The sequence below is a fragment of the Podarcis tiliguerta genome (genome assembly GCF_965153285.1).
Source record: "Podarcis tiliguerta genome assembly, chromosome: 2".
Lineage (NCBI taxonomy): Eukaryota > Metazoa > Chordata > Lepidosauria > Squamata > Lacertidae > Podarcis > Podarcis tiliguerta.
This window is the reverse complement of record NC_139535.1, coordinates 40,121,082-40,171,676: the sequence shown is the minus strand read 5'-3', so window position 1 is coordinate 40,171,676 and position 50,595 is coordinate 40,121,082. Positions and strand designations below refer to the sequence as shown.

At 41.6% G+C, this 50,595-nt stretch overlaps 2 protein-coding genes and 1 long non-coding RNA gene across 3 annotated transcripts in view; 1 reads left to right on the top strand and 2 right to left on the bottom strand.

Annotated features, from left to right (window-relative positions):
* The window catches only part of EEFSEC (eukaryotic elongation factor, selenocysteine-tRNA specific), a 251,422-nt gene extending 247,446 nt beyond the window's left edge, over positions 1 to 3,976 (bottom strand). The window contains exons 1-2 of the mRNA XM_083418565.1: positions 3,892 to 3,976; positions 2,038 to 2,384 (exon numbers count right to left, since the gene is read on the bottom strand). Of these exons, the coding sequence (XP_083274691.1) occupies positions 2,038 to 2,281 (244 nt within the window). The 5' untranslated portion in view covers positions 2,282 to 2,384; positions 3,892 to 3,976. The remainder of the gene's footprint in view (positions 1 to 2,037; positions 2,385 to 3,891) is intronic.
* A 6,809-nt stretch (positions 3,977 to 10,785) lies between these two features.
* RUVBL1 (RuvB like AAA ATPase 1) lies at positions 10,786 to 32,829 on the top strand. Its single transcript, XM_083418633.1, has 11 exons — positions 10,786 to 11,094; positions 12,755 to 12,841; positions 14,362 to 14,494; positions 16,570 to 16,721; positions 17,709 to 17,798; positions 18,716 to 18,865; positions 21,532 to 21,595; positions 22,776 to 22,974; positions 26,045 to 26,147; positions 31,193 to 31,284; positions 32,335 to 32,829. Exons 1-11 carry the CDS (start codon positions 10,954 to 10,956, stop codon positions 32,492 to 32,494), a joined length of 1,371 nt encoding a protein of 456 aa, XP_083274759.1. The 5' UTR covers positions 10,786 to 10,953; the 3' UTR covers positions 32,495 to 32,829.
* LOC310667210 lies at positions 31,440 to 47,375 on the bottom strand. The gene is made up of 2 exons (XR_014506208.1): positions 44,233 to 47,375; positions 31,440 to 36,134 (listed from the first exon to the last, which is right to left on the bottom strand). It is a non-coding gene; the product is annotated as an uncharacterized lncRNA (long non-coding RNA).
* Between the last annotated feature and the right edge of the window lie 3,220 nt (positions 47,376 to 50,595).

Here is a 50,595-nt window from a genome sequence, read left to right as displayed (position 1 = left end):
TATTATGCTGGGCAATATAACTTTAACGAAATTTTAGTTTTAATAAATGCAGAATATTTGAAACAGTCAACAAAACAGAAGAGAATGGAAGATGGAAGTCATATTTCATTCTCACCTTTTAAAACCAAGAACCTTTAGTTCTATATGCAAAATAAACAATCTTGACATCCTGCTGAAAACCAAACAAGCTATTTCTCTATAAGGCACATCAGATTACGGGCATCTGCATTTAAGCAGGCCTTTTTCCACCAATGAAGTAACAGCAATCTGCATTTGACGAAGTGCCTATCAAAAATGTTTCACAACACTGATCAGCTTTGATATACAGATTGCAAAACAGATCGTGTCATTCAGAACCAGGACTGAAATGGAAATATAATTTTTAAACAGGTGCCATCTCTATTATCTTTCCAGAACCAATTGAAGACTTTCCTTTCCCAACAAGCCTTTTAAGTGAAGATTTTTATCCAAGTCTGTATTTTAAATAAACTTTTATTGTTGATATTTTTATTGTTAAATTGCTTCAGGATTTTTCACAGCAAGCCACTAATAAATGAAACAAACAAACAAACAAACATCCAGAACCTGTATATGCATGGAAATATAATTTTTTAACTCTCTGGTTGCTCCACCTGTGTCTGTGATCAAAGTAGATGTCATTTTACTGAGGTGCCACAAGACTGCTTATATGCTATGAGCTTATATTTTTATTTATTTGCATCCTGCTCTCTTGCCAGAATAGCAGATTGGGTAGCAGAAAAACCCCTAAAGATCAATATATAAAACCACATCATACATCACCCCTCACAGATGAGTAAATTTCAGAAAAGGGCTGAACACTTGACTGAATCATCTGTGTTTCTAGCTGGCAACGAAAGTGCTACAACAGAGGAGCCAGATGAGTATCAAGGAGCATGGAGGTTCAAAACCAGGGTGCCACCATGAAGAAGGCCAGACACAACAACAAATACAATTCTTCAAAGGCGAAACACTGAGGAGTGCTTCTCTAGGCAATATTAATTCCTAGGCAGAACAATATCTTACCTTTACTAGTCACTTTATGCAGAATGAATGAATGAATGAAAATTGCTGGATCAAGGCCACAATCCCAGAACAATTTATCTTTATTTCTTCCCTCTGCCTTTAGCAGGGCACCTTGCAAATAACGAATGTGGGAAATGCAGCCAAATTCACTTCCAGGACATTTTTCATACTACCCTAAACTGTGCATCTTAAAACCTGCCAAACAGAATGAATTGGAAAAACACACACTCACAATCGTAACTGGAGAGCTTTCAGGCACAATTTCCTTTGCTGTCAGTCACAAAACACTATTTTGTACAAGGAAAGGAACTATACAAGTACATTAAACATTTAAGTTTAAAATTATTTTAAATGCAATTGCTTTTTGTTGTTATCATCCACAGCCAGCCATCATCTATGCTCTATTTTTGAAAAAGAAAGAATTGTGCTTCACTTTTACACATAGTAAGAACCTCACATGCCAATTTGGCTACCAAGTGTGTGGTGGAGGGCAACTTTTTGCACTAACAGGAGCACATTGGGGAGGAAAGCCTATTCCTCCCACCCATACCCAATTTACCTTCCTTGCACAGGCATGCAAGCAAACCACACATTCAACCCTCTCCACCATAACATCACGAGGGCAAAACGGCTCCTGCAAAAACAATAGCACAGCAACTTCCTCCAACCACTTGGTGAGGAAAGTTTGCTATTGCAGGTCCTGCCAAGCAACCAGAAAGAAGAAATGCAAACGAATGCCTCTGCTTGCTTGCTTGCTCATTCACTCTGTCTCTGTAAGTGGTGGCATGACAGGGAGCTTTGAGCTGAGGGGGACAAGGAGGTTGAACCAGTCCTCTACCAGAATCAATAAATGAGTATACAGTCTTTGCAGAGCACAGGCAGGCAACCCACCCACCCCTGGCAGTTTTGCCTCTGTCTGCCTCTTACCTCCAATAATGGTGCGAATAAGGGAGGCATGTCCTGGGCAATCCACCAGGGTCAGTTGGAGCTCACCAGGCTCGGTTCCCAGGTGTGGAGGCAACTCTGTACAGAGGCAGGAGAAGCCCAAGTCCAGGGTGATTCCCCGGGCTCGGCTCTGCGGGGCTCGGTCAAAGGCAGCAGTGGAACCAACAGTGCTAAGGGCCCGCGCGAGAGCAGTCTTGCCACTGTCGATGTGGCCCAGGACACCAACATTTATATTCAGTCGATGAGAGGTGCTGGGCTTCGGGACAGGGGGAGTAGCAGCTGCACTGGCCATGGATGTCTTGAAAGCAGTTCTTTTCTCTTTCAAGGCGGTCCTGCTTGCAACACTACCCCTGTGACAACACAGGCCAGGTTGGGACTGTTCCAATCACAGGAAACTGTAAAACAAACACTAATTTTAAAAAGTGGTGGGTGAGCTGTGGGAATGAGTAGGAAGTTCTGCTTCGCTCTGCTATAAGTATCCTGAATACAAAGCAGTTCCCCAATGTCACCCAGCTGTACAAATTACCTTACATTCTCTCCATATTCTAAAATGAAATGCCACATTACTATGCACACAACATAGACCTAGACTGGCCTTTTCCAACAGCCCAAGAATGCATGGCCAAGGATGACAGGGACTGCAGCACAAACCATTTGGAGTTAGAGGAAGGGCCATAGTTCAGTGGTGGAGCATCTTTTTATCCTCAGGTTCAGTCTCTGGCATCTCCAGGTAGGGCTGGGAATGTCACCTGTCAGAAACTGTGGAGAGTTGCTGGCAGTCTGAATAGATAATACTGAGCTAGATGGACTTATGGTCTGATCTAGGCTGTGTACACATTAGTGGCTAAAATGCAGCAAGTTCCTTTCCCCCTGTTGCACTTCAAGTCACATTTGAATGGTGTTGTACACAGCAGAGCGGGGGCAGGGATGTCTTCACCCAATGCACCATTGTCTTTTTCGTAAAGCAACCCCTCAACTCCTATTCATGAGGTTGTCATCAGTGCATGCACTGTCATCCGCACCTATGCAACAGCGGTCTACAATGTACACACCTCAGCTTAACCGCAAAACAATTGTGGTTTACACTTTAAAACCAGGTGGAAGCTGGAAATTATTTTCCAAGAAACTGCAGGATAAGGATTGTGTGGATGTTGTCACATGTACAGACCAGTGGTGGGGGTGCACTGGAGCAGAAGGAAACAAGTGTGTGTACACAGTGTCGGTCTAAGGTGGCTTCCTAAGTTTCTTATTTATTTAAATTAAACAACTTGCACACCGCTTAACTACAATAGTCTCTAAGCGGTTTACAAAGATACAATAAAAAAGAATCAATTAAATCTATAAAATGAAACTTCAGTCAAAAATGCTAGCTCGGGAAACCCAGCCAGATGAGCGGGGTATAAATAATGAATTATTATTATCATTATCATTGCTGGAATGGGGGGGGGGGGATGCTGGGCACCAGATTGGGAAGTGCCGTCCTCAGGTGCACTGTCAGGGCTCGGGAGGCGGGGAGAGACCCTTGCTACTTTCTCTCCCGCCACCCTTCACCCTTACCATTCAGGTAAAAAAGGGGGCTGGTTTTTCTTTCACTCGTTACAATGATTCATGTCTCCTCCCCCCCCCTCCCGCCCTTGCGGTGCAGAAAGGGACTCCCATGGGGCTTATCCACTCGGGGCTTTCGCGTGCATTGACTGTGCACTGGAGGCTACCTGAGCCTCAGTTTTGTGGGTGTCCTCCACGTGACGTTTCCCTGATGCAGCATCCAACCGCATGGTTTTCTGTTTTGGCATTTATTTATTTTTACAGTCAATTCGGATTCCCCTGATCCCTGGGAAAATCCGAAGTTAAGGCACACATACATACAAACACACAAATAAATACAGCCCTAAATTCGCTTACCGGCCACGCTCCTGCGGTTTGCTTTCCCTTGCCCTAATCTACTCACTCAACCCTCCGCCCCCAGCCCACGCCCCCTGCAGGCTTCCCACTTCTCTTCCGCCCCGCGTTGCCTCCGCTTCCGGTATCCCTGCTAATGCACCCGCCCACTTGCTGGGAAAGTACAGTAAGTGGCAGCGAGAGTTCGCCGCTTTTGGCTCACAGAGGGTTAAAAGAAGCGAAAGAGGCGGATTCCTAGAGAGGAAGGAAATTGGAGGAAAGGGAGGGGAAATAGGGTGTCCTCCAGGGCAATGCCTCCTCCTTCCTCCCCGCCCCGCCCCCGTCCTGTCTTGGAGATGGAGCTTGATTCAGGGGAGAGGGAGCAAATAAGTTATTGCGAAGATAGTTTCCCCTGTTTCTCTGCGCGCGGCAAGACGAACCGGCCGGGGGGGTTGCTAAGCCCCTACCCCCCCTCCCGCTTTCTGTGCCTGGATGAAGGCGACCCACACCTTGCCTGGAAATGCTATTGAAAAATGCATTTCCAGGAGGGGCGAGGGGTGGGCGGCGAGGGGGAGACCCCAAGCGGGGAGAAAGGCGTCTGTGGGGAAATGTCTTGAGAGGAACAAGCCAAATTTTGGGGATCTGCACAAGGAAGATTTAGCGGGGCCAGAAGGGCGCCTCAAAGCTGCCCACTGGGATTGCCCACGCTGTTAGGGAGACTGGAGCAAACAGCCGGGTAATGCTTAAGTGCGTGTGTGTGTGTGCGCCGGATTTACGTATAAACTGAACAAGCTATAGCTTAGGGCCCCACTCTCTTGGGGGGGCCCAAAAGAAGGAAGAAAAAAACCTGGATGTATATTTCCAAAATATAAGATAAAAAACAAATAAAATCAACATACTGTAAATAAAACCAGCAACAGTGTTTTGTGTTGTGTAGGTTCCTATGATGTAAGTAATGGGCCCCGCCTGCTAGCCTGCTCCCTAAAATATCACTGGTTTGCTCATTTCTATATATAGGCTGCCTACATTCTGCATGATAAAATACCTATTTTGTTATGTGCAAATGGCTTTAGATACCTATTAGGTCCATAAATTATCATATATTCAACACAAAAACAGCAACAATTTGTTGTTGACAGAGGACAGCTGGACATACAAAGGGCCCCATTAACTTCAGTAGCTTAGGGCCTCATCAAACCTAAATCTGGCCCTGGTGTTATGTGTATATATAGGAGAGAACTATGGAGGGAGGGAGCATTCCTTCCTCCCTTAGTTAAGAATGTGTGTGTGTGTTTCCTTTCTTCCCCTCAGTTGGCAGCATATGAGGTGACATTCTTTAAACCTAGGAAATATGAGAATTTCCCTGATGCGTGGACTCCTCTTATAGATCTAGCCATTCCCCCCTCCTTCCCTTTCTCCCACTTGATTGTATGCATAGAACACATCTTGATTTAGTTTGTATCGTTTGACTATACGCTTTTGCTTCGTTTTGGAAAATTCAGTAAAATAAAAAACTGTTGATAAAAGTATGTATTTCTTCCTCCTCACAGACCCGGCAGTTCTTAAGTCTGCAGCAACTCTCGCACCTGCTGTTCACCTTAAGCAACTTTGCACGTGCAATGCTAGAGGGGGCTGTTCTGTTTACTGTGATGGAACAAGGCAGAGAATACAGTGCTCTTACCAGAGCACAAACCAGAAAGGATGCAATGCTTGCATGAAAGGAGTATATTAGGCATAGTCCGGAGTTCCCGGCTGTCGTGCATAATGACAGTGCTGTTATGTGGGGACTGATGTGTGGGGTCCAAAGGAAGAGGCTGCAGATGGTAGGAGAGGAGAGAGATCATGGAGGCCATAACTGTTCTTGAAAGGCTTTTTATAGAGGTCTGTGCCAACCTCTATAAAAGTTTTTAAGAAAGGTTAGGAAAAATGCAGGGTTTCTTCCACACTGTGCGTATGCATGCATGCTGGGCAGAGGCTGCCTGCTGCTTACAGTACCTTATTTTGTTATGTTTGAAAAAGGTGGCTCATGCTGTAGTCTATCTTTTCTGCTTTGTAGAAGGGTTTTCCATGTTGCAATAAGCTGAAGAGTGGCTGCTGCTTGCCATGCTTCCTGGAGCGGCTCTCCTTCCTCTATCCAATCATTAGGCCACTAGCTGTCCTAGAAACTTTAATACCACATTTAATTCCCACTAAGTGCATATCGAGCTTCAACACAAAAACAGTACAGTACTCCTTCCTATGAACATAGGCCCCTCTTTACATTTGCAGCTAGATAGATAGATGATAGATATGGATAGCTACATGCATTTGTAAGAAATTACCGTAAGTAAACATGAAAGTACTGCTAGGAAAAACAATCCATAAAATGCCCATATCTAAATTGACAGCTCAGTAGTGGTTAAGAAGCCAACCTAAAGGAAAATAAGAGGTTCGTTACCTCAGTTCTTTACTTCAGTGGATTTGTATGAATTCACAACCTTTCATTTGCTGGCAAGTAAGCCAAATAATTACCAACTAAGGGGACTTTATGTATTTATTTTTACATTTTCTTGCATTTATATGCAGTCTTCCACCATGGAAGCCAAGGTGGTGTACATGTGCATCCTAGCCAGTTGCTAACTTAGGCGCTGTTTAGCTCCAGAATGTACCTTCAGACCATATCCTGGGACCTATATTACCCTGTGTTTGGAAAAAGGCAAGCCCCTGTGGTTTGGCCCAGGAGCCTATGATTTATTTTCTGTAAGGTTTGGAAGACTTTGTTTGTCTGAAACTGGTGAACATTGCTAAAATGCACAATTGTATCGATAGTATGAGGGCCCATGAACATGCAAAGTGCATTCTGAATTCAAAAAATTAAACTGGAACTTAAGGCAGTTAGTAAATGTGAATAAATTAAACTGAAAATGTACCCTTTTTGTATTATTGTTGTTGCTGAATTGGAAGTAAAGATATATGTATTACACATACAACATTCCTATTTTAAGAAGGCTGGGAACATTCCAGTTCATTTTCTTGGACCTCCAGGAAAGATACCCCTGTATGTGGGGTGGGGAATAACCCCCAACATGCTATTGGTAAGGTTACAAAAATACAACCTTTTGCACTTCATAAATAAAGAAACAGAAGAGGGCACAAAAACATTTCCCCCCTCTTTTGTTAATTAGATGTAACACCCATTGCTCCAATTTCCTTTTCTACACATTAAACTGCTCCTTCACAAAATGTTGCTATTAATTGCTAGAGTTTACAAAACCTCATGGGAGCAAGGGCAGGAAGTCAGACCTTTGGGATGGGTTAAAAATGTAAAGGTCATTCACAGACTTGCACATTTTCCTCTCTCCAAAAATAATATACTATTTGACAATTTCAGGGTTCAGCATGTCCCACTGAAATTTGGAAGCTTATGTGAAACTAGGCTACGTCCTGTAATCTCAAACGTTTAGTCTATTTTTTTAAAAAAACTACTCTGAAGTCTCCAGCTCCCTCCTTGGGTATCACATGACGTCTGGGCTAAAAAGCAGACTGGCTGTTCAGACAACTTTTCCTTCCCCTCCACCCCATGGGTTGGTACGGACAGAAAATAGCATACGAGAAGTTGGCAAAGTTAGTTAATTAAACCTGAAGACTAATAGGTCAAATTTTCATAGTCGTATTATTTTTCTGGTTAGTGGAATATTGAGTTATACCTAAATGCTTTAAGTAAAGAAACAAAAAAGCCCTCTCTTAATAACGTGTTGACAATGCAGAGAAATGGTTTTATGTAATCCTACTTTCCTCTGTGGTTTCTCTTCAGTATAAATGGTATACTCAGTCAAGAGCAAGGAGAGTATTAGGCTTCGGTATTTTTTATGATGGTGTATTATAACTACATATGCTAACTTGCATCAGACATCAGTGTTAGTTTTATTTAACAAAAAAAGTTATAACTCGATTGTAAAAGCCTCTGAGCAGTTTACAAAAATCTAAAATAAAACATTAATATTATTGATAAATTTAAAAACAGGTATCTAAAAGATTCAAAGATGTATCAAATTGGCAGTAGCTAAAAAGAAATAAAGCATCTAACTTCTAATTTTATTAAATAAATTTTATTTTATGAAATAAATACACATCTGGATAGGCTTGCCTAAGTAAAAAAGTTTTAAGCAGGCACCAAAAATAGCACACAGTGGATGTCTCGAGGCAAGGAGTGTTGGTTATTTTAATTTTAATTATATTTTAGTTCTTTTTGGTCCTTGAATAAGCTGTTCAAAGCTTCACTTTGCAAATGAACAATAACTTGTGTGGTCTGAAACAATATTATTGATAGCAGAACCTCCAAGTGTCCCTATTTTCCAGGGGCAGTCCCATATTTATAGAAGCCGTCCCAGTTTCTGATTTGAATGTCCCTCTGTTCCTTGGGATGTCCCTATTTTCATCAGAGAAATATTGCAGCGTAGGGTAAGATGTCCCTATTTTCACTGGAGAAATGTTGGAAGGTATGGAGCTATCCAACCACCAAGCCATCTCAAGGCAGCCTTGTATTGGGAAGATATTTTGATGTTTAATGTTTTATTATGTTCTTATACATGTTGGAAGCTGCCCAGAGTGGCTGGGGTAATTTGCTATAAATAGTAAAATTATTATTATAATTATGGAAAAGGACATCCCTATTTTCATCAGAGAAATGTTGGAGGGCATGTGATAGCAGTAACATGAAGAAATCATTGCTATAAAATGGACTTATCATTGACACACTGGATAAACCAGTTTTGTTTAGGAAAGTGCAAGCAATGAAACTGCAATCCTATACACTTACATGAGAGTAATTTCCAGAGAGCTGAAAAGCAGTACACATGCATAGGTTCATATTATGAGCCTGTGATCCATACAGCCCTTTACATGGATCCATGTTAGATAAGTTGGCTAATAAGTTAAATAAACAAGTTTGTAAGATTAATTAGTAAATATAGTATTGCACAGCATGGTCCATTTATTTTTTAAAAATGTATTTAGTCTTTGACCATTGTAAGCACTTGTCCAAGTTATGTCCTTTTGATCTTCTGAAGCAACATATTTCATTAACTCATTCAAATGCATTTGAAGACTTATAGCAATGTCTCACAATTTTTCCAACCATTCTTCTTCACAGGTACAGTGGTACCTCGGGTTAAGAACCTAATTCGTTCTGGAGGCCCGTTCTTAACCTGAAACTGTTCTTAACCTGAGACACCACTTTAGCTAATGGGGCCTCCCGCTGCCGCCGCACCATTGCCGCACAATTTCTGTTCTCATCCTGAAGCAAAGTTCTTATCCTGAGGTACTATTTCTGGGTTAGCAGAGTCCGTAACCTGAAGCGTCTGAAACCTGAAGTGTCTGTAACCCGAGGTACCACTGTATTTCTTTACATGTCCAAAGAGGACCATAAACTAGACTAGCAACTACAAGTGCATTCAAAATTATCTAATTTATTACAACTCAATGCATTCCAACATGTCTCGCAAGTTTTCCAAAATAGGATTCACCTAATAGTGCCATAAGAAATAATTATGTTGCACCAGTTTCATACCATTTTCTGCTACATTTGGTTTTATGATGCCACTTTCTTTTTTCCATGACTACATATAAAGAGGACTGTAGGAAGAGCTAGTTCAGATACTACCTTGGGCAAATGCATTCACAAGTAGAGCTATTGATCCAAGTTCTACTGCTGTGTGCTCAGAGTCCCAACATAAACTCTGAAACAGTCCTAAGAAATCCGTATATGCCTCAGAAAAGGTGGTAAGACTACTGAAGGCAGTGGAATCCTACAAAGTGGGGGTTGTTAGTCTTTCTGCCAGGCTTTAGTTTGCTTGAGTGATACCTTTTCTTTTTCTTGAGCTGCATTTAAAACCCTTGAACAGTTTTTTTTTTAAAGATCTGACTGATTTGATCATACATGCAATAAAGTAATAATGAACATATAAATAATAAAAGGAATATTCTGGAAGGAAATATTAATAAGTGACTTGCGAAAGAAAATAGTTCCTCCATTTTCTAGGTTTTAAAACTAACTTTTTGAGACAAATTCTCTTGAAGGCCTCACACATAAAGAATTCCAGTAGTCAAATGGAAAGACATTGTGAACAAGTCCTGAATATCAAAAGAACACTCCTTTGCAGTGGCGTAGCGTGGGTTGTCAGCACCCGGGGCAAGGCAAGTAATTTGCGCCCCCGAACCCGTGGATTTGCGCCCCCTAACCTGTGGATTTGCGCCCCCTAACCCTAACCCCCAGATGTTGCGCCCGGTGCAGCTGGCACCCCCTGCACCCCCCACGCTACGCCACTGCTCCTTTGTGTGTGGATGATATTTTTAATGATTAGAGATCTGGAGAGGCAGTGTGGTGGAGTGATTACAAAGTTGAGGCTTAAGTGTGGAAAACTCAGGTTAATTGCTCAGCTATGAAGGATGGCTTTGGATGCCACCATCCGTCAGCCCAACCTCTCTCACAGGGTTGTTGTGAGGAACATCCCGACGTCCATGAAGAAAGGGCGCACGATACAATCCTCGTTGTTTCTTCACTCCTGTAGCTTTAACTCCAAAGGAAAAGGACTCTGCCCTGTAAATACTAATGATATCCTTTTTATTATGTTATTATCATTTATTAGATTGATATACCGCCCTGCACCCGAAGATCACATACTGATCAGCAGTAGTACTGCATTGCTAAAATGCCAGAAAATAACAACGAGCCATACAAAAATTCCGGGGGCTCTTTCCCAGCTGCAACCCTTCTCTGCCGGTACTCTATTTCTACAACTGCCGGGTGAAACCGGAGCGTCTTCGAAGGTGCACTAAACTGAATTGCCTGGGCGGTGCCAAGGGGGGGGGAGAAAACCACGACCTCTGATTGACAGCAGATTTGCCCAATGGCAAGCGAGAGCTCGCTCCCGTTATCCAGTTATTTGAAAGGGGGCAAGGACAAGGCGGCAGAGCGCCGGGAGCCTTGGTAACGCGCGGGTGCCGCATGTTAACTGCGTGTGCGGCCGGCAAGAAGAAGGAGGAGAAGGAGAAGGCGGCGGGCTGAGTTTCCCGGGGCCTCCTTTGCTTCTGGTCGCCAGCGGCGGGATGAAGATCGAGGAAGTGAAGAGCACGTCGAAGACGCAGCGCATCGCCGCGCACAGCCATGTCAAGGGCCTGGGGCTGGACGACAGCGGGGCAGCCAAGCCGGCGGCGGCCGGGCTGGTCGGGCAGGAGAACGCGCGGGAGGTGAGGGCGGCGCTGGCGGGGCTCCGGGCTCCATGACCCCGTCCGGCCGCGTCACGGGCTGTCCTATCCTCGGGCTCTTCGACTCGGAGGCCCCTGGGCCCGTCGTCTCCCTAAGGAGGCGCTGGTGCCGCTGTGGAACCCCTGAGGGGGGAAGACGGCAGCCGAAAGAGAGCCATAAGGAGGGGGGGGTGCAGCTTCGCTTCTTGTTCCGTTTCAAGCCATGAAATAAATTGTGGTTTGAGAAGAGCGTGGTCAAGCAGATTGAAAGTTAAGAGTGGCCCCCACCCCCCAAAAAATCGCTTTAGGAGAGTTCATCTAAGCCACGGAGAGACCCCTGAATGTTCATGGGCTACTGCGCACATCATGCTGTGGCTGGTGCTGATGATAGTAATAATAATAATTTATTATTTATACCCCGCACATCTGGCTGGGTTTCCCCAGCCACTCTGGGCGGCTTCCAACAGAACACTAAAATACAATAACCTATTAAACATTAAAAGCTTCCCAAAACAGGGCTGCCTTCAGATGTCTTCTAAAAGTTTGGTAGTTGTTTTTCTCTTTGACATCTGGTGGGAGGGCGTTCCACAGGGTGGGTGCCACTGCCAAGAAGGCCCTCTGCCTGATCCGAATTTGAGGCCAACAACATAGCAGGGTCACAAGTTTCACACACCCCTGCAAAAAATCAGATTAGGTTCAACCAAATGCTAGGCATCCTATATCCCTGCCTTGTGTAACTTTATCATAAACTATGAAATAAGTGGCTATTCTAGGAAAGGGATCTTCATACAGAGCTTGGAATCTCTGCTGTATGCTTAACCTAAATCTGCTTCAGTTCAAGGATATTAACTTTGGGTCTTTCTTAAGTGAGATTAAACTGAGCAGTTTGCTTGTCAGATAGGCATAGCATCTGAAGTTTGTGGTGTATCATTGGAGATGTAGCTTATTTTTGTTTGTTTATTCTTACACTTCTATTCCACCCTTCAAAGAACTCAAGGTGGTGTACAAGCTTCTCCATGTTGTCATTATTAGGGGCAATCTGACTGGCAGGGCTTTATGGAGCATCAAAGCCAAAGTTGCATCTGCAGTCTTGCTGCACACCTTTCATCAGCTTCCTAAAATTTGGTGGTTAGCATAGAACTGTATTAAAGACAAGTTCTTTTCAGAGTTCATGTTTCTTTGGTTTGTATTGAATTCAGAGCCATATATATAAAGATATAATCTGAAACAGTGAACCCCACTGAACGCAGTGGCCCTTCTGAGTGGACATGCCTACATTTTAAAATTAGTGTTAGTACATTGAACGTTTCACCAGTCTGCAAACTAGCCATTTCAACATCAGGTGAGCTGTCAATAAGAAACTTTATAAAAAGAAGAGCACTCCGAAGTTCTAATTTTTCTTCTGCCAATACAAGCTTGGTGGGAGATCTTGGCCAAATTCCTCACTTTCATCATTTTAAACTGGTGATTGTGCAAGCTATTGAGTAGACCTACTCAAACAAGCCAGAAGAATATATATAGCTGTTGTATTTGTGAAATGATAGGTGTCCTATGCTATTGCAAATGCCTTCTGTTCCTAATCTCAACAAGGACTTTAAAAAGCAAAAGACAAACAAACCCCAAACCCTCCAGTATCTGTAACACTAGTATTTTAATGTTTTAGGCTTGTGGTGTTATTGTAGAATTGATCAGAAGCAAGAAGATGGCTGGCAGAGCTGTGCTATTGGCAGGACCTCCTGGAACTGGAAAGGTATGTCTTATGTCAAATGCTTGTGTCAAATGCTGGCTCCCTTGGCCTGAAGCAAGATGAGCGCCACACCCCATAGTTGCCTTTGAATAGACTTAACCATCCAGGGTTCCGTTCCCTTACCTTTTACTTCCCAGTAACTTGTACATTTGTGCTTATACATACTTTATTTTACAGAATTTTATGTGCTGATTGTTTGTAAAAAAAAAGAAAAGAAAGATCTTCAATTGGTTTACAGAAATACAATAATAAACATTTATATTATTAACAATAAATAATAAAATATTAACAATATCACAAAAATTAAGATATTCAAAAGATCATTAAAATAAACAGCAGCTAAAAAGAAATAAAGCACATGTAACTTTTATATGCCTTTAAGGGCTTGCCTAACAAATGTTCTCAGCAGGTGTCAACAAGAGTACAGCAAAGAATACAGTACACACATACGCATCAGACCTTCTAAACTCATTTGGTCAGTGGAATGGGAGGAGAACTGAACTACAGCAGAACATTTGGTCCTTGTATTGTAGGAGTATTATTGTTATTAAATTTGTATGTCGCTCTTCAACCGAAGAACACAGGGCAATTCATACCATAAAAATGAAAACACAGAATACATTAAAAAACAAAAGCAAAACAAACTGATAAACCCTCCTCCCCCACACATTTAAAAGGTCATGTTAATCCGCCAAATGCCTGGTTCAAGAGAAACATTTATCCTGGTGTCTAAAGATGGCACCTAATGGAGATATTTTAATAAACTAGTATGCTTGTCCTAGGTGAAAGATTATGTGAATATGCAACCTTTTAACAGTAGTTAGAGGGTCACAAACTTATTTGATACTTACTGATACTTATTTAGGCAGCAGTTCTGCACACATTTCTAAGAAGCCTTTAGGAGCCATACTAGAACTAACAAATTACTAAAAAGCTTTAAACCAGTAGTTCTTAAACTTGTTCCACCCCCATGGAACATTTGAAAATTGCTGCAGATCTCAGCAGATTAATTCCCCCCCCCCCTTCCATCATCACTAAAACCAGCACCATATTATAGAAATCTAGCCCCAGACTAGAGAAGGATTTATTTAACTGGTAAATCTCTCTGGAAAAAATAGTAGACTGTTCTAGCACTACATTGTGAAAATCATGATCTTTAGGCAAGAGCCTCCTTAGCCCATTTTGATAAATATGGTCCTGTTAAAATGGCCTCCCTTCATCCTCCAATACTCCACTATTCTGGAACATTCCCTCAGCCCCCTGGAGTTGCTTTGCATGGGGCAGAAAATGAGGAAATGTCAGAAATGGTCTCCCCTCTGCCTCCTCCAGTGAGAAGATCCTTTAAGCAATATTCCACTTACAGGAACATTAGGTTGTATCCAAAGTTAGTCCTACTCAGTGTAGGCCTACTGAAATTTAAGTTTAAAACCTGATAGGCTGTCTAATTTCTTTAAATTCTCTGAAATTTTGAGATTTCTGTATAATATATAATTGCTCAGTCATTTGACTTTTTATTTTCATAGACTGCTTTGGCTTTGGCTATTGCTCAGGAGTTGGGTAGTAAGGTTCCCTTTTGCCCTATGGTTGGAAGTGAAGTGTACTCTACTGAAATAAAGAAGACAGAGGTCTTGATGGAAAATTTCAGAAGAGCAATTGGTACGTACCTTGAAACAAGAAAATAAGTTATCAGCGCAAGGTTATATTTTTTTTGTTCAGTTGAACGTATAACATATATGTTATCATTTGTTTTGATTAATAAATCATATCTTGCTTCAGTTTTTAATATTACTGCAGAATTACTGAATCTCTTGCTAGCATATTTGCATAAGCTCTATAAATGCTTTCTTCATTATGGCATCTTAGTTGACTCTTGCTTCAGTCACAAACAGTGCAAGAGTGATACTCTGCCTTTCTGCATTCTCATTGCATAATGCTGGACAAAATAGAGGAAGGTATTTGTAGCTAACAAGATGAGTAGCTTTTCAATTAGGTTAATTTTCTCTTTAGTACTTGTGGATTTATCAATTGAATTGTTTCAGTTTGTCAAGAGGAAGAGTTGGATTTGCAAGCAAAACATTAAGCATCTAAAATCTTCCTATTTTACTTACTGTTGACAGCTGATAGAACTATCCCTTTACAGACCTTTGGATTGCTTAAAGATACCCTAATTGTTTTTATTACTGCGTCCAACATCCATTAATTCCCTGGGGCTCTGTATCATGATTTACCACAGACTTCATCTTAGTATTGAATGGCATTAAGGTGAAGAAACATTTCCATCAGTTCTTGCAACTGAAAAAAGTGGCCCATTGATTTCTGTAAGAAAGAGACTCTCAATCATCTGTGCTCTTTAAGTTACTGTTAAATTGGCAGGGTCGAGGGGGAGAGAGCCGAGAGATGGAGAGAGCGCAGTCTGCAATATTTCCTTGATGTGATGAAGTTCCCTGTCAGATTTGGAAACTTGAACCAGCAGTTGAAACCTGTGTCATCCATGTTGTCATTCTTAGAGATAGCAATAATTTAACAGCCAGCCACATTGTTGGTGCTCCACATTCCCTGGATGTCAGCATGAAGATGCTTCTAAATAAGTATTTGGTGTTAGTGAAAGATAGAAATTCTTCTCCTCCCATCTGTTGAATTTTATCTAACCCAAGTTATTAAAACATTCCACTGAGAAATTGTTTTCTCTCCATTAATACCTATAACAATCCAGACATATTTCAGAACCGGTAACTGCCTACTCTGCTTAATGGAAACATGTTCTAATTCTTGTCCAATCATCCAGATTTTCTTTCTCAAATTAAGAATTCTCAAAAGGATATTTCTAGGGTTGCAATAGCAGAGATTTGTAGTGTGTGTTAATTTGACATTCCAGTAGACACTGAAATGAGTGGCAAAGGGTTATGAGTATAGCCTTATTTGGCCATTTGTTACTCCTCTGTTGAGCAACACCAAGGCAAGGGAGTGGGGTTGTGACAAATAGCCCAGTCCTCAAAGTTGTGCACTCCTCCACCAACATCCATGCATATAGAATGAACATCTGAAAGGGGGTCTTGACAGTTGTAGATGGGGAAAGCTTTCCCAGAATCTGAAAGCCTGAGGGAAGTCTTCACATGTGTAACATAGTCATGTGAGTTTACAGAAAATGTTGCTATATGAATTTGGGTAATTTGCAAAAAATTATTTGCATCAGAAAATTTATTCTCTGTAGATTGATCTAATTTAGCAAGCTTATCCTATGTATTTTAGTAAACAAAGCTAAGGACTTTGAAACTACAAACTTGCTTAATTTTATTTGCAGTTGGCAGTCATTTATTGTTACTAGTGAGCTTACAAAACAGACAATTTTCCACTAGTAAATAATAATGTTTAAAGTTTACACCTTTTCAGAGTCAGATTCTAGGTGGCAATTATAAGAACTACTTAGCAGTCTTTTCAGCCAAACTGTCAGACTTTTTAATGTCCTATTTGATAAATATGTATTACTGGTTATAACTCTAGAATCTGTAATGGATTTTTTCTCTTTCACGACATAGTTTTCGTTTAAGTGGTAGAGTAACAAATGGCCCTTCTTCATCTTTTGTTTCAGTGCTACTAAATTTATTGGGTTTTACATAAATATTTCCTGATGGTATTGGAGATGGCAAAGATGACTTCAGGTGGCAAATATCAAGAGCAGTCCATTATAAATGGCAATTATTTTTATAGCTTATATAATCAATATTTTACAGGCTTGAGGATTAAAGAAACCAAGGAAGTTTATGAAGGTGAAGTCACAGAATTAACTCCATGTGAGACTGAGAACCCCATGGGAGGATATGGCAAAACCATTAGTCATGTGATTATCGGACTCAAAACTGCAAAAGGAACTAAACAGCTCAAGGTAGGTGGGGTCTTATCTCTCACACATTTCTCAGCATCTTAGCACTTCCTCATGTCAGTATAAGGGGCAGGAGAACAGTTGACTAAAGGTACTTTTTAAGCAATAGAATTTATTTATTTTGCTATTTCTGTTTCACCACATGATCTGATAGGTTCTCTAGGTCATTTGCCACTTGACCACATAAATTGATAGATATTGCCCACTCCTGCTTCCAAGAATGATTTGGAGATAGGTGATGCAGTTCTGCTGAAGTTAACCATTACTTGCCTTGTAAGCTGTCTGGGTCAAGAACCATTTGTAGAGCACTTAGGGTGCAATACTATACACCAGGAGTGACAAGCCTGTGTGGCCCTCCAGATGTTGTTGAACTACAACTCCTGTCTTTGCTAATCACTGGCCAGACTGACTGGGGCTGTTGAGAGTTTGGAATCTAGTAACATCTGGGAGAATGCAGGATCCTCAACACTGCTGTGCACATTTCCCTGGAAGTAAATCCTACAAAGCTCAATGGGTCTTACTTCTGAATAGGATTGCACTGTTAGAACTAATTCAGTTGATTGATATGTTACCAGTACAGATAGGAATGTATGCTGAGTTTCAGTGAAACTGGAATTACTGTAAAACGTAACTATTTTAATAAATGCGACAGTACCAAATTGCAAATTGTTATCATTGAAAAGCAATAACTGGAAGTCTGTCTCACACATTGCGTTGAGTCCAGAATTAAGTATGTTTAACAGGGTTGGTTCAAGCTGGCTTTCATACCTGTCCTCCTCACAGCAGCCCCCTGTACTATATTCCCCTGACTGTCAGGAACTCTGCTGAATGGGGTGGGCTGCAGACTAAGACAAGTTCTGCTAGCCGGAACTCTGCTCATGAAAGCTGCCCAGAAAAATAAATATGAAGAAATAAAAGCTAACACACTTCTACTGGAACCTCTTTCTTTGTAACTGCAATATAGTTGGTCTCTATTTATTGTCTCTGTAGTTGGACCCCAGCATCTTTGAAAGTCTGCAGAAGGAAAGAGTAGAAGCTGGTGATGTGATTTACATTGAAGCAAACAGTGGCGCTGTCAAGGTAAAGCAAAGACAACAGTTGAACCTCGGACATAGGATTGGTTCAGGATTTTCCAACTTTTTGTCAAAAGCCTGTGTCCCAAAAACCTTATCAATCCCTTCTAGGATAGCTGTGGTTTTCCTCAGGAAAAGGAGAGAGGTGTTTTTTGTTTTGGAGGGGATCGTTCATGAAATAAATGCCACCTCTAAAGGGGAATCATTTGATTCACAAGTAAGATCAACTGGTTTGAGAGCTCTGGTTACAGTTGCCCAGAGTGGCTGGCACAACCCAGTCAAATGGGTGGGCTATAAGTAATAAATTATTACTATGATTAAGATTATTAAATGTTTTCTTATTCATTTTAATATTTAACTTCATGCTTGTGTGTGTTCATGTTCATATATGATATATAAGTGAAGAGAGAAGACCTGAAATAACTAGTACTAAAAAGAAATGCATAGAGCCTTTAATCTTTTATCTTCCTGGTGTTCTTGCCATAAGATATATGCATCTAGAAGGGAATACTGCATTAGTTAGCATGTTTTTCGTATCTGATTTAAAATGTAGTTTAGGGAGATACTTGGTGTTTAATGGATGAGCATAATATTTTGTATCATACAATAAATCATCTATGTCCCAAGAAGTCTAGGACAGTTTCTCCAATCTCCTGCTAATCTGCTAGATTTGTCCTTTAGCAAGAGTTTCGCTCTTTCAGAAGAATGGAGAAAATACCAGGTGCTTTCAATACGATTTCATAGGTTGATCAGTCGTTCCTTTTCCAAGGACAAGCATGGCATTTTCAAAACTGTCAAACGAAGCCTGTTGGTGTTGTCACTGTAAAACAAGACCTTTGTTTATCAGCTGTATGTCATTCTCAATATTGGCAATAACATTAATTATAAATATAGTGTATGTGATTTCCAAATTCCTCTTCGCAGAGGCAAGGCAGGTGTGACACCTATGCAACAGAGTTTGACCTTGAGGCTGAAGAGTATGTTCCTTTGCCGAAAGGTGATGTGCACAAGAAGAAAGAGATTATCCAGGATGTAACTCTTCATGACTTGGATGTGGCCAATGCTAGACCTCAGGTATTCAACTATACTGACAGAAGCATCCAGACTTTCAGATTTGTGAAGAGAAGGAAGTCTTTCTTTTGCAGGATAGGCAGCAATCTTGCAAAGGCTCCCACTAGGGAAAGAAGGGAAGAGACAGTGGATTCCCCTCTGTACCATCCCCCACGCTGTTACAGAGGCTCTCCCACAATCCTCCGGAGCAGATTTTCAGGGGGCATATGGGATTGCAGGGGAAAGGAATTCTATCAGCAAGAATTGAGTGGAATTTTCCTCGGAAGAAATCTGGACCAATCCACTAAAAATCTAACAGTAGATATTTGCCTCCTTTTTGAGTGTGCCAGCACCTGGGGTCAAGGCGTACTGTCACAGTTCTATCCATTATTTTTCCTTGTTGCTGCAGTATGGAGTAAACCAGGCTTTCCTGAAACACACAAACTCATTTAAAACAGGGATCAGGATCTACCAGTAGAACTGTGGATGATTTGCAGCCATCTCCAAGAGTTTTTGACTACCAATATTTGCAAGTTTTAAAAACCACAAGCCTTGTTCTGTGCTAGTTGTGTTAGCCCTTAGAGTTCTTCATCTGTAAAATTTGGAATACTAATCAGTTGCCTCCAACCAGGTCTTTATTTAGATCTGTGGCCAGTTTTAGAGTACCCTGATCTCTAGTAACTCTCACACAGGTTTGTATATATCCTAACATGTGTTTCATGAGGTGCAATAGATCACTGAATCTGCTTGGTAGACCTTAACATTTTAGTTTGTTTAAAAAAACCTTACAAACCCAAAGGCTCCTCACCTCTGCTTTGGGGAAATTAGTGAGGGTGGTTATTGCATGTAGGTCAATGAAGAAAATGGGAAACATTTTTGGTGCTGATAATATTCACTGCCTTTTACCAGTAATTTCTACTGCATCCTAAACTGTACATATTTTAGTAGTGAGGCTTTTTGAACCTACAGGCAAAGATATAGTTTGACTAAAATGTAAAGAAAAGTGAATACTTGAAAAGTCGTTAAGGCACACATATAGCAGGAAAGTCAATATTGCAGCTCTGCCAGGGATCAATGACTCAAGCTGATACCTGTCATGCAGAGACGTGGAATATAGAGAACTCCTAAAACCTTTGGCAAAAGCATTTTCTGTGTGTGGTATTTGACACATTGTTAAAACTAATCTGCTTTACACTCAGGGTGTCTAGATACATTTTGGAAATATCTAATAGATCTATCCAGTTAAATGCCCATGGACAGATTAAGTTGCTTTTATGAGAATTTGTACTGTCAGCTCCCCTCAGTATACAGTGGTACCTCGGGTTAAGAACTTAATTTGTTCTGGAGGTCCATTCTTAATCTGAAACTGTTCTTAACCTGAGGTACCACTTTTGCTAATGGGGCCTCCTGCCGCCGCGCGATTTCTGTTCTCATCCTGAAGCAAAGTTCTTAACGCGAGGTACTATTTCTGGGTTAGCGGAGTCTGTAACCTGAAGCGTCTGTAACCCGAGGTACCACTATATGGCCCTTTCAATTTGTCGCTTAGCTTATAGAAGTTCTGTATGAATGCTCTAGTATGTTAGGTAAGTTCTTAAAGTCCCCACTGTGTTACGGTGAAGGCTTTTTGTGTTTGCAGCTGCAAACAGATTAATCTCTCTCTCCAATTGCAGCCAGTCAGTTCTGATTCATTTTTATTTTAAAATAAGTGCCCTCATCAAAATAAAATTAGGCTCCTGAGTGTTGTGGAGAAATGCCAATGGTATGAACTGATATTTCCACACTGAGTATATAATATATACATGGTCCTGAGGAAGGGCTGCTATGCTAACCAAATAATGGTGACTACATGCTGTAGTGTTAATTCATATAGCTGGTACATAGCATGAAATTAATCCAAAGGATTCGTTTTCCCAGGTGTGATTATTTCTGGCTGGCTGAAATACCTCCTAACTCTTAATGTTAACAATACTTATTTCTAAGACTTTTTTAAAAAAATTTAAAAATAATTTTAAAGACCATCAACTTCCCAATCTGAAATATTACAGAATATACTGTATAAAACTAAAACAAGCATTTTTTTGTTTAACAATGTATGTAAGATTTTTTAAATTATATAGTGAAGGAAAACAAAATTCCAAGTTCTCAGCTAGCAGAGGATTATAAAAACAGGTTTGTAACTGATATAATTTCCATACATGCATTTTCCTTGAGTAATTTTATTGTTCTGAAACACTGTGAAATTTACTGAGACCTGAATAAAATGGCATCATCATGTTCCAAAGTGCACATAAAGAATGAGGCTTAACAGATATATATATATATACTAATGCACTATGCTTAGAATGCAAAAGTGGTGAATTTATAAAGTAGTTGTCTGATATTTGAAACTTCAATATTGTTTTAAAAAACTGAAATAAGAATTATGGGCCATATTCAACTTAATAGTGCAAAATTAGCACTAGAGCAACAGGATTCCCTGCTCCATCCCTCCATAGGTGCTCTGTGCCATCTGCAGATCTGCCCATAACAGATTTAGGGGGCACACAGGTTATGTCAGGGGAGGAGATCTGCTTAATGCTACCTTGAATTCAGCCCTTTATTTTTAGTTTGACCAAATTAAATTTTCATAGCTTTTTCTGCACAGTAACAAAAAAGGATACAACCTTAATTTTCAAATTTGTTTTCTCTAGGGTGGGCAGGATATCCTCTCCATGATGGGACAGTTGATGAAGCCTAAGAAAACTGAAATCACAGGTACAATAGTTGTCTCACTTTCAGCCTGACCCCTATGCTTATATGGAAGGGAGTCCCACTGAACATGGTGAGACTTGGGTGTATAGTATTGCATCCTTAAGCTTTCAGCAAGGCAGAAGGAAGGATAGTTGGAATATACAGGAAGCGTGATGTGCATTACACAGTGCTGCTAAAGTTGAATGGGTTTCGAAATATTGTGTTCCAGCAGTTCAATGACTAGTCATGTGTAACACTTGAGAAATGCTACATAGGGCGTCCGGTTGAGTATTGATCAGAATCTGGCGGTGTTGCTTCCTTTCCTCAAAAGGGGCACCAGCAGAACAGGCATCAATCAGCTGTTACTCCACTCTTACACTCTTTAAACAAGCTTTATTCATAGTATGTTTTACATTTATGGACCTACAATTTTGTATAGTTGAGCAGTGTAGCATGTGCCCCACATTCAGCATCCAGCATTTTGAAAACATTATCAAATCCTGAAAATATCAGTCATTAGTCATTTACTCAGAGGTTATAAAGCATTTCTTGATGTTTTCCACAAACTGCAAGGATGAGAATTCACCTTACTGAATGTATGCATGGATGGATAGCACAAAAAAGTAGAATCCTGGAGTTTTGGCAGATAACAAATAATGGGCGTGCAAAAGATCTGAGCTTGAATCCCCAGCATCTCCAGCTGGAACTGGAAAACCCCTATCTGAAGCCAATGGGTGTCATTGCAAGACAGTGTATTGTTTACATTGTAGACTGAGCTAGATGAACAAAGTTGTCTGACTCGCTAAATTTAGAATAAGGGCTTGTACTGTATTTACCAATTTTCATTTATTTGTTTTTGTTTTTTTAAAACCTGGTGCAATCTTGCAACAAAACAGCAATATTTACAAATATTGAATGTGAAAAAGCCATTAGTCAAAAGGCCATTTTGGTTTCCATCCAAAATAAGCAGTTGAGTAATGATTGACTTGAATCCATAATTATGCAAAACCATTGTCTCAGCCTCATCCATTTTAAAGGAGTTTAATTTAATTTAAATTTCTTTATGCATAAGATTTTTGTGTGTGCATCAGTTCAGAAAAGGATACTAATAAGTTGGTGAAAAAGGGGCCGCTATTTTATTGTAAGTTGTCTTGGAGCTTTCATTATAAATAAATCAGGTTGTTAACCTTTATCTTTCCCTTAGACAAGCTTCGAGGAGAGATCAACAAGGTGGTGAATAAATACATTGATCAAGGCATTGCTGAGTTAGTCCCCGGAGTTCTCTTTGTGGACGAGGTTCACATGCTGGATATTGAGTGCTTCACATATTTGCACCGAGCGCTGGAATCTTCTATTGCTCCGATTGTCATCTTTGCTTCCAACCGGGGGAACTGTGTAATCAGGTACAGTGCTTAAAGCTTAGTCCTGCATGGTTCTCGTCTTCCCATAAGCCTCAGTGTTAGCTGCTTCAGCACAAAGAGCTATGATCTTTGGGAGCATTTTATCCGTGGTGCTGATACACCTGTGATAATCATCTTGATGGGTCACAACCATATCTGTTGCTGCAGGGCTGCTTAAGGGCTTCACTGCAGGAAAAACCTTCACACTGCGATGACCAAGAATTAGTAAGTTTCTTTAGAGTCAGGTTTTTCAGGATCTTAATTTTTTTTTCTCCCCCTGTGCTCATCCCTAGATCTGTTCCTTTACAGTTGCTTTGCTTGTCTTCCCCATGATGTTTCAAATACCGCTTCTTCATATCTTTTTTTTTCCTTAGCACTGTAGCTATCCGCCTATACTGCTTCATCTGTTGGCAGTCTTTGCACTTGCTCATCTTTCATCCCATACAGTCAGATTTCTTTCTATAATGGCACCATCACCCTCAGAGGTGATCTGTCTTCTTTTAATAATTTGGACTAGGTTTTGTATCTCCAAATGGCTTTGAGCTGCGCTGCTTTGCTGTGAACAAGTTTACATATTGCACTTGGATAAAAAGAATTATGCAACGTCATTCCCTTAATAAAAAGAAATAAATGTCTTGTTTAAATATTCCCTTTCTTTTTCTTTTTGTAGCATGTTCATTAGATTTCGGGTGGGCAATGGCTTTTGTTTATTGATTTTTGCTCCAGCACTTAAAAAAGCATTTGGTGCTTTAGAAATAATAATAGCAATGCCACTACCTGCTTTCCCTTTTTATAGTTTAGCTGGATCCCATCTTGTATACTGTTAACAGCTAAATGCTAGACTGGTGGCTTTCAGGTATTACTGCTATTTCTGCCTTTACTAAAAGACTACTAGTACTCATCAAAGATTCATCCCTATTCATTACTGTTGTCTACTTCTTGTGTCACTTCGTAGTCGGCTTACAGCATTTTTTTCTGAAACTTGGTTTATTTCACTTATTAAATACATATCATATCTCACCGTTTCTTAGGCAGCTAACAAAATCCACGTTGTGTAAAACAGTGACAATGGAATAAATTGTGCTTGTCTTGGTATAAATTGAAAAAATAATTAAAATGACGATTTCCCTGGCATTGAGGGTTGCTACCTTCTTTTTCCTCTACTGCTAGCAATTTGCCACAGAAAACATGTCAAATGGTGGGACTTGCCCCTTCTGGCACTCGATTGGGATGGGAAATGCATCTCTCACACTTGCATATACATATAGGACAGAAAATACCTCTGAGAGACCGATGTTTAGAAAAGCAGCATTAGTCCACGTGTCTGTAAAGCCTTCCACTATTGCATGATTCACACACACCTATATTTGCTGAAGAGGGAGGCCCTGCCAGTGTATAAGGGACCTCTAAGAATTAAGTGTGGGCTTTTTCTTGAATGTCCACATTCTTTGCTGCCCACCAACATTTTATACAAGCTTGGGCACCTGCTCAGCAACCTGTGTGCAAAAGACATTGGCTTAGATCCCAAAGTGTCTTGTGCAAGTGGAAAGATTCTTCCACAAGGCAAATTCTACCAATTTACTTGTCCCACTGTAGTGCATCCCCCCCCCCCCCCGTTTCCCATCCCATTCCCTTAATTGAGCAACTATTGGGGGCGAGGAGAGGGTGCAGGAAAGCAAGTGAATTTAGGAATATGTACTATTTATTTTCTGTTTTAAACCACTTAGCCAACCACTTTTAAGACGCTTGGGGAAGGGATTTAATATGCACAAATCAGAATATTAGGCAGTACATTTGGACAAAAGGGTTGAGGATGGTAGAGAAAAGAACATGCCCAGATCCATTCTCTTATCTTAGTGGAGAAGAGACCCAGTCCACTTTTTTTCTCTTGCCTTACTTGCACTTTATGCTCTGCATGCTATAGATTTTTAATAAACTTAAATTACTGTGAAGTAGTGTTGTCTCCAGATACTTGGAATTAAGGCCTACCACACCATAAACACCTCCAGTCATCTTGTCAATATGTTTCTCCTTAGGCCAGGTAACAGTAGAAGAGTTTTTAAAAGTGAACCTCTCAAAGTTAAAGAACAGTCTGCTTCTGGTAATTGTTGGGTGATTTCTCCTCATCAGCTCACAGTGTTATCGGTAGACTCTTAGCCTGTCTTCCTCCTTACAATTTGTATCACACCCAATCTTTCCTCGGCTTTTGCAAAAGATACTTTGGCCCCGTGCAGTGAAAGCACCTTCTTGTAGACAGAAGTTTCCTATGAACCAGGACTAAAATTGTATCAGTGGTCTTTCATGTTGTGTTGAAAGAATTTTGAGTTTATGATTCTATTATTAGAAATGGAAGCTGCTATTATGTGTGTGTGTGGGGGGGGGGGTAGATTAACATTCTACTCCTACGCTCTGCTCCTCCCTCCCCTCTGCTGCTCATATACCACAACTGAGTAGGATCTAGATTTTCTAGTAATCGCCTGAATAAGAAATATTTTTAGATGAAACTGGAGTGCCCTCTAATGGAGAACAGAAGATGTTGTTGTTGTTATTATTGGTTATTTATTGAATTTATATACCGCCCTATACCTGGAGATCTCAGGGCGGTTCACAGAACAAAATCAAAATATAAAACCACAAAATATATAATCAAAATAAAAACAGCAACCCGATAACCTCCCCCCCCCAAAAAAAAAAACACATTTTAAAAGGGCAAAGTCATTTTCTTGTTTTACATAGGTACAATATATTGGTGGGAGTGTAAGGCAGGACTGTTCATCAGTCAAATACTTCACTAAGAGTGCAAATTAAGGTACCTTGTGATGACAAAGAGCTTCACCAAGCTTATTCTTCAATCCAGATTTTCTATTGCCAAGCTCATTTACGTAGAATACAAGCCACTCTTCAGGAGAGGTATGCCAAAGTCTGCCTCTTAGGACAGTGCAACGTAAGCCATCACCAACCAATATAATTTCTTAGTGTGTTGGTTTGAATGTTAGAAGAAAAGCTTCCCACCAGCAACCCTATTAAGGTGATAAATAAATATAAACCTGAACTTTTCTTTATATCCTTGCAGAGGTACAGAAGATATAATCTCTCCTCATGGGATACCTCTGGATCTTCTGGACAGGGTGATGATAATTAGAACCATGTTATACACGCCACAAGAAATGAAGCAGGTAACTCTCTTACTTATGTAATATCTTGGGGGCCAGGCAGCAAAGGTCCCTTCTAGAACCTCAGCCAGTGGTGCGGAGTGTGAAACAGTACTGGCTTCTTACCTATAACATGACTGGTTTGCAAGATTTGTTTTTTAGAAAGTTTTTGGGTCCTATAATTTTTTTAAACAATATTTATATGCTGGCTGATAACAAAGTTCTCTGAGTGGCTTACAATAATGTGAAAAATATTTAATATAGTAATATACGTGGCCCTTTCCAGAAGGAAAGTTTCATCCAAGTAGGAATTCATCCTGCAGGTTTCTGGCTTTGAAACTATGAAGGCTATGGTTTCCTCTTTAAGATATTATTATTATTATTATTATTATTATTATTATTATTATGTTTTATTTAATTTTATTTTTAAATGTCTGCTGCGTTCTTTTCTATTCAGACATCACCAGAAATGGTTCGCAACAAAAGTAAAAACCTTCTGATAAAATCAGAACAGCTCTCCAATAATGGGTAAATAAACAGCCCACAAAAAGATCTGTTTAAAAACAACCCATAAGTCAACAGGAAAAGTGCTTTAAAAATGCCAATAAGTATGAAGACTGTTCCAGTCTCCATATTTATCTCCATGTGAACTGATTTTTTAATTCATCATAATAGAAATGTGATGGGAACAGATCTTCATTACACTTCTCTTGAAAGGGCGGTCCCGCTTATATTTTTTGTGTTTCTTAATTCCAGATCTTAATTTTTTTTCAATATTTGCTCAGTTTGAAATGAAACCACTCCATGTTAGTATTTGAAGTATGTGGATTTGTAAACTCCTGGGGTTTGTATTCCGTCAGTGATTTGCTTACTGTATTCTTGGATCCATTTTGTAGTTGATCTAGACGAGATTTTTTCAGTGATTGGCTAGAGCAACAGTCCAGTAAGCAGCAGGACTCATCTTGGTGCAAGGAGCATTGATTATAATCCTTGGGTGCCATTATGAGGCATCTTGTCAAAGATCCCCCCTCATTAGTGTCTCAGTGCTGTGGGCTGACACCATACAGGAGCCATTACGGTTTATCATGTCAATTCTTTGTATTATTTAGGAGATAGTGTCAATGGCGGAAAGCATTGTCACCAGATAATAGTCTCTGCTGCTGGATAAGTGCCAAGGTGAAGCAGAGGCATTTATTGAATATAAACGTACCAGCAAAGGCTCATTTCCTTTGGTATGAGGAAGCTTTTGTGTGGTGCCTTCTTTCAAAATATGCCGTGGTATTGATACTTGGGATGTTTTTGTGTACCTGACAGGATAGCTGTAGCACCTTGATATAGATTACAGCAGAGGTGGCTAGAGGATACAGCTGTACAATGAGGTTTTCATTTCAATATTAGCATAATACTATGTATTATAATATTAACATTGGGCAAAGTAATTGAGAGTGGCCAACTGCAGCTGTGCCTGGGTGAAAGGGATTATCTAGACCAATTTCTGCCTGGCTTCAGACCTGGGTATGGCACTGAAACAGCCCTGGTCCATCCTAGTTATTGACCTTTTTCATAGAGTGCCACCCTGTTGATTCTGCTCAATCAACCCCTTGGTAGTGTTTGATACTGAACATTAGGAATAACTTTGTGAAAGTAAGAGCTGCTCAACAGTGGAACAGACTGAGAGATGGTGGACTCTCCTTCGTTGGAGGTTTTTAAGCAGAGGTTGGATGGCTGTCTTTCGGGGTTTCTTTAGTTGTGATTCCTCTATTGCAGGGGGTTGGGCTAGATGACCCTTGGTTCCTTATCCGCTTTTAATTAATTATATGCTGCAGTTTGCCCCTCTTTTGCATCTTATTTGGACAGGGTTTAGATTTGCTTAGTGATGTGTTTTAACAGATGAGTTAAACATTTCCCTTCTGCAATTGTGTAAACATTTCTGGGCCCAATTCAAAGTGCTGGTTTTGACCTATAATGCCTTAAATGGCTCAGGACTGCAATACCTCAAGCACTGCCTCTTTCCATATGAACCATCCTGGACCCAGAGATCATCTTCTGAGGCCCTTCTTCATGTGCCTCCTCCTTGAGAGGTCTGGAGGATGGCAACATGAGAATGGCCCTTCTCTGTAGTGGCTCCCTGTCTGTGGAATGCTGTCCCCAGGGAAGTTCACCTGGCGCTTTCTTTATACACCTTTAGGCACAAGGCAAAAACCGTTCCTTTTTAACCAGGCATTTGGTTGATTTGATTGACATCCTATGACCTTCTAAAATGTGGGTTTCATTGGGGGGGGGCGGTTAGTGGGTTGTTGTTTTTATTTTGATTATCTATTTTATATTTTGATTTTATTCTATGAACCACCCTGAGACCTCTGGGTATAGGGCAGTATATAAATTCAATAAATAAAATAAAATAAACATTGTCCGCAGTGGATGAGGAAAGGCAGGGCACAGAATAGGCTTCTTTCTTTCTCCCTTGAGCTTCCCCTCTTCCTCAGGTGCTTCCTCACCTGACCCTGCTAAAGAGTTCTGTTCCCCCACAGTGTTAAATGACCCTATGGAGAGGGGGAAATGGGGCTTGGGGTTTTCCAAGAGCAGTTACACCCCTTCTCCCTGCACACAGCCTGCAAGTGGGGCTTTCCACCCTTATAGTTCACAGCAGCAGTGGGTAACCTGTGTGCCTTCAGATGTTATTATATTCTCAACTCCCATCAGCCCTGACCTTTGGCTGGAGTCCCACCTCGTTTGGAGAACCAAAGGTTGCCCTCCCTTGGTTTCAAGGATCCTTTGGCATGCCTCTCTGTGACCAGCTGAGATGGGGAATGACCAGTTCCAAGTACCATTTATATGCATTCCTCTAAGTGCTTACCAGTTGAAAAATGCCTCCTTGTCCCTGTCCCCACCAAAGTAAGATTTGCATGCATACCACCAGAAGACTGTGTGCATAGTGTAGGGACCACCTGCATTCCAGACCTTTCTCCTATTTTGACATAGATGTACCTGCACAAAGAACACTACCTTGCAAGTAGGGAATGTGATGTGGTGTGACTCAATAGGTGTTTGATTCTTGAGAGCCAGTGTGGTGTAGTGGTTAAGAGCGGTAGTCTTGTAATCTTGGGAACCAGGTTCGCTTCCCCGCTCCTCCACATGCAGCTGCTGGGTGACCTTGGGCCAGTCACACTTCTTTGAAGTCTCTCAGCCCCACTCACCTCACAGAGTGTTTGTTGTGGGGGAGGAAGGGAAAGGAGAATGTGAGCCGCTCTGAGACTCCTGAAGGGGAGTGAAAGGCGGGATATCAAATCCAAACTCTTCTTCTTGCATGTAGCCTTAGAGTGCTTTACATATTCTGGGTTGACCTTGGCACCCCATAAACTGGCTACAGAGATGATTTACTGGATTGTGTATTTTTTATCTGTTTTTCCAAAGAAGAAAGTATTACACAGGCCTTTAAAAATTATATTCAGGTTTAGTCTTTATCTCAGTTGCAGTGGTTTAAGGGTTGGGAGCCAAAGAGAGATTTTAGTTCAGGTTCATTCAAGAGCCTGTGCACATTCAGAGGACTTCTGATTTATCCTGACCCAGTACCTAATCATCAGCCATTTTTACAACTTGACATGATATATTGTGGGTTGCTGATCAAGGAACACAACTCCAAAGCCAACTTGGGCACACAGTACTTCGGGTCACAGCAAAGTTGAATATCAGCTGGAAACTCCATATTGGTGGGGGGATTTGTCTGATGTACTTATATTCACATATGATGACAGAGACCATTTATAGGAGCACTGTTTTTTTCTTTTCTTTTTTTCTTTATTGATATCTCAGTACATATACCAAATGTTTACATAATATTACATATACATTATACTTGTAAATTCACATTTTTCTGTAGGAGCGCTGTTAATTGTCTCCTTGTGCTTCAGAGTCAGGCATTTAGTGTTGCCAGTCCTCTGCTGTGGAATACATTTCTAGCAGGTGGAAGTCTTTTATTTATGTCACCAGGCCTGTTCAGTATGATTTAAAGTATTTAAGATGAACGAGTCATTTTATGATTATTCCGTATTGTTTTTATGGGTGGGTTTTTTTGTAAATTTTGTTGAACACCATCTGGTAGTTTTGTATGAAGTGCAGTCTAAATATTGTAATAAACAAAAGGAAGTATTAGCCTTAATATTTTGGTAAAATTTGAACACTCCCAAGAGCAACTTCAAATTCTAATGTTCCTTAAACTAGCTGCCTAGTACGTGAAGCCCCGATTCTGTGCTCATCCCCCTTCCCCCTCTTCCGCACTCTGATTCCCTTGGTGCATTTTTATGGCTTTAATTTAAACGAGTGCTTCTTGATATCTTGTTTACAAAGCTGCCAAAGTGAAAAATACCTGTATTATATGAGACTCGCAGTTCCAGAGTTATCTCAACACTACAACACAACATCATTATCCAGTCTGCCCCTTATCACTCAGCTGGTAATACGGACTGCAGGGAGCCTGGTGCCACTTTTGTTACAGCTCTATGTGCTCAGGCTTATTGGTGATATCTTCTTCTTCAACTTTACAAAGATCTTCAAACTGGTACAAGCTGGAGACTGTTCTTGATAGATTAGATTTATCTGAGAGGTTTTGTGGGAGTAGGTGAACCTTGCAGAGAAACTTACTTATTTATTTATTTTACCGTCTTATTTGTCAAGAGGCTAAAATGTCTGGCGTGCATTTGAGCAACTAAAGGACAGTTGAGACTTTCCAAGCAAATTGTTCTGAAGATTTATTCCAGGTGGGGTACTGATGATCTGTGATTCTGTAGGTCACTATATGTATATTCCATATCATTCTCATAGTTTAGGAGTTACAAAGCTTCTTGATGAATGCCCCAAAATATTACTCCATTTGCAACCCGAAAGGATCCCTGACTGTGTTGCAGTTCTAAATTGGATGCAGTGAAAGCAGATGTTAAAATAAACCAGCCCGTGTTTAAACTATGTTTTATACTGTATATGGTTTGCATGTGATGCTAAGGTGTGTACACAGCTTTAAGAAATGCATTTTTTAAAGTCCAAACTGTGTTAAATATATTTTTCTGCTTTAGATCATAAAGCTTCGTGCCCAGACAGAGAGTATTAATATTAGTGAGGAGGCATTGAATCATCTTGGAGAAATAGGCACCAAAACAACATTAAGGTAAGCATGTTGACTATAAATGTCAAATAATGACTGGTTTTGGAAATGGTATGAAGATGGGCAGAAACAGGTAGCTAGGGGGTAACCAGCAGGCCATTGTTGATTTCTGGTGAAATACTAATTTGCTTGAATGACGAAGCTCAGAGTTCCACCCGTTTTGCATAATCCACTTTTATTCATGACATTCATTTAAGGCATTTAAGGTAGTTCCTCTTTATTATTAACATATGAAATACTTGTGTATACATAACTTACAGACAAGCTAAATTATAGTGAAAATCCTTTGCAGAAATTAATAGTTGTATGATAATGATTGGTCATTTTAATGGACTGCGTATTACTTATTAAACAGTTTGACTGCTCCTTGCCATTTTTGCAGGTTGATACATTCAGTAATTTTGGACATGGGAGCCCAATGTCTTTTGCAGCCACCCATTGATGGCTGGCAAAATTGATTCTACCCACTTTCAAGGCTAGCAACATTTTTGCAACAGTTAGTAAGTTCCAGACCACATGAAAATAGCCATTGCAATAGAGTTCTGTAACAATCCTAGCAGGATATATAATAGAATAGATTCATGTGCAAAGTGTGGCTGGCAGATTCTTTTTACAACTTCCTTGCAAGGCAATGAGGAGTCCTGAAAGTAGATTCTAGTGCTATTGCGAATGTCACTGGGGGGGGGGGGGGGCAGGATCTAAAGAACTGCACTCATTTCCGTGCAATATGAAGTTGTGTTTCTCAAACCACAGCTTCATTTCCACATCACAAATAGCTTTTGAAATTCATGTTTTTTCCTCTGCTATGGGAGGTGGCATCACTGCTCAAAGTGGGAAGAGTCAAGTTGGTGGATGTGCTTTAAATGGCTCTTTGGCTCTTGGCTTAAATGTTTAATTTCCCCAGCTATAAGGTGCATTGGACATTTCGGGGAGCTAGGTTCATTTATTCATCCTGTGGAATATTTCTGCAAGTGTCTCTTTTGAGGAGTTTTCTCTGTTCTACTTTGTAGCTGGCATGTTAATTTGACACCTGCTCTTATTATTTGGCCATAGGTATGCTGTGCAGTTACTCACACCAGCCAATCTGCTAGCCAAGATAAATGGGAAAGACAGCATAGAAAAGGAACAGGTTGAAGAAATAAATGAACTCTTCTATGATGCCAAATCCTCGGCAAAAATACTGGCGGATCAACAGGAGAAATACATGAAGTGAAGAAGTTTGTTAGCCTTTCTAGTCCTCAGAGCCTCTTTTAACATTCTCCAAATTTTAACTTTCACTGGAACTGAAAAGTTCTTAAATATCACAATACTGTTTTGTAGCAAGAAGAAGCATTTCCTTTGTTCTTAGTTCACTGAGAGGGAATGAAATCATCTCGATGTCTGTAGTATCTTCTTGTTTCATGTATTGAGTGCCTATATGAAATGGATGCAGGCTGGCATACCCTTATATTCCTCTTCTAGATTTGATTGCTAAGTTGCTTAGAAAAGACAATTTATTTTCATTGCTGGTTTTGTTTAAAAATAAATGTGAACTTGTTTTTAAAATGTTTTAAATTTGACAGACTAATGGTGTTTTGGAGTGTCCCTCAAACCTTGTCAACAGAGGATGGATAACCCAGTAAAAGTGATGCTGTTCTCGGGAATGAAAACTTGAAGGTGCATTCACTTGGATTCTAGGCTTCTGCTTGGTTTTGGAGAGGCGGGCCAAATTCTCCAAGTTAAATTGCTCAATAAGCAAACTTGGACGTAGCACAGTTTGTCACTCTCCCAGGTGGCAAACTGTACATGTATCTGTAAGAGAAATTAAACCTGCATGTACAGTCTTAAATATCTGTGCTGTATTAATTACAGGAATATGGCAGGCGCATGGGTGACTGTTTCCAGGACAGACAGTTCAAGTATGGTAGGACCAGGGGAGAGGAAGCATGGAAGAACAGGGCAAGTGGAGGCGTGATGGGATAGATTGCCTCCTGGACAGCTATTTAAAAGACTGATCTTGTCTAGAAAGAGTAAACACTGGTGTCCAGTCTTGCAACAAGCACTGAGTATGTCTCTCTGAAATTAGAGTTGGTGGGGAACAAATGGGCCTGCTCCTTTTCAGTGTGACTTGAGTAGAGAGCAGCAGCATCACAGAATGATGCTTACAGAGCACAGATAGCTTGAGGGGCCTTGCACTAGTGGGCCATGTTTAGCTGCTGCAACCCAAAATTTCTTTAGAGATTTAATACCAGAATTATTACACACTCTACATTTTCTTTTCCATAGTTGTTGCTTTGTGTGTCTTTCACTAAGCTAACCTTCACAACAATAATGATTGGTAACCCAAACCCAAATTAAAACTGAACTTCCAGTTTACTATTTTGAATGTAACAAAATTGTGAAGTTTATGACACACACAGTTCATTCTGTGCAAGCCTCTGTGAAGTGTCTGCTGCTGCTGAATGTACCAAACTGAGGTCTGTGTAGACTTCTCTGATGCAACTAGCAGTACTTCTAATCGGGCTTTGCCAGCTAAGCCCTTTGAGAACCTAATGCATTCTTTATAGCAAAAATATAACAAGCAGCATTCAATGGTGAGTGTTCCTTGAAGGAACAAAGTGGGAGGCTATTTTTGACAATCTCTCCTTCCCTTTGCAGCACTCCATGCCCCCTATAAAACTTCAGCAAAAGGTTGAGGGCCTCTCCAAGAGCAGATATAAGGGGGAGCATAGGATTTTGACGGCAATAGCTAAAAATTGCCTCATTCTGCTGATGGATTTCCTACAGGCAGAGGACAATCACCATTGGCTATCCCCCTTTCATTTGTCATATAGCTCTAATGGTTTCTTATGATCAAGTCATCTGCCCCTGATCCTTCCTCATGCAGCTAAAGCTAAATGGCAGCAGATCAAATTTGTTATGAATGGTAGTGAAAATAAACTGCAGTAAAAAAAATCCTCGCCAGAAAAACCTCAGTGTATTGAAGTCTGTTTGCTCTGAACAACTCTTATGTAAATCATCTGCTTCTGGGTATGGTGGGGTTTCCTGTAAATTTGTCACTTTATGATACTATTGTGATCTATTTTACTGCTTTTTAAAAAGAATGCCCATGCCTGGGAAGTTGAACTGATTCACCGTAATTATTCATGGTACATGGAGATTCCCAAAGCACTTTTCTCAAAACTTTTCATGTGTCCTAAAACAAAAAGTACATGCACAAGTCACTTGTATATCTAAGTACAGTATGGAGAGGGACTTGAACATCACCTGCTCCTTCCCCATAAAATGATAAGGATTAATTTTTCTTAAGAAAAAAAGGTCATATAAGTTTCCCTTTCTGGCATCAGTCAGAAGTGTGAGTCATTTATAAATCAAATTTCATTTGCTTGTTGGACCACACACACAAGTAACGTATTTGAAATTCATAATCGGATCTTAGGGAGCAGGTAGAGTGGTCTTTGTTTCTTTGTGTATTTAATTTATATACCACCCCTCATCAGAAAACAAGATGGTTTACAAAATACAACACAAATGTTAGGTATCTACACAACGTAAAAATCAGAACAATTATATAAATGCAATTATAGGAGAGATTATTTTAGAAGGTCTGGGCCTGAGCCATTTAGGGTTTTAAAGGTACCTTGCACTGGCCTGGAAAGAAACAAGCATGTGTATAGCAAAGTTGTTAAATACAGAACCTGCAAACATGTACAGTGAGCGCCTGGGGTCTCCCTCTGACCCTTGTGAGGAGAGAGGGAAGTTCCATTGTGCAAGCGGATATTTTTGTGCTAGAGCAGGGCTGTTCAGCATTAGCAGCAGCAGCAGTAGTAATTAAATTTGTATACCATGCAGCCCTCAAAGCCTTTCTCAGCAGCCCTCAGAAACATCTGACAACACCCTTCCCTCCTGCAGCCCTTGTGCTGCTTTCCCCAAGGCGGGTAAAGAGGCACTGGGTTTGGGAAGAAGGTGTGAGGGATCTAGGACCCTGCCAGAGTCTCACACCTAGGGGTGCCATATTTCAAACTGAAAATTGGGCCAGAAAAGTTGTTGAGCAAAATTAGCCGTTTTTGATCTATTTTTATGGGAAATCGGCAAAAAGCAGCACTGCCGACATGGGCTTCCATATGTCCGGATTTCCCCAGACATTTTCCTTATTTCCTACACCTCTGCCAACTGCAGTATTCCAGATATGCCTGAGAAATCCTGGACATGTGGCAACCGTACTCATGCCTCCTTCCCAAAGCCCAGCACTTCACTTAGCCAGCTTTGGGAAGGCAGCACAAGGGCTAGATGGTGGCATCAGATTTCGCCTCTGTTTGATTCCATCCCATATATTTTATTTTACTGTGGAACAGTTTGCAAAGAGACAGGCACCATGCTTCATAAAAAGCAGGTATTTTTTAAAAATCCAGGAAAACCAACCAAGCTGTAATATAAAGGATTAAAACAACAGCAACCATTGAATGCTAAATTGCACCTGAATGTTTATCTGGTCTATTAAGTGATTCCCATCAGAATTACTGGTGTCAAAGCTTTGCCCATGAAAATGGCCGTCATATAACTGATAAACAGTTCAATTGAAAGAATAACAGCACCACGCACTATAGCTGTAATTCTCCTTTAAAATCAATCGAAATAAGAGTGTTCTTATATATGGAGGACATGATGATCTAGCAGAGGGGGAAATCCCATCTCGGTTGCTTAAGGTTTCTTATTAAATCTGGAAAAAAATAACTGCATTATTTTAATTCAGCTCTGCCCATTTTCCAGAAGTGCTGCACTTATTGCATTAATCTTCAGAGCGAAGTTTTTACGACCGATTGCCTGCAGACTATGAGAAGTTTCTCCATCCATTAACCACAGAGAAACGGGCCCTGCAGGGTAGGAAAATATTTGTTACATCTTATCAGGGTGACACATAATCTAACAACAATTACAGCAGGCCCATATTTTGTACTATTTCAGTTTCGGTGTGAAAAATAGTTCTAATATTAAACCCGGGGTGGATGGGAGCTGCAGGAACCAGTTGAATATTATAAGCTCAGCAGTGGTGATTTCCCTTCAGGTTGTGGGTCTCGTCATTACTGGGATACGGCCCTAAGGAAGTGACTACACATAAATCCAGTGTACGTGCCCCCTATGCAAATGGCACAGTGTGCACTGGCAAAGCAGCTTGAAGGATGATTGCATCCATATCAATATGAAGTGCTGAAATTGCATTCTCCCCATGCTTGATGTTTTTGTTAATGTAAAAGCTTTTCGAGGCACTTCAGGTCACTCTCATTCTTCCAAAGGTTAAAAATGCAGAAGAAGTGTTTCAGCCTTACCAAGAGAGAGAGAGAGAAGCTACAACAAAAGTGCAGGTTACCATAAAAGGCTTGCAATATTATATATTAATATGCAAAATTAAATTGTTCAAAATTCGGCTCTGCTATCCAAATCCGATCCTGCATTTAAGCATAGCAGGGACAAAAATTTGTGACAGGTTTGATTTATCTTTTAGACAGTATTCACACACTGGTTTGGATCCCAACCTCTGTGAGCAAAGAACACTTCCTCTTGCAGACTCCTAGCACAGAAACACACAAAAAACCAAACCCAGATTGGCACAGACTGGGACATTTTACTGGCAGTAATTCAGGACCTCCCCAAATACAAGCAGAAGTGCCTTTCTGATCACTTGGAGGCACTTTTGGAATCCACGCCTATTGTGTTCAGTGGAGTTTGTAAAGCTGGCTATTTGGATAATAATAATCTAAACACAGTGGAGGCTGGTTCATTTGGACAAATGGGGCACGAACCTTGGTCTGCCTTCAGCCAGCCCACTCCCACCTGCCTTCTCATCCAGTCTAGGGAGTGGCACTGGCGCCCAGCATCCTCTTCCTTAGTCCCAGAGCTGTCTCCGTAATAGCTCAGTAAGGAGGAGGATGGTGGCAATACTTACACTAGTTGGCTCTGCCTATCATTGGCTGTGACTCCACCTTGTTGAACTCTCTGCCTTCTGCCCTATCAATCCCAATGAACACTGGCCACCATGGTCAAATGCATTCTACTGCACCCAGGTAGGATTTTGTTTCACTTGCTCAATTTGTGCCCTGCCTTTTTTGGTGCAGTAAGGTAAGGCAAAAAGGTAAAGGACCCCTGGATACTTAAGTCCAGTCAAAGGTGGCTGGGGTGCGGTGCTCATCTCACTTCAGGCCAAGGGAACCACTGTTTGTCCACAGACAGCTTTCCGGGTCATGTGGCCAGCATGACTAAACTGCTACTGGTGCACGGAGGACTGTGACGAGTGCCAGAGCGCACTGAAACACCCTTTAGCTTCCCTCCACAGTGGTACCTATTTATCCACTTGCACTGGTGTGCTTTCAAACTGCTAGGTTGGCAGAAGCTGGGACAGAGCAACAGGAGCTCACCCCCTCACGTGGATTTGAACCACAGACCTGATCAACAAGCCCAAGAGACTCTGGTTTAGACCACAGCACCACAGGTGTGTGTATGTGCAGACCAGACTGACCCACCTTATGCATCATCCCTAAGACAGAGAAAAGAGAACCAGAGATGTCTGCAAGACAGGGAACAGTTAGAGTTAGGAAACAATACCATATGCCAGGGCTAACACATTTAGAGGGGGAGTTGTCTCCCCTTACACACACACACACACACACACACACACGTTTGGTTATTTTAAAAAATCCTATTTTTTAAATACTGCACCAAACTGTCCCATGCAGCCTCCTTTATTGTGATGCCAGAATGCTAAAAGCTTTTTTTGTTCTTTTTTAAAGTAATAAATTTGATTTTAAAAGAAAGACTATACTGGTTTCTCCTTGGGGAGGGCACTTTGAAGAGGAAAGGGGTCAGAAAGCTGAGGCGTTTTGTATCAATCCCTAATATAAGCTGGGATCCACACAGTGCAACAAGTGGAGAAAGAACGCTGCATTAAACTGGAGCTGTGTGTTTTCCTGTGTTTGCTTCTATTATTCCTACTCCTGCTGAAGAGACTAGTAGCTGTTTAAATGGATCGGCTTGTTTCTTCAGCAGTAGGATTTGTGGAAAAATCAGAAAGCAAACTTTGTCCTGTCCGTCCTTTCATTACTCACACGTGTCACTTCCTCGGATTGGGGCAAAGGACTATGGCATCCAGCCCCCTCTACTGGACTAATTGGATTGGGGTGGCCGTTAAATCCCTCCCTAATAAGGAAAGCTTGTCTTGTGGTGATGGTTCAAGGCAGAAAGAGGCTTATTGGAACAGGATTGGCAGTTTGTATGTAAACATTAGGAATTTAACTCAGGTGCATACAAGGATGTGACAGGTAACCAGCAAGAGTTTTACTGCTTTGGAGATCAGCACCCTCTTTTATCACCTTTAGTCATGCCACAGTAACAGCACTGGGCAGCCAAATGTAGACCATATCAGCCCTACTTAATTTTCAGCCTTTAAAAATACAAACCTGTTACATACTGAAATAACACTAGATTCTGATGTTGCCAGGGCCCTCTCAGTGTCAGCTTATGAGGGTGATTGATGATTTGTCATTACCCACAGCATAAACTCTGTTAGGAAAACTGGGGACGTGAACACCAGAAGCCAGGGACTGAGAACATCATTGTTTAATTGGATTCTCGGCCTGAGGCTGAAGCAATAACATTTCCTTGTTCATCATTTCACACACACACACACACACACACACACGTTTCCATTTTACAGATGGAAAGTTGCTGGTGCTTGGAAGATACTTATGGAAAGCTATCCAAGAAACAGCAACAACTAGAGGATTCTGACACTGTATTTCTTTTGAGAAAGTACAGTATTATAGGGCAGTGACCGGAAGATGAAAAGGTCCTGCAAACATGTCCATTTAGGTATCTTGGCTCTGTTTTATCGCTTCTTACATTGCAAAGGTGTTTTGGTGGGGAATGGAGGGAGGGCAAAGCACACTGTCAGTCTTCTGTTCAATTTTTAAGCAGTGGTTTTCAAAAATTTCAACCTTCAGCAACTACTTTTATACCTTCTCATTAGCCACAAAATTCCTGCACATTGCAAAGGATTGTGGGGCATGTACTGTGTGCCCTGCTCAGAGCACTGCCAGGTCCCGTTGAGCTCAACCGTTGCCTCCAGTAAATGGGCAGTTAATTCAATATAACTTGTCTACCAGTACAGATCTCACCAGTGAAGAATCCCCTGATAAATTTCCAATGAGGCCCATGGCTTTTCAGAACACAAGTTTGGGAAAAGCTGGTTTTGAGGGGGCAGGTGAGGAAGAAGTTCCATTGTGCACACAGACAGTGGAGTAGCGTGGGGGGCCCGGGTGCATTTTTTGAGGGGGTGCGACTCTCCCCTCCGCCTTCCTCTATTCCTAATGAGTTATTATAAAACAAGAGACAGATATTCTATATGTGGACCATACTCTCCAACATTTCTCCAATGAAAACAGGGACGTCCCATTCCATAATGATAATTTTACTGTTTATGCCCCACATATCTTACTGGGTTGCCTCAGCCACTCTGGGCAGCTTCCAACATATATAAAAACATAATAAAACATTAAACATTTTAAAAAACTTCCCTATGCAGGATTGCCTTCAGACGGCTCGGGGGTTGGATAACTCCATACCCTGCAACATTTTCCCAATGAAAATAGGGACACCCTAAGGCATGGGTAGGCAAACTAAGGCCCAGGGGCTGGATGCAGTCCAATCGCCTTCTAAATCCGGCCCGCGGATGGTCTAGGAACCAGCAAGTTTTTACATGAGTAGAATGTGTGCTTTTATTTAAAATGCATCTCTGGGTTATTTGTGGGGCTTAGGAATTCATTCTTTTTTCCCTGTTCAAAATATAGTCCGGCCCGCTGCTGAAAAAGTTTGCTGACCCCTGTCCTAAGGAAAAGTGGGACATTCTGGGATAGAATCAGAAACCGGGACAGCTTTTCTAAATCAGGGACGTCCCTGGAAAATAGCAATGCTTGGAGGGTCTGCTGCAATGACTGGCAACAACTCTCCAGGGTTTCAGGACTGGAGACATGCTTTGCTACTGAGCTACAGCTGATCAGAAAATGCTCTGACATAGTAGAACCAAGCTATAGACCAAGCTTGCTCACTCTCTTAAGCATTAATATTTGAAAGCAGCTTTACTAGTTCCTGCTTAACATTATGTGAGTCAGTCTTGAGCTCTTTCTAGATAATAATTTGAATAGCAAACATTACATCCACAAAGCATACGAGTCATGTGGACATATGTCATTCTCTCCATAGTAATCTGAGGCTGCAGGAATGTGATCTTCCTATCACTGATATTGCATGTAAATATCTCCACAAGATCTCAGTACTTCAAGAGTGGAATGAAGGCAGCAGAAAATTCTAAATACATTAAGGTAATCCTGGATACACCAGCCAACAAAAAAAACAGGCTGATGTGTCAGATGACACAATACAACCTCTTAGTTCAGCACTAATCTATGAAAGAATATATATGGCAACATGGAAAATGACAATGTCACTCTTGGTCTGTTCCAGAAAAGGAACAGTATTAGTCTGTTGTGCCAAAAATCAGAATTCTGTGGCACTTTAAAAATTAACCATTTTATTGTAGTTTAAGATTTAGAGAGGGGACGCGGGTGGCACTGTGGGTAAAACCTCAGTGCCTAGGACTTGCCGATTGTATGGTCGGTGGTTCGAATCCCCGCAGCAAGGTGAGCTCCCATCTTTCGGTCCCAGCTCCTGCCCACCTAGCAGTTCGAAAGCACCCCTAAGTGCAAGTAGATAAATAGGGACTGCTTAATAGCGGGAAGGTAAACGGCGTTTCCGTGTGCTGCGCTGGTGCTGGCTCACCAGAGCAGCTTCGTCATGCTGGCCAGGTGACCCGGAAGTGTCTCCGGACAGCGCTGGCTCCCGGCCTCTTGAGTGAGATGGGCGCACAACCCTAGAGTCGGTCAAGACTGGCCTGTACGGGCAGAGATACCTTTACCTTTACCTAAGATTTAGAGACTATTTCACTGGATCCATAATAGAGACAGTAGCACTGTAGAAGAAATGTTAAATACACAAACCAAGCAAAGTTAAACTGCAATGGGAGTATGTCCCATGTCCTACTATAAACACAAACACATATAAACATGCAAAGATTATGCTCTAAGCTCCATGTATTTCTATGGGAGCCAGCTAAGAATGTGCTTAACTCTGCCATTTAAACCAATAGGATCCTAACATGCATAATACTGCCTGGATTCTGATTCAGTTTAACAGAGCAATGAAAATATAATGGCAATATTTGAGGCAAACCCCAACAGTAAGAATAACACTGCACAACCTGCATTTGTCATAATGTCACTGCGAGGATGAAGTACTCTTGTCTATGGGTCTGTGCACCCATCATTGCACTCATTCCCATGGGAATGAAGTGATAAAGGGTTACCTTACAAGTTGGCCCATAACTTCTGAACCAACATTTATGGAAGGGGTGAAGCAAGAAGGGATTAAGACAGAGCTTTCCAAACTGTGTGTCATGACATGTTAGCGTGTCGGTGTGTTGCACAAACACTCCCCGCACTCCTCTTGGGGCTGGAAAGGGCTTAGTTTAACCTTCAGATTGCTAGTAAAACTGAATTACTGCGTCGCCGAATGATGCATGTCTAAAAAGTGTGTCACCAACATGAAAAGTCTGGAAAGCTCTGGATTTAGAAAATGGAGACTCTGGGGATAGAAGACACCTTTCCTGGAGGATACTCCTTGCCCCCATAAAACAGGAAAATGGAGAAAAGGGTAGCTGTAAGGATTAGATTATGCTCATAGTCCAATGGTACACATTGAGTTTCTGTGATTTTACAATGAGATGAAAGCATCAGCTTTAGCTCACCAAGTATGGCTCTGATCACAGCCTCTTGGCAAAGAAGAGAAATAAAGTTTCCAAAGTTGATGTTTCTGTGGGATGGATGGAAGGAAGGAAGGAGAAAGTCACTCCTCCCCCACTGTGAGAGCATCCTCACTTTGAGGTGGCTCAAACGTAACAGGAAGTTTCAACCCAAAGGTCCGCACGCCATCCACAAACCCCATATTGATGGCACTGTCGCTCCCGGCAGCCGCCATCACCCCCGGCTTCACTTTTTGATTAATGCTCTTCCAAACTTTCCCTGGCTCCCTGCGCTCCCACTTTCTGTCACACTTCTCATTATGAATGTATCTTTGCATCGAGGAAAGCGGGAGGAAAAATTGTTCTTTCAGGGTGACAGCTGAGCGAGGGCTATATTATTAAAGGTACCAATCATAGGTGCCCAGCTATCATCTCACGATGAATGCACTTGTCAGGAGAGCGAGGCGGCCGGTGGAGGGGGGTGGGAGAGGAAAGAGGGAGCTGGTGGGACAGCACCGCTCGCTTTCTCTCTCTCCTCTCCCCCCACAACACCCACCGCCACCACCCCCGCTTTTCTTTCTCCTTTAATGTTGGCCACCTCTGCTTGCCTGAACTTGGACCTTCAGCGGCGACAATTTCTCTGGCCTCGACAGCACGATTAATTTCTCCTGCCCTCCGCAGGGCCTGTGAGTGCTGTGGAAGTCCAGCTGGCCTGCTGCTGATAAGATGTACCTTTTGATTTGTTTTGTCTTTGATTGCCTTTTCTGTCACCTACAATGGCTGGCCGCCTAGAGACCTTCACATCGCCTGACTGACGGATCTATTTATCTATGGGCCTCTCCCTGCTTCTCCCGGCTGGTCTCCCCCACCACACGTCCCCCTTTCCAAACCTCCACGTCCCTTCTTCCCTTCTCTCTCTCTGTGTCTCTCTCTCCCCCCCCCCCCACCTTTCTTTCAAACCACCACCTTGTACCACTGAAGTCCCAGCCTAATAGAAGCTGTGAAGGCTCATCCACCATAAAATACATCTGCCATCCTCCTTCTCTCCAAGATAAAAGCCTGTCAGTGTTACTTTCCAATTCCAGGCAGCTTGATTAATGGTGAAAAGCCACGGCAAGATCGACTTCTGGTTTTTACAAGCGCTGTCAGCCGGCCCAGGGTTATGCGAAACACACACTCATACAAAACAAAACAAAATGAGAAAAGGTTGGGTGGGGAGGATGGGAGGTGGGGGGCGGAGGGAGAAGCGGGAGGGGGGAAGAAATGTAACCAAATCATATGAGGTTCAACACTAAATAAAACAGGAGTCTGGAGAGCCATCAACTAGCTGTCACCCGGGTGCAGAAATATGTTCGCTGGCTCATTGTACCAAGGCAAATTATGCCAATAATAAATCATTGTTGAAGGAAGATTGTTGATAATTTTTTTTTGGGGGGGGGGAGGTGGCATTCAGTGAAAGTATTGGGACACCTGCTACTGGGCCCAGCAAGAGCGGGGGCGAGATTATTAGTCTTGTCATTCACGCTTACACCACTATACTGAAGAGATAGATGCAAGAGGCCCGGAATTCAGTACAGAATGAGAGATTGGGGGGTACTATTCAAAATGGTGATCTAAAATAGTAAAATAATGATTACATTCCACACAGGAATGGGCATGGAGGTTTGCGTGTGTCTCCAAAGTGAGGCTTAGAACACTATAGTCTTCAAGTTTTGAAAACTAGGATCTAGTTTTAACCCAAACATGCATTTGGGGACCCATATCTTATTTTTTTGAACCACATATTTGTATGTCTGACCGCTGCTATCACAACCCATCCCAGATCAGACTGCAAGCTAGTAGTGAGTCCCTCTCCACCAGTTGAAGATCAGTGGTTCCCTTCAGATGCTTTGGATTACAAACCCCATCCTGGCTGCTCACTCCTAACTGAAGAGCATTTATGAATCTCAAATAGCAACTGTCCCCAAATTTATCTTTGGGAACCCCCCTCATATTTCCCTATATTTTTGAAACTCTGCTTGGCCTCTGTTTCCTGTTCTTCACTTGCTACTTTCTTCAAAGAGATTTGAAAGGGGGTGAGGGGTTAATAGAATCATAGAGTTGGAAGAGAGCATGCTAATACTTACATTAAGGTTTGCTCTCCTGTATCAGACATGGCTAAACTCCAGATCCAGCCTTCTCCAGAGATCCCATTAGCCCCAGGCAACACAGTCAATGGTCAGGAATTGTGAGACTAGGGAGTCCAACATGGAGGGTCAAAGCTTAACCGCTCCATCTGTATGTTACAAAACATAATTATTAAAATTGAATAACACTTTCTACACTTCACCTGGAACAGGAAAAAGGTGATTTCCTTGCTTACTCCTGAATCCCTTTCTTGTCAATTAAACCTTCAGGCCTTATTCCTCATAACAGTGTTTCAGATGTTAAGTACTGAACAGCTCTGGTTGGTTCACCAGCTACAGCAATTCCTTGAATGAAAGCTTGTTTTCAGTGATCCATGATCTAATAATCTCCTGGATAGATGACTGCAGTGCCTTTTACACAGGGCTATCTTTGAAGACAGTCCAAAAGTTACCAGTGATATAGAATACCACTGCCAGATTAATTTATGGTGTAACAAGGAGCTGGTGGCATTGTGGTCTAAACCACTGAGCCCCTTGGGCTTTCTGATCAGAAAGTTGGTGGTTTGAATCAGTACAACGGTGAGCTCCCATTGCTTCTGCCAACCTAGCAGTTCAAAAGCACACCAGTGGCAGTAGATAAATAGATAGCACTGCAGAAGGAAAGTAAATGGTGTTTCCATGTGTTCTGGTTTCTATCACGGTGTCCCATTGCACCAGTTTCATCATGCTGGCCACATGACTCAGAAAGCTGTCTGTGGACAAATGCTGGCTTCCTCGGCCTGAAAGTGAGATGAGTACTGCACTCCATAGTCGCCTTTGACTGGACTTAACTGTCCAGGGGTTCTTTACCTTTACCTTTTATGGTGTAACAAGAGAATATCCTATTATCTCCTTTCCTTAAGCCACACCACTGGCTATTTGTGAGTTACTGGGACCAATTCAAAACATCAGTACTAGCAGCAGATAATATAACCTTACATGACTTGGGAAACAAGTACCTGGCATTTTCATCAATACATTGAGACCTCTTGAAATTTGTAAGCTGTGGAACAGATTCTATTCATAGGACCGAAAACAGGGCACTCTAAGTGGCAGCACCCTAGCTATGGAATTCCCTCCCAAGGGATCCCCCTCTTTAGCTGCATTCAGCAAGCATGTAGATTTATTGTTAATCCAGGCCAAAGAGTTTTATGAAGTTCTTATAAAGCTGATGTTAACTGTTGACTGGAATATGTTACAGTATTGTTTTAAACCACTTTAATGTAAATTTACTATTGTGAGCCACCCTAGGCCCCCTTTGGGAAGGAAGGATGAGTTATAAAATTGAACTAATAAATATGTAACTACATAATTAAATATTCCATAGTGAATAGAGATGCAAACAATTAAACTTTTCTGCAATTTCCTATGCCTCCTTTGCTAAACCTTTAACATCTTTGGCATTTAACCAATTCCCTGGCTAATTTCCTGCTTCTGTATTTAAATAAATTTGATGTTCTCAGCAATATACTCCTCAAATTATCTTTCATTGGGGGTTGGGGAATTTATTTTGCCAGCATTTGAAGATTGCATCCCGGTTTGGTGAATTGTTCATCCAACACAATATATGCCCAGGTTACAGGAGAACAGGTGAGCAGTCAGCTAGCTGGATTAATGTTGGCCTACAGTTTGAATTCATGCCATAGGCATTTTGAGCAATTCACAGTATCTGGCAGCATATCAATGCCCAACAGGGCTAACCACAAAAGACACATGGAAACTGACAAATAGTGCTGTGGATCCACACTGAATTTCAGCTACTGGTGCAATGAACAGGTGTCAAATATGAAGATTCAGTGTTCTTTCCAGGTCCCTCATGGGTCTCCCCATATGGCCCATGATGCTGCTTCTACACAAAATCCTACATCATCTCCAGGAATCTGGTGCTCTTAGAACTGACTTCCCAGTGGTAGCTACTGATACAGTCCTCCCATCCCTTCCATATTAGCACTTCAGAAAAACAGGGAATGGGAAAAATGCTACAATTACCGTATTTTATTTTTTCCATCTATAAGACGCCCCCATGTATAAGACAGGGGACTCTGATTTAAGAAAATGGGGGGAGATCTATCTGTGTATAAGACGCCCCCAAATTTTGGACATTATTTTTTAGGGGGGTAAACTAGTCTTATACACGGAAAAATACGGTAAGCCAGTCATTGGTGGCAAAGTTGAAATTAAAGTTGAATTGACTTTTTTGTGATAAATTAAGCTTGCATCCCACTCTCAAATTGCACCATCTACTAGTTGAGGAACTTTACTACCCTAGTTTGGCACCTTCTGGCAATGCTCCTCAGTAATTAAATAAAAGGAAGAATTGACTTATCTATTAAAAAAAAAGAAAAAAGATTCCACCTTCCATCCAAGTTGATGTTGCAAGGCCTCTTAACTACAATATAACAACCAAACTATATTAAAACAGGATCAAACAATGCAGTCACAGCATGAACAGTAGTAGAAATCACAGGGCTGAATGAGGACATAAAAAGGAACAGTTTATTTCCCACCATCTGAAATGCCCCCCAAAATAGCAGGGTCTAACTTGTCATCTGAACCCCATTAGTGAGGGAGTCATGTGAGCCTCCTTTGGAAGGAGGTAATTACACATTGGTGTAATTTGGAAACGTGGGTGAAATTGCACTAACTGCTGGGTCTGGAAGGTGGAATTTTTTTAAATAGATAAGTCAATTCTTCCCCTTTTTTTTAATTACTCAGGAGCATTGCCAGAAGTTGCCTTATCCCCACATCTGAATTCTGTTCAGGGAAGAATGCCAGCTGTGGTGGGCTATTAGAAACAGCTCAAGGCTACAGGCCTCTGGCATTATCTATCCACCCTCACTTTCTCGAAAAGAATGTGTGTGCATGCTTATAAAGCCAAGACTGCATTCATCAAGCACTTAGAAGTTGAGGAGTTTGGATTAAGTGAGTGGATCTATATCTGGATGTCTAGAGTTCAACCTCTAACACCAGAGAATCATACTTAGTAATAGTTCATGATGCACCAGTATCTCTTCAGCATATGTGTATAGTGTGTTTGACCTGTACTGTGTCTTGAGACAATAAACACCTTACACCGAACTGTACGGGCAAGGAGTCTTCGTAACTGTCAACTGTGAAAAGGCTAACAACTAGAGAGTAAGAAGACTCTAACGCTCTTGATGGACTTCTCTGCTACAGCTATGCACACTGCTGATCACACTGGTCAAGATGTGATACCATAAAACTATATGTTCCATGATCTAGGCATCACCACCAATAAGGCCATGTCTTGGATTGTCATCCACTACAAATCAGACAGCGAGGAAATCTGGAGCAGGGCCTCAAAATCTTATGCAGGTAACAGGGAATGTTCATGGGGTGTAAGCCTGCCCTTAAGGCATCCTGGCCCCAGATCAGGGGTCAGCAACCTTTTTCAGCCGTGGGCTGTCCCTCAGACCATATGGTGGGCCGGACTATATTTTGAAAAAAAATAATGAACGAATTCCTATGCCCCACAAATAACCCAGAGATGCATTTTAAACAAAAGGACACGTTCTACTCATGTAAAAGCACACTGATTTCAGACTGTCCGTGGGCTGGATTGAGAAGGTGATTGGGCCGCATCCGGCCCACGGACCTTAGGTTGCCTACCCCTGTCCCAGATCACCCATTAGGAACAAGGGAAATTATTAGAAAGACAGGCGTTACCTAGATTTTGGGCCACGGTAGAAAAGGCTATCTTCCTCTAATTAAGTAGCACATGAAATGCTTAAACCTATGGACTTAAAAACTGAATTTCATCAGCACCCTTTGATCAGAATTGCACAAGCATTGCTCCAGAATTATGTGATGTATACAAGGGTTGCAATTCGAATCCCTGAAAATCTTGGGCTCTGCGATGGTATAGTAGGAAACTGCCTTAAAACATGTCAGGCTATTTGTCCATTTAACTCAGTATTGATCATTCTGGCTGGCAGCAGCAATCCTATACATAAGTACCTGGAAATAATTTCCCTTTAACCCAGTGGAGCTTGCATCTGAGAAGAAATGCATAGGATTTCACTGTTAATAATAAATACACCAAAGAGCAGCCTTTGAACCCAGCCCCTTCCACCAATCTTTTGCCTCTCCTATAGGAGCCCTCGTGGGACGCAGGTGGCGCTGTGGGTAAAACCTCAGCGCCTAGGACTTGCCGATCGCATGGTTGGCGGTTCGAATCCCCGTGGCGGGGTGCGCTCCCGTCGTTCGGTCCCAGCACCTGCCAACCTAGCAGTTCGAAAGCACCTCCTGGTGCAAGTAGATAAATAGGAACCGCTTACCAGCGGGAAGGTAAACGGCGTTCCGTGTGCTGCGCTGGCTCACCAGATGCAGCTCGTCACACTGGCCACGTGACCCGGAAGTGTCTGCGGACAGCGCTGGCTCCCGGCCTCTTGAGTGAGATGGGCGCACAACCCTAGAGTCTGGCAAGACTGGCCCGTACGGGCAGGGGTACCTTTACCTTTACCTATAGGAGCCCTCAACCAACACACCCTTGCTCCACACCCACCCCACTCCGATGCATGTTTGCTTCCAGCTATGCAACAGTTTTCACTATATATGCATTCATGCTCAAAAGGGATAATTAGTTATCAGGTTTAAAACAGTTCACTACATCTTTCCTTTTGAATCCATTAATAAAAGTCGTTAGCTACTCAACAGCCTAAAATTAACGATGCGGGCAAGCCTATTTGCATCAGAAAGCATTATCCTCAATGCTGCATTTGAGATGGGATGGGAATGGACAGATTTTTTCCTTCTTTTGTTACTTACAACCTCTTTGACATTGCTAGGACATCAGCCTCATTTATCACAGGGAATCTGCTTCCGAGTAAGGGTACTGGGGATCAGGAGAAAAGTTGTGGGAAGTGGTTGGTCTTTAAGCTGTATTCCTCACTGAGAAGATGTGCAAAGTTAGTTCTCTTTACTTATGGCAAATCAATTAATAAAAAAGTGGGGGGGTCATCCCTTAAAATGAGAGAGAATAATGACCAACCTACTTCCCTGGCTCCGCTTGATAGGATGGGGTGATCAAGCTTGGACTAGTCGCTCCATGCATCAAGAGAGAATTTTCACATTAAAGGCAGCAGCCCAACATAAAGAATTTAGTAACAGGGAAAGCTTCTCTCTCCCCTGCCCCAGCCACCCAGTGCTAAAATCCATGGTGTGAAAACCCTCACTTGCAACCTCTGTGCACCCAGCTGCTGCTCAAAAGCACATGAGCAGACTTTATTCTGCCCTTGTTTTAGGGAAGAGTTCACTGCTCTCCTAACAATAAGTCGCACTGCTAATGTTTGCTACTAGCAGGGTTCCCATGCCTAACAGATGTAGGGCATTCAGAAAATTGGCAAGGGAAGCCTTCCCCATTATTAAAGGTGTGTGCTGGAAAGGTGGAGAATGAGAGCTACCAGCATTGTCCATCTAGCAGCAGATTGAATGCAGTTAACTAAATTACCGGTATCATTCCTCCCCCTTACAACCCATCCCCGTGCACCCCCAAAATCTTCTTTGGAGAGCTGGTGTAAAGATGTGGGGTGCACATGAGAGGTGGTGGAAGAGGAGCAGCCCTCTGCTCATACATTGTTCGATGTCGCCCATACGAAGCTAGGAGAGAATGCAAAGTAGTATCAAAAGTAGCTCAAAAGAGGAAACAGAGTTTTCGGAAGAAGATTGAAGTATCTGCAGCAGGTGGTGCATGTAAAACGCAAAGTTGTGGAGCTACAACTAGTATGCTTGCACTTTAACTTTTGTTTGTGTGGTGTTGACTCTGAATAGATTATCTGAAATTTGTGTTGAAGGTGGAAATAGAAATGTCATTGGATACCGGCTTTGCATGGAACTGCATCATTCAAGAACAAATAAGCCATCTAGGTAGGTTTGTGGGGGTTTTGGTTCCTCTCCTTCTAGTTTCACCCGTCCTTCATTATTTTTACATCTCAGTTATAACAAGTAAAATTGCTGATTTCTTCTGCTTAGCTGCATTTATTTCCCCCAGAGCTGCATTTATTTCCCTCAGTGGATTGTTTTAGGACTGCATTTGTCCGAATGAAGATGGCTGGGGCAGGTGGTGGAAGTGGAAAGAGACTGCAATTGCACCTAGTTGTTTCATTTTTCTCAGCTTGGTGATTATTGTAGAGTTTGGACAATGACATAAGTTTCTAACTCTGAAAGAGGGCACTCCATCACTAGCAGACAGCAGCTGAGGATGGGATCCTCAGCGTCAGATTTAGTGGATTTCCATTCAAGTTCTGTTTTGCAAAGCAGAACTGGGAAAGAAAAGTTGCTTCTGTTCAAGTGGATGCAGTTTTT

Coding starts and splice junctions, on each gene's coding strand:
- RUVBL1 (XM_083418633.1), top strand. CDS start 10,954: ATGAAGATCGAGGAAGTGAAGAGCACGTCGAAGACGCAGCGCATCGCC. Junction 11,095..12,754: donor GGCAGGAGAACGCGCGGGAG/GTGAGGGCGGCG, acceptor TTAATGTTTTAG/GCTTGTGGTGTTATTGTAGA. Junction 17,799..18,715: donor CAAACAGTGGCGCTGTCAAG/GTAAAGCAAAGA, acceptor TCCTCTTCGCAG/AGGCAAGGCAGGTGTGACAC.